Source organism: Vidua macroura, chromosome 18 (genome assembly GCF_024509145.1).
Source record: "Vidua macroura isolate BioBank_ID:100142 chromosome 18, ASM2450914v1, whole genome shotgun sequence".
Taxonomy (NCBI): Eukaryota; Metazoa; Chordata; class Aves; order Passeriformes; family Viduidae; genus Vidua; species Vidua macroura.
The window spans coordinates 152,840-224,928 of NC_071588.1; the positions used below are offsets into that span (position 1 = coordinate 152,840).

A 72,089-nucleotide genomic window follows, 5' to 3' on the forward strand; every position below is an offset into this window, starting at 1 on the left:
AGTGCATTGTTGGTTTTGTACATCTGAGGTACTGTCAGCCTTAAGCCAACAAGATATCGTGCAAGAATTATTTTGAGCAATTCAAGGTTAGTTTTTGTTGCTTTTTTCTTCAACTTTCCAGCAGCAATCCATTTTCATTTTGCACGTGGACACATTCAATAGTGCAGGCACTGAGTGCTCTTAGGCAAAGCACAGGCAAGAATTCAGATAAAGAAAAAAGTCTGGGTTTTTGTCCAGTCTTTCAATTAACTTTGCTGGCAATCTGTAACAAAGAATTCATAAAAATCTTGATTTTTGCAGGCAAGATGGAAAGTAGCTGGTTTTTCTTTTTCCATCTTGCAGGGAATTTCCTTTTCTGTCTCTGAAGCAATCAATAAAGAATGAATTTCCAAAAACTTTCTTTGACTCACAGGCAACCTGAAATTATACAGCCTAATTCACTTCAAGCACCCCTGGCTCAGCTGTGCAAGTGTCATTCCCAGAGGCAAATGCTGCGTTTCTGAGCGACAATCCATTAGGCACCACCACAGTTCCCCTCCCTGCCTTCACACACTGGGCTTGACTGCACATCCACTCAGTCTCCTTGCCCCCATGCCACGCCAAGTCCCTTAGCTCAGCTCTGACTGCTGGCACGAGCAGCAGACTTGCCTATGAGCATCACCATCCCTTGATTTCTCTCCTACACACCCCAAATCTCGTAATACAGAAAGAAACCCAACCGTTCCTGGTGCAAAATACTTGCAGAAAAAGAGCTGGGAACTTTGCTCCCTCCCTGCCCTCCATCAGTATCTCTCTCTGGGCCTCAACACAAATTGTGTTGTGATGGATGTTACTGGGTAGGCCAGCAGGGACTGCAGTCATATCACCACCAGCTACCACTCTCCAAGCATTTTGGTCTCATGAAAACCCGCCAGCAATTTCAGTGAATCCCTGGAGCTCTGGAGGGGATTTTATTACTGAGAAAGAGTCAGATGTCATCTCCTTTACAAGAAAAGAAAGTGTGATAAAAAGGCACTTGAACTGCTCAGGTGGCCTCCAGCAGCCAGGAATGTGCCAGGTGTGCCAGGTCACAGCAAGCACCGAGAGGGGCACTGGTTTTGTCTTTGGCTTTGCTCAGATAGAAGCATTTGGAGAATGCTTAAACCACTGAATCAGGCTTCTGTCCTGGCACACTGCTCTCAGTTCATCAGCCTATGTGAATTTACCAGCACCTACAGAAGTATTTGTACAGGGGAGTGGGTGAATTTCTCCATTGAGTCACTCATCTGTTATCTCTCCTGGAAAAAAATGTGTATATTGCTTCAATTATAGAGAGACACATTGAAAGAAGATATGAGGGTCATCAGATCGGCTGTTAATATCACATATGTGTGGAGATGAAGGTGGCAGCCGTTTGCCGCTCACTGAAAGCTGTCAGGAATGTGACAGAACAACGGGGTCCTGAGAACATCAGATTCTGCAGACTGGCACCTACTGACAAGTTTTCATCACGGAGGAGAGGGAAAAACAAAGCTCTGCTTTGGACCTGATAAATGGATGTCCCTGGAGCGTTCCAGTAAGATCTGCAAGAGTAAAATAAGCACAGACTCCTGGACTTACATGAATCATGTATACAAAGAGCTTTGTCAGAAAACAGTTAACTTTCATGAGAATAAGAACAGGCAGGCAGTAAGCTTTTGAAGGTTGTAACAACGGTATAAAGTGCTATGGGGATAGTCATGACTGCCTTTATTTTCTTGTTTATACACATCCACTCTTGCATCCATGAAAATTTATGCAAGCTTTTCCCTAGCAATGCTTTTTTTCTCCTTGGATGTCTCAAGTTTCCCTGTTCCTGATCCCACTGTCCCTGTAACTTCTTCTCATCGCTGCACCCCTTGTGGATATTCTCAGCTCAGTCAGAGAGAAAGAGAAAGGTTTTCTAACCAGGCAAGAGCATGGGAAACAGTTGGGAAAGAATGTAAATAATTCTCTAATCTATCTTGTTATTCACATTGTTTATAGATGTGCTCTGTCACTGTGCATCATTCACTGCACAGCAATGGTGTGACATGTTTTCACTCTAAGACCAATGAAATTAGTCTTCTCGATGTTCTCTATATATAGAGCGGTACATTTGAAATAAATCAGAGCTCATTTTCTTTGCCTTCTGATCTGGAGTTCTCTGTTCCCGTCCTGCTCAACAGCGACACACCCCTGTCTGTCTGTTACAAATTCCTCCCTCCTTTTGATCTCTTTCCCTGTCTGCTCTGGGCTATCTTGGCAAGTGTAGGGTTTTCCCTTCAAGAAGGTTCTTAGTGCTACTTGATCAACAGAATTAAAACTGAGTAGCCAAGAACAGAGCTGGAACACTCAAATTCATTGCTCAAAAGGTGTCTCAAGCACAGCACCACCTCCTCTTACCACCACTTAGGGCTACTACCTCCCAGTATCAGCTTTCTGGATGTTAACAGGCTTCTTATGACTCAAGAGTCTGCAAAAACAGAGCACAGTTGCTCATGCTGACTTTCCTAGTGGAAAAGTTTGGGGTACAAGCAGAGATATTGTGCTGATGTTCATAATAATGGCTAAATGCTGAGCCATATTCCAACAAGCTCCAAGCACTAACCAGTTTACTACCAAGGAGATGGAGATTCCATCACACCATCCATATGCGGCTGTGTCTCTCCAGAGAAAGCCCTGGAAAAAGCTGTTGTGTTCCTCAGTGAGTAGCTCAGAATAAAAAGAAAACCATATGTTTAAAGCCCAGCCTGCTGATTATCAAATTCATTGCTGGTTTGAGAGAACACAAGTTGAACAGAATTAATGAATTGTGCCAGCTGCAAAACTTCTGGCAGATGGACTAGAAAAATAGCAGCCTGGGATGCTGGGTATGATGTTTACCTCTTTTGAAGGAGATGTTTCTACAATGAATATATTTAGGTGACAAAAAAAAAAACTCTTGTGCAAAGATGATCTTGCTTTTTTTCTTCCATCTTTCTTTGAAATAATTATTTCAAACACAACAGCTCTTCAAAAGATCAAGAGGTAGGATTATAAAAATATCCCAGCACAGACCGATTGCTGCTGAAGAAAGAATGATTACTAAGGCTCAGCTTTCACTTTTTTTTTTTTAATAGACACTATTTACAGCCCCCAAAACTCCACGTTTCAAGACCTGAGATGTCATTTTTAGCTATGCATTCATCTTTTTGGTTCACATCAACCACCATAATCTCTTAAGCCAATAGTTATCTTCCCTACCTATCTCCGAGATGTCCTGAATGAACCCATCAGTCAAGGAAGCCTTCAGCACTTGTGATGTTGGGAAGAAGAAAAGGCACACAGAGATCAGAAGGAATCAGGCAGGAAAAGTTTCTTCATCCATCATCACTGAGCTTGTTTTGTTAATCAAAGTATAAACTTATCTCCTTATCTGTGTGAGGGTATTTAAGATGCAGAACCAAAGAAAACTGCTGTGCCATATTATGTCCGTTTACTGTTCAGATTTCAAAAGCCAAGCATTTAATCTATTTAAAAGTAAGTCCAAAGGCAATTTTAGTGGTAGGATACAGCTGGAAATTGGGTAAGCTAAGCTCTAGAAAAGGTTAGAGAAGTCTTAATACAGAATCTCTGGCACTGGGAAAGCTCAGTCCCCATCTGCACTACATGAAGTGCATTTCTTATCAAACGCTGTGTATAGAGAATGTTGTAATCACACAACAGGGGTGCAGACACCTCGGTGTAGGATTGTACCTGCATTCCAGTGCAGTCTACAGTTTTTAACCTCATTGCACAGTAAAACAAATATATGACCTCAGAGTTGAGAGTAGCAATCTGCAACCATACATTACACCCCAGCATCACACTACTATCTCTCTTGGTCTCACTTCAAGCTTTTCTTTCTTGTCACCTCTGAGCTATGCTCAAAGGTTTCAGAAAAAACACACTGCCCTTAAGCCCTTGGTTCTGCACCACTGAACAAAGCAAAGAAGTGAAACTACCTTGATTTTTCTTACACAGAACCAAAGTGATCCATACATCACATAAGGACATGGCTGAAGAGCTGAGATCTGAACACACTTCCACCCAGAGCCAGCCCAGTGCTCTGGCTATGCCATGATTCTGCTTTACTTCTAGAGTTCCAAAATCTTCAGCTTCATTTTTCCCTCTTTCAGTTGCCCTGCTTATCATGTTAATATGCTGTTATAAGGAATAACACTTCAACCTCTTGGTCAGAAAACATGCAATCTGAGAGTATATGTATGTAATGTGACAAGCACATTTTGTGAACAGTTGCAATCAAAGCCTTTTGGTAATATTTATCCAAATAAACAAACAGGTAGAAAGCTCAGTGCAATTAGCAGAAGTGCCCAAAGCTTGATGCTGTGCACTTGGACAGAGTTTAATTAGTGACACAGCAACATTTTTGTACAAATCCTGACAATTAAATCCAGCAGCTAATAACATTTACAATGCTAGGCTAAACTGTGCCCAGATAAAAATTGTAATGAATATAAATTAAAACTTAAGCCATAACACAGATTTCTAAAGGCACTTGCAAATCACTCTGACCAGCAGCATTTGAGAACAGCAGAGCTGTGTGCTGATAGAGTTCAAGTTATATTTTGGTTGTGGGAGGCTTGGACAGAAAAGTAGCTATGTAAGAACAAGTAATGGGAAGCTGTTTCTTAAGGTAACAGGTCATTTATACTAGAATGTTGAGAATGTTGAGAAGATGCTTTTGTGCTGCTGACAATGCCCGAATGAAATCAGAGACTCTTCAGTGACTTTACAGAAACTGCAGATAGAACTTACTTTGCTGAAGCATTTATTAAGGTGTAAAACTCATTACTAGCAAAGGGCTAAAAGCTGTAAAATTTCAGTCTTGAAAGTTCTAGTGTTCAGATGATGAAAGACCTTGAAGAACTGCATTTTGAAAGAGCTGTCAGGTTCAGTTAGAACTGAACTTTGAGGTATTCATTAGAAATCCAGGATAGGGTACTACTTTAAATGGAACAAGCTGGACCAGCCGTAAGTGTCAGCAGCCAAGCAGAATGCACACAACCAGAAGTAAAGAAGTACTTAGAGGCTTCTTTGGACTTGCTGCTTTCATCCAGCAGAGTTCCACTCACAAACAGAACAACAAATCAGAGACTGTATGCAGATCAGCGTGTTAAAGGACCAAGAATGTATTTTCCTGAGCATTAAATCAATTGGTGGCTGCCCAAACTTGTTGCTTTTTCCAGACTTGGCAAGATGTTTTTGAGAATCTTCAGCAAACTGAAATGGGAAGGGACAACTTCAAAGCATGAAAAACATCAGCCTTGAGGCACAGCTACAGAACACTGGCAAACAGGACCTGCGCAGGCAGGCCACTTACGGAAGGAAATTTTCCAGAACATAAATCCTATTTATGGATAAATAGTAATATTTACTGTATGCATATTCTTAAAGCATAAAGGCAAAAAATATTATTTCTTTATAAGATAGTTCATACCTTGTGTTTGCTTGTGGCTTGAAGAAGCCAGAATAAACCACCACGTTAGCGCTCTTCTGCACTATCACAAGGGAATACTGAGGTTAGCAAGATAGAAAGCCTAAATTTCAGGGACATTTCAGCACACTGGACACACTTAAGAGAGCAAGTTGAAACTGTGCAGCTGGGGAATCTAAGTATTGCCCTGTCTCCTCGTGAGCAGCCAGTCCAGAGAGCAGAGGTCTCTCACCCATGCACATCCTCAGTAGCTGTTTCTATTTCTGTCTCTCTGTGAGATGGCACCACTTACCCCATAGCAAGGCTAAGCTGCTTCTTGCTTCAGATAGAGACACAGACAATTAAACCAACCCCCTGTCTGCTAAATGGCATTCAAATGATTTGCCCTTGCCCAAAAGGATCTACCTAACTCAGACATTACAGAAAGCTAGCTTTCCTAAATCAGAACCTCTGCCTTAGCTGGGAGGATTGTCAGAAAGAGGAAGCAAGTGCAATGACTCTGAAGGCCAGGAGTTCCATCATTTCTGTAAAGAAAGTCTGATGGCATACTGCCTGTTATCCATACCTCCATGTAAAGTAGTCATTTGTCTGGGAAAAAAACACAGAATTGCTTCTACCTCTGAAGATATAAGGCTTCATTTGTTGGCAAAGTTGCACTGGCCTTAAAATCCAGCAAATTTTCATGGTCAACAGGATAAGAACAACAGCTTTTCAGCACCCCTTATTGTGCCCAAGCTCAAAAAACTATCATGGTATCATCAAAACCATTAGGTTGTCAGACTTGAGTGAATGACTTTTTGCCAGTGAAGAAACACTGGACAATCTCCATCAGATTTGCCAGCATAAGCTCATTCATTTTTACTGTATTGTCTTAAATTCAACACAAAATATCACTCTTTGTCCAATTTGTCTCCTCTTCTGCAATGCTTTAAAACAGAAATAGCTTTAGGAAAGAATGAAAGATGTGTTTAATTTTTGCCAAGTGTGATACCATTAAAGTCATTAGCCAATACTGGTTCCAAAAGGAGATTATGAACAGTGGGAATTTAAGGTGCTCCTTCTGTAGAATTAATAGATACATGTCTCAGTGTTTCTGTGTGCAGTAACAGCTTAAGGCTGTCAATTTACACCATTTCCTGATTAAAAAAACATCAGGCAAGCTTACACCTATTTCAGAAGTACAAATAGAAGATGCAACTGAAGACAAATTGTTACGTGATGTACAAAGGTTTAAAGAACAAGAAATTTTTTGCAATGGGATGTGTGGATTCAGGGAGTGTTTTAATTGGATCACGAAGCTGTGTTCAGCTAAGAGATTTCCCAGATTACACTGGATATTATTTTTAAATATAACTTCTATGAAGGGGAATGAGTTCAATAAAAGTTACTTAAGTTTACTGGTTTTGACCAATTTCTACTGCCTGTTGTGGTAATGCACAAGGCATTCAGCTTGGGACTTAACATATTCCTGCAAAGCTAGTCCAAAGACGCGAGGAGAGCTTCACCGCGGATACGCAAGCGGAGGCAAACAGACCCTCTGGACAATGACAGCAGCCAGTGAATTAGACTCGAGCAACAAGGGGCACGGAGCATGAGGTCCCTGGAGGAGGGAGCTGGGAGCTCAACACAGCGACGCAGGCAGCAGGGCAGGGACCTCTCCGGCCTGAGCACAGCCTTGTGAGCTCGGGAACAGCACCTGGCAGCAGTGGGTGAAGGTCTCACAGTGTCTGCTCAGGACTATTAAGGTCTATTCCCGCATCCAGGGCCCTGACAGTGAGAACACAGATGAGCTGGAAATATCTCCCCGCTGATAAACAGCAGCACAGCTCTCAGGGCCAGTGTGAATCCAAACAGAGAAGGGAATCCCACAAGATCATCTATTGCTTGCAATGGCAATTCCAAGAAAACTATTAACTTACTAACTCACAAGCTTTCACAACTCATGATTATACTGAGTAAACTGGTGGCTTCTTATTATGCAAATACATTAAGTGTTTTGTTCTGGGAATATAAAACAACGCACTGGGGCATCTAAAGGACTTTTATTCCTCTGCCTGTCATTATTACATCATTACACTTAAATCCCGCACATTTTATCTTAAGAATCCAAGGGAATAAGAGGTTTACAGCTGCAACTGTATCTCTGGAGTAGCTGTCTTTTCACTCCGTGTTGAGTATCCACTGTGAGGTTTCCAGGTGAGGTCAATGTGATAAAGCTCTTTAATTTCTCTTGAAGCACAGACACCTTATTGAAAAAAGGACTGCAATGATACCATTGTAACACAGGCTTCACCCAGCCCACCATTAAAGCAACACCTTATGATTTCGATAAAAATCTTTTAATCATTAAATTTGGTGATTTGTAGTCTTCACCATGCATAGGCTAAAAAGCTCAAAGACCAGCAGAAAGTGTACTTTTGACTGCCTCAACAGCTTAAGGTTGAAATATCACCTCTCACTTACTTGACCCAAGGTGGAAAAATGTTCATATTTTCATCAGTCCTTACAATATAAATTTTTCTTTTCCATTTTCTCTTAGAAAATGAATTAGAATTTCAAAAAGGAAGAACTAAGGTTACAGATTTTGTTTCCTTTCTTGTTATAGCAAACCCTCTGAACTATTTCTTGATCAGTTAAGGGTAGGTTTTTTTCAAGCTTTAGCATTTTTGGATGAGTAAAGCCATTATAACAAGTCAGAGCAGTAATTTAACTGAAAGTGTCACAATCACCCCCGGTGCCATATCCTAATAAATAATGTTGCAGATACTCATCTTTGGATTGCATTTTAGTAAGAAACCCCAAATCCTCCTGCATTTTAACAGAGGAAATATAAGCATATATGGAACTTCTCTCTGGAAAAAGACCTTAGGATAATTTTACAGGAAACAGGAAAAGAAAAATCTGAGATCCCCAGATAACACCAGTTTCCCTGCAGTGAGGCATCGTATCTGCCACTCTGTGCTGTCTGGGGAGATCAGCACCTGCCCTTCTCCAGCCTTGCATACTGGGATTGCTTTTACCCAAGCAGGCAGCTGTATCTGTAACACAGTCAAGTATCAACAAGAACTTATCTTACTTCCTATGTAGAGATCATCAATTTAACACTCAGTGTAAAGAGAAAAATGAGTTTGTCAGCAGGCAACCACTGCATGTGAAGCCATTTTGTCCTTATCAGAGAAAAGTCCTAGCACGTCTCCAGAGGAAAGCGTGGCAGCGAGCCAGAGACAGCAGATTATCACCATCACTTTTAAAATGGTCTGGCAGAGCTTTTTATGATGTTTTCATAATGTGTGCTCAGGATTAATTGTTGACAAGAGATTATCGTCTTCATCCAAATTAAAGATATTAAGTTAATACCAGGGAAGTTTCAAGTACCCTGAAAGGTAAAAATGGATTTGTTATAAATGCTCACAACTTGCTTTAAGATTTCACAAAATGCAGTAGGGTGAATATACCCTCCTCTGCAATCCAGAGCAGGGAAAATTAAGGCAAAAAGCAAAGACATGTTTTGCATCAAGATTTATCAGGAATCCTTCGATGGTTCAAACAGAGTAACAACAGCAATACCACTCCAGCTGCTACCAGGAAGACCAAAAGCTCATCAGCATGCCAGCAGATTTTAGTTTCCAACCAAATGCTCCAATAAAGCCTTTCCTTTTACATGTAATAAATACTTCACTGAAGTCCACTTCTGTGCTAAAAGGGTCTGTCTAAAAGCAAAACAAGATATTCAGAACACATTTGCATTTAAATCACAAATGGAAAAATAAAGAAACACTGAACTTTTAAGAGCTGCGTTTATAGAATTTCAAAAAATATTCATGTTATAGCCAAGTTATTTTCATCTTGTAAATTAACAATGTTAAATTAGTGCAATGCTGTATTTCATGCTTTCAGATCATAATGGCAAAAGGAAAACTAGCAAAGAAGATGCCTTAGCAGTTTACTAACCTCAATCAAGAGTTCTTTTATTTCTTTGCTTAATATAATTAGTTGCTGGCTAGGGGTGGAAGAAGAAGAATAGGTAATAAGTGCAATTTAATTAAGTAGACATTTAATTAAGTAGGATTTCCTAATAAAATGTCTTCATAAAAGATAATACTCATTGCCTTAAATTCAAGACAACATTTATTCTAAATGTCATCATTTGTTGCCCCACTGAAAATGAAGAATATAATTTTGATGTTTCCAATGCATGAAGCTTACAAGTGAGAATGTGTATGTTCCAAAATAATTGATGTCAAACAAAATGTTGTGATACAAAGAATTAAAAGTGGCAATATATATGAAATCATGAATAATACCAAGAGACCACAGATACATCTCAATGGCTGTCAGCTGCTTGACAGAACTAAACTGCTGAAAGCCAAACCATTAACAAGTGGTAGCCAGGTCTCCTCACCTATGGAAAAACAAAAAGTGTATCAAATGATGTTAACTGTTTTAATACTAACAGGTTACCCACCAGACTGAAGAGCCAGGAAGGAGGCTGTTGAACACATCTAATTAATTCAAATTAGAGCAACTTTAATAAAAATTGTTCTGAATTCACCTCTTGAACTATCAAGATTGGACCTGGGTAGGCAGATTAAGCAAAGCTGTGGAAGAAATCTGTGCCTGTACTGAGAAATCTGCTCAGAAGGAAACTGGTAGCAGGGATTGGTGGACAGATGTATACAAGCACCTAGCCCTCGCCTATTTCACTGCTGTTTACCAATGAAAGGTGAAGAACCTAGGGCTACACACAACCTTTGCTGCAGCGATGCCTTTTTGCCATTAGTTTTGTGACATTTTAAAGCTATCATCCTTCTCTGAGAACGTCTGTAACATCTACAAATACACTTGCAAATAACTTAAGTGAGTCAAATAAATTTCAAGTACTTTTTGATTTCTTCGTAGAATGTGAATCTCCAGAGAAAAAAACCTGATACCTCTTGGACAGCTCCTACTGTCTGTCAGTGGCATTTCTTTGTCTTAAGAGGCTACTCTGCATCAGTACAGAGAATAAAGCTCTGTTAGTTAACATGACAATTTTGTAAAGGTTTGTTGTTTTTTTTTTAATCTTCAAAACTATGATTCTTCTAAGAGAAAAACATAGGCTAGCACATTACAGACAAAGAGGCCCTTCCAAAGTTTTTTGCAAACCCAATATTAACATTCCAAGTCCTAGTTTGTTACAGTCATTCAGAGGAAATAACTCAAAGTACCTACACCTCCAGAGTTGTCTGAATTACTGTATTTCACTGAATTTAAAGCAAAGCAATCTCACGATATGTAGTTTTCACACACCTGAGAAACTTGGAAAATCAAAACTAGTTACTGACAAGGCAAGAGCTGCCACAGTGCTTTCCTCATGGCTACTCAGAGCTTGCTTTCCTCCAACCAAAGTGCTCCTGATTTTTTAACTCCCTGTTGCAGCAGTCTTGTGTATTTCTCACCAGAAAAAAAGATTCTGGCAATACAGCCAGGTGATCCAGGTCCTTTTTAGGCCTGTTGCTGCATGGAAACATGGTAAGGAATTGAGTACATACAGTTTTGTAGATGGGAGGTGGGCTGTGAGGTACCATCTGGTCCAGAACCAGACCCGTGGTCCCAGACGCTTAGGGATTGTGCTGCAAATTCATACCTGGAAAACAGACATTTGAAAATTTCCCAATTTAAGACACTTTCCTAATACTGGTCACACATTCTCCTGATATACCAGACACCTAAAATTGCACTCACTGTATCACAAGCTCCATGCTGTATTTACAAGTAGTTACAATACAGCCAGTGCCTGTGAAGAGACCAAAAAAAGCTGATTTCCAAATGTGAAATTATTCTGGTGAAGCAGTTCAAGCACTTTTGAAAGCTCTTTATTTTTTAGAAAAAAAATAACATAATGAAAACACTACTTTTTAGAGAATACAGCTCCCCATGAGAGACTGCTAAATGCAAACAAACCTCAGTAAAAAATAAAGACTGTATAAAAATGCAGTTTAATCTAAATTTTTCTGGAGCCAAACACTCAATCTCCTGACATATCACAAAAGGGATTAAGGAAAAGAAAAAAGACTAGAAGACTTGCTCATAGAAAGAGAAAATATTCTAAGAAGTCATTAAAGCAACAACCTTCACAAAGAGAATGAATCTGCAAAGCAACAGCCAAACCAGCTGCCCAGTCTATTTTATCAAAGAGCTGGGATTTTTTCCTATTACTTGGCAAACAACTTGCATCCAAGCTGCCAATTATTTAACCATGGTGGGACTTTTAACTACATTTAGGGCAGAAAAATATAGTTGCTGTAAATTCCAATGTTGCTCAACAGTCTACAACAGCCATCTTGAAATCTACTTTATGTACTTTTTTATCTCTCTCTACTAGTACCGTTTCACCAACTGGTGCAGAGGAAATGGTGCCTCTCTAGTACTGGTTGAAAGTTATTTTTGTCCTAGCCAAAACACCGCAAATAACTTTGAAATAATTAGGTAAGTGGTAGATAACATAATTTTACATGACCATTTAGATGGCTCTGTTTCACCACAAGTTACGTGCACAATGGAATTGCTTTGCATCAGACCCAGCATTTTATATTGTTTGCATGAGCGTGAATTCTGCTAATTATTAACCAAAAATTGAAAAGAAACCTGATCAATTACCATTTCCAATGGCTTAAATACTGTGCTTGCATCCCAAGGGAGCAAATAGCATGCCAGGGATCATTCTGACCATCATGTTACTGAAAGTTTAAATTATATCAGTACTGTTTCTCCTCGCCTTGCTTTCAACAAGAAGATTTTTGCATTGGGATTGTTTATCTGTGCCATTCTATTAAACAACTGGTCTATGAGGAAGTGTGAACTTTAATTTCTGTAATCCATTTCCAATCTTCACCTACTCTTCATAAAATCTGAGAATTATCAGGATAGTAAGTCACTAAACCCAGAATCTTTCTGACTATAGATCACAGACTTTTTCAGGGATCAGTAAAAGCCATGATCCCATTCTTTATGGAATTAGATAATTGCTAATAAGGGCTCCTTTTGAATATAACTATTACAAAGCAGGCTTTGGTAAAAATCCACACGATTTCTGTACTAATTTTAAGAGCATTTAAATTAAAACATTAAAATAGTCTCAGTGTGGAAAAAAGAATGCATAATAAATGTGCAGTTTTACTGAGGAGACACAAACTTTCTGAAAAAAGTTAATAGGTCTATGTCAGTAAAATACAAGTTAGTAAATATCTTTTTCATCAGTATGTTAAATCAGAAAAATGCTGGATTTCTATACAGGATGCCTGATGAATATCCAAAAATATCCTCTTTTCTGTACCTAAGTAGAGAGAACAAGGTACACTAAGACAATGGGTCTACTGACCATTAGTTATTGACTTTAAAGGGCCAACCCGTCACAGGGAGGCTCCAAGATCTTTCTATCTCATGGATAGAAAATTACATCCCTTGTTCAAAAACCATCTACTACTGACATCCAAGTAAACAAGCATTTTTCTAAGATCATCCTGTGCATGTAGAAAGACAGACAGAATTTCTCAGCTTAAAGTGGTCAGCAGGCAAGATGGTTGTCAAATTAAAAAGCAGAAAATAATAAACAAAAAAATATTAATTTGTAACAAAACCCAACTGCAAGCAATTAAGGATTCCACAAAAACTCTAGCTAATGAAAGACGTTTCCTTCTTTATTATTATGTAATACTTTTCACAGAAACATAGTATTTACAAATATACACATACAGACTGCTGATCATAAAATGTTATTGAAGAATTTGTCAAAAAAATCAATTTACAAAACCCAAAAACTTTTCAAAGATATTCTAGCTGAAAAAATTTAATGAAATTTCAAGGAGATGCTTCTGTACAGAAAGATAGGTTTTAGCTTGTTGAGTTCTGGTAAATTAGGCGAGTTGTGATCCAAGTGAGCCAAGCTCAGCTCATTTGAGATGAGGCAGTTCTGTTCCAATTGTTCTTTTCACGCAATTTCTTCCTGGTCAATTCCAACAGGTCTCAGGAGGCACTGGTTTGGATGTTTTTGGAAGCTGCAAGCATTGCTCTCACTTTGGCCATAAGATCCTGTAGAAAATAAAAGGAAAATGATCAGACACGCCTGAGCTTTGAATAGAGCTAAAACACAAGACTGCAAAAATACACATGAAAGGGTTAGTGTGTATTCCGGTCACGTGGGATACTTGGAGTCATGACCATCAAATGTTTAGCTCCTAGGCTAAATGAGTCAAATAATTTGGAGAAAGTTCCTATGACAGCAACCGAATTCTGGTTTTACCAAAATGCAATGAAGTGCTCTGCATAAATATTTCAAGCAGTTTCTATACGACAAAGCACAGAAATCACATCAATTGAAATGGAAAAACTATGACCATATCTTCAAAGAAACCCTGTAATGAACACAGAACTACTAACCACTGGAGGTTTAAAATGGGAAAAAATAAAAGAGAAAAAGGAGAGAGAGCTGGTAAGAAAAGAATGTAACAATTGCTCTAAAACAGAAAGTTTTTTCCTTGCTTTGTAAATCTGAACCAAAAATTTACACAGCAGAGGCATTTTCTCATATGAGAGAGTGACTGTGAAACCAAACCGACTCTCCATCTTATCTGAGCATCCAATTGGAACAGCATTACAAAAAGAAATGAAATTTCATGTAAACAGCATTGAATAACTGGGTTGCAAAAATGATGACAAAATAAAAACTGTGTATCACAAACAAATCTGAGTTACTTAAACATTTGTTCACAAATGCAACCTAAATAAAGTCCTTAGTGTTTTTGAAGCATTTTGCATCTAAACTTCTCAAAACACACCAGAGGGGAATTTAGCATCATTATTCCTTATGCTTTACAGATGGAAGGATCTGAATGAGAAAGAATACTGATTTGGTTAGGGTCAGCCAGGACAATGGCAGCACAACAATCTAATAATTAGTTAAATTCTATTTTTTGGAGCCTTTAATGATAAAGAGATGCTAAACTCATCTTTATTGGGAAATGTCTTGCAGAGTCATCTAAGTTTCATTACTACTTTTTACTTTTTGCAAATAGCAACCAAGAACTGTATTTCGATACAGTAATCATTCCTTCTCTTACAGCTGTACTTCAAACAAGCAGTCTAATATTAAACTAGGAAATGCTATGCCATAAGCAACAGTTAACCCAAAAAATGCATAAACCAATGACCTTTGAAGGGTATATGTGTTTGAAGGGCGGGATGTTTACTCTCCTTCGAAGACCACGCTGTAGTTTGTATCTCATTTCTCATACCAGGAATTCCCATGCATTTGTTTGGCAGTGTAAGAAGTGCTGTGACACTAACACTCCTTTTTCTTTCTCTGCTGCCTATACTTGCTATTTTTCCTGAATAATCTTGTTTAAGGTTTGTCATAAGAAATGGATCAAATTTTTTATATAAGGTACTAGACCACTAGTATTAATTTCCAACTACCACGATTTCCATAGCAGAACTAAATTTTTGAACAATCTTTTTTTCTTGAAAGAATAACTCATCCACTGAAAAAACATCAGAATATAAAAAAACAGCTCTTATTTTCTACTGTAAGTTTTTCAAAGCATAATTAAGACAATTTTTCCTTTAAAGTTGGCTTATCCAACTGAAAAAAGTTAAATATTTCTTCCATGAAACTTGTTAAGAGCTCTACATGCTAAAATGGGCGTTGATAAAGGGAGTATTGCAGCAAAACATGGACTTTGACATCTTTACAGTGGATACAACTGCAGCCTAATGAATTTAGCTTGGTCTTTAGAGGCTTGATTAAAATTGAAAGGACAGCACCTAGGGAAGCAACAAAACTGTTGTTCCCATAAGCGAACAGATTAAGAAAGACAGCGAACATGTCTCTACATCACACGCCAAGTTCAGAATTGCCCACGGTGGTAAGAAAATAAAACAATATGTTGGACATATTTAATTAGGCAACATATTCTGAATGTGCCTGTTTGTACCTGAGTGATTTTACTCTGCACTGACGACACAATTGCTGAAGAGATTTGACCATCTTTTTCCTGAGAAACTCCCCTAAAAAATAAAATCAGAAATTTAGAGTAAAGTTTTGAAAATGCATTTCACTCACCATCTTGATTTGGGTTTTATTGTACATGTCTCTCCTACGTTAGTCAACAGTTCTCTCAGTCAACTAGAGGATGTATAAGTCAGGGTTGGAAAAATCACTTGTGCAACTGCTCAGACAAATCTGAACAGCAGCCTGAGAATTTTTACCAGGGCCGTTCTAGAAATATTCTAGAAATAATTTAATCATGAATCTTGACACACGTTACGATTCAAACCACTCTATTAAAGTTCAACTTCCGAGTTATCCCATTTCATGAAAGCTTCCAATTTCCAACTTAGAAATAGGTTGCAGAATTTTCTGCACCAGTTTTCCTGTAAGGTTGAGATATTTACTCCAGAAAGCAAAAGAGATCCAACACGTTCATCAGACTGATGCAGGTAGTGCTGTGCTCCCAGTGACTTTTACTTTTGAGAAGCACACACTGCACACATACAGAGCTCCTCACCCCACGACTCTGGTCACAGACACCCTGACAGTCCAGAGACAGCAGCACTGCAGTAAGACAGTAACAGAGCACGGTACCTGGAGCGTTCCTGGCTGGATTCCCTGCTCTCCACAGGAGAGACACTAGTTGAATGTACAGAATTTTTGTGTGTGGATGGTTTGCCTGGTGACATGGATGGAGAAGGAGATCTAGCTCTGGATTTAGTACGTGATCTAGACCGCTGCTTCTTCTTCTTTTCATGGGGACTTCTGTGAGGAGAAAATATTTTATTGAATATTTAAAGCAATATTACACTAGCTAAGCTGAAGTTACTTTGCACACTTCTAAAAGCTTAGGTACCCTCTTCCACAGGATGTTTCTCTTGCTCTCAGCAAGCATTAGTCTTACCCAATGCTGCATGTTTATGGTTGTACACAATACTTTCTCAGAAGCTCTTTTTAATGTGTTACATTAGGCAATTACTGGCTCCTGAGGTTCTCACTTGGAACACAGGACAACAAAAAGCTTTCATTGGAGATTTGCAGAATAATTTTGCTAGAGGGAAGTTCCATCCCAAACAACAACAGACACTAAGGATGCAATAAGAACTGTAAGGGTTTATATCCCTTACAATTTTCCTAGCTCATAAAATAAACAAAACATGGAATTATGGCTATGTAAAATATCTACAAGGCAAATCCACTGTTTGTTTGGTTTTTAAAACAAACAAAAAAAAAGCCCCTTTTCTTGTGATCCAATCTGCAAAGCAACAAACGCCAGGATCAAAATTTTAAATGAGATGTTGTATTGCACTCAGACTAATCTGGACCTAACAGTGTGCCTAAGTGCAAACTGTTTGAGACCTGGAAATTAGATCCACAAATGTTTGTCAGTATGAAAGCTGAAACAAAGGAATGTGTTCATTACTGACAGAAGGGAACATAGATAGTCACCTCATAGGCAATATTAAGCTCAAAGAGAATCAAATTAGTAATATATTAAAGATGAAACTATCAAATCTTTTTACCTGGCTATGAACTTATGTCTGTATGATTTACATACTAGTATTGATATTACTATAATTAGAATAACTAGAGTAGTGCCTTAATTAGAGGTAGGCAGTATCTTACTGTAAGCATTTCTCTCTAGCATGCATTCCTAGAAGTCTATTCAGAAGAATGTTCTTGAAGCTTCTAGAACATCTTAAAACACTAAAACTTTTAGCCACCTTTCAAACATCACATTATTTATTCCTTTACTTTGATTTTTCGTGGGAATTTTCTACTTTAAAAGGTGCTATACCATAACGCATTGAATTTCCATATAAACAGCGTACATCTGAAGCTTAGAATGTACCCCACAATTTTTTATATAGACATATATTATATTTTTATATAGAGAAAACATTCAAGATTTAAAATTGCAAAACCTCCTTATGCTTTTCTTGAATATAAAATCATTGAGTGGCAGACAAAAAATCCCACAGACTCTAACATTTTTATGACTACACAAAACCATCAGCTACAAAGTCAATTATTCCTTGACTAGCTATGTACTTTAATCGCTTAGTTTCTTAAAACATCATCATGTAACCAAGCTGCGAACAGATCTCATATTTGAATCTTGAAAATCTTGGGTAACATTTGTCATGCAAGCAAAGTATTTAACTGTAAGCTTTTTCAGTGTTTTTCATCTCAGATTATGATGAACAAATAGAACAGCTGAATGATGAAGAATCTGTTCCATAATTGAACATGGAAACCGGTCCATCACATTTTTACTTGAAAATTTAACATGTCAGGGCTGAAACAGTTTCTGCTTTAATTTCTGCAATCAGAGCTGCAAAATATCCTTATCTATGTTTAACCACAATACTCCTTCTTCAGTCTACATCTTTTGTACTTACTGCCATATCTTATTGTGCCACTTTCTTGTTTCCTGTTTGAGAACTAACAGAAGTTTAAAATTTTGACCTACATAAGCAATATTATTCACAGAGGAATGTAGTTTATTTCACAATTACCATTATAATTTACAACTTGGAGTAGCAAAATAACAAAAATACTTTATAGTTTAAAATGCTGAATGGTCAAGCAGCAGACACACCAACACAGCATTAAAAACAGCATGGAGATGTGAAAAACTATTATATTGTGTGTTTATAGGAAAACAAGTATTTTAAGCTTCCATATTTTCCACTTAACCAAAATCACATGAATTCTACAGGAGCCTCTATTATCTTCATTTGATGAATGTTAAAAACTAAATCAGTTGAAGTATACTTAGGAAGTTCTCAATTATACTTACCACACATTAATTAATTACAGGCTATCAAGAGATGTTAAGCTGTCATAAGAAATAACAGAATTTTTTAAATGAAGCTGAAAACGATCTCTTTCTTTCTTATTCCACAAGACATATAGAGAAAGAAGATGAAGACTAAATGCCAGTTTGATTACAAGTTTAAGAGCGACTGTATGCAGGGTGCTCTCAAAATGACACCGATTCATACTTCACATTCCAATCTGCCAGTAAAGTAACTACAGAGTAACTGTTTGCTAAATCAGAGCTGTCCTTATGCGGATATGATGTGATGTCAAGAAAGTTGACATCATAGTTATGCTATGACCTGTGCAGAGGTCATACAGCTTGCACAATCACAGCATGAGAAAATGACCCAACAAGAGGGAAATACGAAACTCACAGTGAAATCTGAATTCTCATGGCCAGCAAACAGCAGTGTATTAACACCCACCAATTTGACTGTACAGCTGCTGTTCAAACATATGCAAGAACAGGGAAGAACATTACAAGTGCGTCCATTAACTTTTTTTTTCCCAAAAAAGTATTTTTCTATCAAAATACATCTTCAGAACATACGAAGGTTAAATTCTAGCTAAGGAGTCTACATGACATCAGGCTGTTAGGAAGCCGAGACCCCACTGTCTAGGATCAGGAGCCCTTACTTGGAGCGGGGCCGTTTCCTGCTGTTCCCAGGACTATTGCTGATGCGATACGCTGTGGGAACGCTTCTCTCGTCTCTCTGCCGTTCTGGTGTGTGAGCCCTTCTCCGGGGTGACCTTGATCGTGACCTGAGAAGAAACATTCAAAAGTTTGCTTTTTGTTACTTATGTCAAAACTTTTACTTCAGTGGAATTGTGCTTCACCAAATACCTATTTTATACCAACATGGTGCAGCTACATAAAAATTTCTTGCTTATCCAAGACATTTGAGATGAAGTTATCCATTGCTTTTCACTCCCAATAGGGGCCTAAAAAAAGGAATTATTTGTTGGTCTTGTCTGCTATAACAACTTCTGTATTATTTGATGGGAAAATTTTCTTTTAGTCCAGCCATCTTTTGTGGCAACACAGTTTACTAACATCGGTATGCAGAAATCCAATTTGCACGAAGCCTGGGATTGGCAGGCCTGACCTTGTCTTCTCAAATTAGTGGTGTGCTTTTAGAACTGATGTCTCACAGAGATAAATGCACATTCTTGATGCAGTGCCTGTCTAACACTGACAAGTCCAGGAAATGTCCTGGATGCTGCAGAACAATCCTAGCACAGCCAGTATTTTCACCAGTGCAAGTGACCAATAACCCATTATTAGTGTTGTTTGGCACTAGCACTTTGATTTGAAATATTTTTACTAGAAAAGTGAGAAGGAGATCAAGAAGGGAAAATAGAAAGCATGCCCAGTTAAGATCAGAGATCTTCAGGTTCACACAATATAGGTAATATATACACACACCTACAAAGTCCTGAGCCATTTCTGTTACACCTACAACAAAAAAGCCCAATTGAAAAGAAATTATCGCAATGGCAAAGAGCTGTTGCAAATTAGCTGCTTTGACACTTATAAAATTTGATCTTTACCAAGCCATTCAGAAGGATTAAAAAAAAAGGAAAAAAAACAACAGATTATAAAACTTGGGTTCAGTCAGACACCTTGACATTTTACCAGGATTTCCCTCAAAAGAGCTCCAGCAGTCAAATCTTTTCATTGCCCAAGTTGCCTGGTAATTTTTCCACTCTGTTGCTGCTGCCACTGATGAGCTGCTCAGACTCGGCTCCATGCTCAGTGTTGCTGTGAGTCTGTGATATGGAGGCACACACTTCACATCCAGACTAAAATGTCCTAGTTTTGGTATTAACTAGAATCCTGAAAAGGCTTAGTCCCTTAACCAAAAGCTGAACCTTAGTGAAACACGCCTGTATGGACCAGCCTAAAAAAAGTCCAAACAATCAGAAAGAAAAATACATTAGCTTTATTTTTATGAACTGGCATTTGTGGTTCTACAGCATTCTTCCAATCACCAAATATTAAGAACTTTGGCCATTTGCATCAAACAATTACACAACAGCTAATCAGTTTTACTGCAATATGTAAATTGTAACTTTCATTAGACTGTAATTCCAGAAGGCACTCTATTCCTTTATGACTTATGCTTAGAAGGGTCCCAAAAGTTCAAAGGATTATGAAGCTTGGCATGTCTCATTACAAAACTGGAATTAAAATTATGTGACTAGACACTGCCTCAGCAATAAGAAAATCACTTTTGTAGGAGAAAAAAAGCCCCAACACTGAACAATCTTTTTTAACAAACAGCTACTTCCAAGTCTACTGAATTCCTAATACTGAGGCAAAAAGTCTCGCACAAACTCCCACACAGGTGCACCCTACCCAAACTTACTGCAAAGTAACCTCTTAATAAAATATACAACTAATTACTGCTTAATAATTCCTTAACTGGATATATTATGTGCCTTAATAGTACTCTATTACTAAACAGTATAAAGTAAAGCAGCAATACTGAAAAGAAGCTTAGACTTTCCATCTCTTGTTCAAAATGAACATCCAAATTTCACCCAATCAAATCACTAAATCATTTGGTATGTAACAAGTGCTTCTTCTTCCCTTCATCTCCTCTCACACTCACAAACCAATAGATTTATCTATGGGTAGGAAACAGAGATTGAGGTGAACATCACTGTTCTTTACAGTTAAACACGTGAGCTGGAAGAGCCCACTGCCCACCCCAGGTCTGACACCCAGCATTACTGTCAGAAACAGCTCAGACCCAACTCAAAACTCAGACCCAATTCTTTAGCGGTGCTTTCAAGTCCATGAGAAACAAAAAGAGTGATTACTACATTTACTACTAAGGTACCAAAAATGTTTTCTCCAAGACAGATTTAATAAATGTGCCCCGTTTTTGATACCAAGTACTTACTTGTAATAACTTATTACCTCTCTGGGAATGACAGGTCTGTTTTGCAGTACCTTACAGAACTGTGGGACACTGTTTACTGTGTACATGGCTTGTTTAATCTGTTGTGTCAGTCTAGAATTAAAATTGCATTATACCAGGAGCTTTACAGGACTAATTTTGTTCCAGAAAATAACAAGCATTTATACAGAGAATTGCTGTTAGCACACCACATGCCACAATTAAGCCAGTGTTATCTGGGTTCTCTATATAGCTATGATTTTTTAAACTTGTTTTTGTAAAACATGTTTGGCTGTTAACCAGAGAAATGAATATGCAAAACATGCTCTGAATCAACTTCATGTTATTGGAACAGAATTTTTCAACTTTATTACTGCTGAAGATGCAAAAGAAAATATAAAAAATGCAACAGTTTCAAAATTATATCTTATCACCAAAGACTACTCTTAAACGCAGCAGAGCCTCTAAACCTCTAACAATGCAAAAATAAATGACAAGCAAATGATGTAAAATGGTATACAGAGAAGTATACTGCAAAGTTCATTTGCGTGATTTCTAAGCACAATATGCAATTTGGAAAAAAAGAATAAGATGATAAACCAAAAAGGAGGAGCTTACAAAGTATCCTGAACATTCCTTGAATAAAGAGCAAAGAATGTTATTGCAAATTTTGATGTTTACCTACACTTCTCACATTTTATTCCCCATTAACTTGTCACAAGGTTATACGATCACAGAGTTATATGGTAAAGGTGATTTTTCATCTACATTTTGAACAGATTAAAATAAGTCAACAATACATCATTAGACTGGGGCATTCAAGTACCGCACAGATACTCAAAATGGGGCTGTTCCAAAGTAATTTAGCATCACTGTCCACACAGTAACAACTGTCTCTAAGTGCCATCCACTTAATACAAGATGAACACATTACCATCCAGAAACAGTTTACACTTTATTCCGGAGAGTATGGCTCTTTACGTAACTATTCATTCAGCTGAAAGCTGTAATATCCAGTGCTTTGAGAAGCTAGGGAAAAAAAAAAACCTGTTCTAGGGGAAGCTGAAGAATACTGTTCTAGGGCAAAGTGATGAGCAAAGATACATGAAACATGCTGAGCTTTGAATGAAGCAACACAATGCACGGAAATTATTTTATCTGAAACAACACTAAAATAAAAATAAATAATAATAAAACAAAGACAAAATCCAGTAATATCTTCTATCTAGGCAACAACACTTGCCTTTTTTGGCAATTACTAAGACAAGGTACTATTTTTGCCTAAACATTTGAGAATCAAAACACATCAGTATCTGACAGGGTTATGAATCAGCCTCTTGCTCTTGATTATTCTACAATTTTTCTGTTTCAGGAGCAAGAGCTCTAACTTTGCAAATACAGTATGTTAAGGCAGAGCAAACACCTTCAATAAAGCACACCTTCGATCATCACCATTTCTTCTATAAGGCCTTTCCTGTTCAGCTCTAACTTTTGTGAAGTTAAAATATGCAAAATGTTTTCAGTGCAAAATCTGGCGCTGTTTTTCTGCATAATTTTAAAATTCAGCCAGCCAGCATCAAGCTTATTGGACTTCTGAGATTTTAGACTTCAACAGCGCATCAAGGAAATATCTAACCAGATTTAATCAGTGTTGTGGTGATTCATGATTTTCATGCTGTTATGTGCTTGTCATTTGATTTGTGCCAGGAGGCAAACTCAAGACAGCAAACACAGATTAGCTCCTGTAGATTACCTATTCTTAATGACTTTTGGTTAAGACACAGCATGTCATGACAACTTACTGTCAAAGGCTGTCAAATAAGCAGCAAGTCAGACTGATGGTTTCAGTCCAAGTTGTGCTCATTTAATTCCTGGCATCTCTGAATAGCAGAGATTTCTGCAGCAAAGTATTATTCTTAAACTCAAAAATCAAGTATAAACCAGTAAGTTGTAACATGTTAACACTCCTGCTAATGCAGTTAAGACACTTCAATAGACGAAAAAGCACAAGCAAACTAAAAGAAGTTTTGGCACACTATCATCAGGGACTAGCAGCTTTTTTCAGGCATGTGCCGTAGACAGAGACACAAAGAGGAAGTACTGTATGGTTTTTCACATGCATCACATACTTACACAGCTGTGGCAGTATTTATATGCAATTTGCTTGAACTACAAGCTACCTAAGTAGCTACACTGTTCTGTACCCTGATCCACAGAATGTACCCTCAAAGCCCTTCCTACTGACCACAGTAACTTCACTGCGGTAGAGCATTCAGATATGACAAATTTTACAACAGTAAATTTTGAAGGTGCCTAGATCCAAATATCTTTGATGGAATTAACAGTATCAGTAAAACACAATATACATTATCTTATAGCTGGATAATTAGCGTAGTATATTTAATCTCATTAATGATTAAGTATAGGGTTAACAGCACTGGGCTACATTCTTCTGTAGTATCTCTCTCTTTCACCTCTGTTTTCGCTCTTCTTGGATTCCTGCCATATCTCTCCATCATATTTTTTCACTTGTCACTCAACTGCTTTATTGTCTTCTGAGCTCTGCTGCTCAACCACCTAGTACTCTATTTCTTATCTGAATATTGTCTAAGTTGCTTTGCTCCAGTAACAGCCACAGATTTATTAGCAAGCTCTCTTCCTGCTATCATCACATTCCTACATATTATCACCAGGTATTTCAAAGAAGATCAGGAAAAAGCATTTACTGGTAAAAGTTTTGGACTATGTAATTAGAAATTAATGATTCATTTCACTAAAAGGATTTTCAAAAGACCTGCCACATTTGATCTGTACGTGCCACATACTGCCTTCAAGGTGACTGTGACCTTTGCAATGGGTATAAGAACACCTATGTAAAGGAAGAAGTGCAAAGATGTTTTACGTGTTAACCCACACAGAATGCTAAAGAATATGTTTGGTTTCCAAACCCACCTTGAGTGCCTGACAGTCCTATAGGCAGTGGGAAGTGAGTGTTTTGCTTTTGAATGTGATCTAGACCTGGACTTAGATGATGAATGATACTTGAATGGTGATCGAGATCTTGACCGAGATCTTTTCTTGTGTTTTTTCCTTTTCTTTTCCTTCTCTTCATTCCTAGGAGGATCTCTGCTTCTGCTTGAAGGCCCTTCTGCTTGTTTAACTTCTAAGGTGGGTAAAGTTCTGACTGCAGTCACAGGACATGGTATACTACTGACACTCTGAAATCAAAGATTAACAAAGAACAGTGATCAGTTTTCGGAGTTAGTGCTGCATTGGGATTATGTAAAGTGTGCAGAAGTAAGGCTGACATCTTCAAACACATGCATCCAGCAAAATTTAATGGAGGCCTGTACAGTTCCCCAAAGATACACGTGCAAGTTGGTATATGCATACTAAGACTGTCAGCTTAACCAGGACACAGTTCTGAAGTTTTCATCTTTAGTTTTTAAAAGAAATGTGTTCTAAAAGAATGGGTACTATCAGGTATCTTTTAATCTATTTACATGTTTTACTTAAACAGGATAAACCCGGAAATACAATCAGGAACTACTGACATTCAAAGCTAAGTTTTAGTGTCACTTTCCTCCATGAACTGTGCTGTCCGGATTACAGCTTCAAAAAAAAAAAACGCAAAATGAACCAGTGCTAATAGAAATTAGTCTGAACTTTTGAAAATAAATGCTTTAAATGTAAAGGATTGAGAAGATCACAAAATGTATTAATCTCAAAGAAAGAACAGGTCCATGCACAGTTAATGTTCAGTGAGTGATTCCAGCTGAAGGAAATCAAGCAAAATCATACTCCAACATTTACAAATTATTAGCTTGAACCTCAGAGAATTCTGCTCAATGCCTTCTTTAGAACAATTCAGGTCAGGCACCATAGATATGCTCCTCATTTCAAAGCCTGTCATTCCCCCAGCTGCCATTTCAAGGCAACTGGAGAAATCAGTTTCCCTGTCATAATTTCCCCTCCACCTCATCTGAGTTTCACTATTTGATACAAGGATACCTTACCATGACTGGAATAAAAAGTAATACATTAAAACCTGAAATAACCAAATTAGAAACAGGTGATCTTTTTCTTTCTTTTTACCCTTCTCCTACCATGAATACATAAAGGCAGAAACTGAACAATCACATTTGAATAATCAAAAAGTCAGCTCTGCTTCAAGTTAAGAGACATGACACTTTTTCATGCTTTAACTGATAACTGCTATCACAATATTTACAAAACCAGCAACAAAGCAGTACTGAAGTAGCTTGCTTCAAAGATTATAAATGTTTTACAGCATGATCATTTGAGTGACTGGTTTACCAGAGGCCTATTTCCAATTTCATAAACTCCATGTGTAACTGCAGACATCTCACAGACACCTCATCTCCAGTTTCCTAAGAGGCCACCAGAGCTGACTTTCGTTCCTTTGACAACATTATTCACCTCTTGATACAGTACCTGAGCCTTTGCTTTGAACACTACTGAATATGGAATAGCCCAGTCTGCCTTGAAGTAGACACCTCTAGTAGCTTCAAATGAAAAAGCTGTAGGCAAAGTAGTTTTAAGGGGAAAATGACAGAGGAGAAAAACCCAATGGTTTTCACTGCTCAAGTTCATTTGGCCACATAAAACACAAGCTCTCCTACCACTGCCAAGAAGGAAGTTAGTAAATGAATGACACATTTACTTTTAGCTCACATGTAGAGATCTTCCCAGCCACCTGAACAAAGATCCACAAAATGCTAAGCCCAACTGTGTTTCCACTAAAAGCATCCACTGCTGACACTGGGCTCTCCTTGACTTTCAGGAAGCTGACACTAAGGAATGACAGTGCTGTCCAGCTCTCTGGCAAGCAAAGATGCAGGCTGGCTGCCTGGTGGATTGGAACATTGCTGCTTCAGGCTACTGATGAATCACATCTGGAGAGCCACACGGAAGTGACTTTAACTACCCCTTAATGAAATATGCATGTTCTTCAGTGAAACACAACAGGTAACACACATGGAGAAGTCACTCACCCACCCACCACTGTGCCCAGATGCTCTGGTAACAGACATCACATCCTTATGACAATGACCTGAAACAAATGGGCCACTTTCCTCAGTGGCAAATCCATCTGCCTTTAAGAAAAACAGCACCAGCAAAATGACTTGATTCACCACCAGAGCAGAACACAGAGCTTAGTCAGCAAATTACTAGGCCACAAATAAAATTTCTAGGTGTATAAATACTTGGAAACAAATAAACTGTCTTTGAAAATAAGGTAATGGGAACTGAAATTGGAGGCATGAATGCAGAAAAGAATAAAACCAATTAAAAGAAAAACCAAACAAACAAACAAAAAAAAAAAAAAAAAAAAAAAAAAACAAAAAAAAAAACAAAAAAAAAACCACAGCACAGAACTGGGAGATTTTTGTAAAGCATTCTGCTTTAGCTGACCAGGCTCTACCAATATGCAGGCCAGCAGAACAGTTTCGGAAAGCATGGAAACAAACCTGTTACCTGATGAAATTTATTACACATCTCAAGGGATGAGAGATTTACATTGTCTGAGAGCTCTGCTAAGAAGTTAAACTGCAAACATTCCGATAGCATTCAGTGAATCTCACTTCTTTGTCTGTCTTTTTGGCCTACTAAACAGCACTAGTTTTTTGGCCTTTACTAAATGTTACACTGTCAGACAAATTCTCTGGCAGAGCTGTTCTTCAGCATTTTATTTGCATGACTGAAGCAAATCTGGCGAACGTAATGCCAAAACATGATTTGACAACTCTTGTTTAGCAGGAATGGATTAGGAAAGAGCTCTGTAAATAGGGAGAACTTATAGTCATATGAGAACAGAATGAGTACTTCAGTGCATTTGCATATTTGCAGTATTCATAAGCCGAGAATACACATTAGTTATTCTGGGTTTACACTACTTAATCAATACATAAAGTCAAAATTAGAAATTAACCAGAATGTGCTTATTGCAACAGAACAAAACCCTAGCACTGTGTCTGGCTCAAACAAAATCAGCTAGCAAAGGATATTATCAATAATATTTCTTTTACAGCAATTGGAATCTATGTTAGATCAAAACTGCAAAGATAGAAGAATGTCAGAACTGTAAAGAGTTAATCAACAATTCTTTCAGTTCACTAAAATCCAAAAATACTCCAGATTATTTTCTACCACTGTATCTTTTTTACTCCAGGTTCCTCAAAGCTTATAGTGAAGTATTCCCTGACTGAGAGTTAATAAGCAGCTGTCTACCAGCAATGGAAGTGTATTATTTCTGTATTCATTGATCTGTGGAACAAAGCAAGCTGTTACTTCTATTTAGAAGTTTGTCAGTCCTAGTATTCATAAACTGGCCCAAAATAATAAATTGGAGAGATAAAATATTTCCTATAGAATAAGCTCCTACAGAATTTGTTCTACTGGAACTCAAAGACTCAACAGTTTTATCAGGGTTACACTGCTGCACTAAGAAACAGCTATTAACAGTACACTGACCATGGTAAGGTCTTCAAAAAAAGAGAAAATTTTGACAGGGCCAGCTGCAAAGAAATTACTGGCTGTGAATCTGTTTGCTGTGTGGATCAATATGCCTTTTTATTTTGAGCACTTTGTAAACTAAAAATCAACACATAAATATTCTTACCTCCTCGCTTATCTTAATTAAAACAGAAGTTGTTGATATTTACCTTTTTTCCCCTGTTTAATAATGACTGAAGTATTTATGCTATAAGGAATTACAACTCTCATGTAGTTTTTGGCAGTAGGGTTATTGCAATAAAAATAGTTCCAAATGAGAGCAAGTTATCTATCCCCTAAATGCCACATTAGTATGTGACATTTATGTTTTTCCTTTATCTTGCTTTTTCAAAAGTACAGATAAATTTACAAGCAACCCCAACCCCCCCCGCCCATGCTAATCAGAAGATGTAGATACCTATAGTCTGCAAAAAAAGTAAAGAAAGAAGTGAATGGCTCCAAAATATTCTAAAGAATTTTTTTCTTTAAATACTTATGGGATGGTTTTTATTAGACAATTACACTTTGCTCAAAAATTAAGAAAGAAAATACACAAACATAAAATGATGTTATACATGATTATTATTCCAAAAAAGCATGCAGGAATATTTACAGTCTATTGCTAAAAAAGTAGGATAAACTACAGCAGTGTGAAAGACATACACTATCTACAGCTGCTGATAACCCTGTTATGCTTGACAAAACTAGAAGAGCATCTCATTTTTAAAACACAGCACACTTCTATTTCACTTGTAAATAAGACTACTTTCCACAAGAAAAAAATAATTGTTACATACAGGACAAAAGTACAGGCAAGTCATCTAAAGAAACAAATTATAAAACAGGGCTTCAAAACTGGGGAAGATAAAAGAGCCAAAAGAAGGAAAGTCTTGCTTTGTGCCACCGAATCTATATATTCAGAGGCGTAAACAGCAGATGACATTTGGGACAAGCCGCTAAAACAGCATCACTTTCAAATCATGTGCCAGTCTGATTTTGCAACATGACTGTGGCTTTCTCTTCTGTTTAAATCAGATACTAAGGTTTATACAGGTAACAGTTTGGGTATAACCAACTGGCTTTTACATGGCTATCAAAGCACTATCAACACTAAAACATATCTGACATAGAATAAAATATGACATTTGAACATGCAGAATAAAACATGCCAAGTCGCACTACCGAGGATATATAATCTTATTTCTTAAAATTTGAATTAAATTAAATTTTGGAATGAGATTTGCATTTCGGATCATGAAACACCTTATTTGTTCTAAAGCAAAAAAGGCAGTTCAGTGAAGCACTCCATATAAGCTGGCATATTTCAGCTCAGCATGGAAGAACTGCAGTTTGCTGTTCCAGGACAAGGAACATACATTCATTGCAGAATGAAGGCAACTTCTCAGTGACACTGACAGATGTGCCAAAGAGTCTATACAAAGTTTATGTGTACCAAGACCAAGAGTCTGTATGAGTTATACATGTAAGCACAAGAAGGGAAACATCATCCTGTTACTGTTTGTCCACGTCCTGAACAAGGGCGCAGACTTCACTGGCCGCAGCATTGCTGGAAGCTCATCGGTTTTGCAAACTGAGATAAGCTGCGTACTTTCCAAGTACTGGTTTGAGGAAATACTATGCATAACTGTACTGTTCTAATGCATGCAAGGATGGTAGGGAGCCATGTGTGAAAAGCTGAACTGCTTCGCTGCTCAAGCTTTTTCAGTCTTTTGTTTCTCTTGCTTGACTTCACTTTAAAGAAAAACAGGAAGCCATATAAAAGAAATAATTCAGCTATGGAATACACAGAACTGACTATTTTTAAGATTCAGCTGAAGCCAAAACAGTTTAGAAGTGCTCTGTTCTATGGTAGCGTCTTTTACCTGCAGTTAGCAGAATCGATTTCATTCAAAGATGTAATGTACACTCAGTACCAGTGATCCTTTCAAGAAATACAAGATATCAGGAAAATCTGAGACAGGTTACAAAAGCTTTGTGCATTTAATGTATTTCTGCACATCGTGATAAACGGGTTTTCAGCACAAATGTACACTGTATGTACACATAAATAGCATTACTGGGTTTTTAATACACTTACTATGCTGGGGCAATGCAATGGAGATAATGCATCTCCCATAGATATTCTCAACTCCTCTTCACGCTTTATTATACAACTCAGTCATTACTCCATTTTTGAGACAAATTTTAAGCTACAAAAGTCATGTCACTACATTAATGCTGACCAGTGTATCAGTCTTTGTTTCCTGGACTCCTCATTGGATGTTCCTACCCCCAAAACAAGAAATGAAATACATTTAGTGCTGGTTTTGGTGTATTAGAAGTGTACAAGTATTTAAGTTTTTTCTTTGTTTTCTGATTTAATTACCCCCAATTAGTTCCATTGACCAAGCTACAAAATTTTACATATCTTTCTCTCTCAACTTTTTAACATACTTTCTTTTTATTACAGCCATGTAGTTATCTCCATTTATGTTTGCAATCAGTATTTTTAAATGCATCTTTAGTCTGAAACATGGCTGAAAGTCTGAAACACTACTGAAAAAGCTTAAAAAAACCAAACCAGTGCTACATATTTATTTACAAGCTGATTTAGACATCATAATGCAGCATACTGGGTTCTCAGGGTAAACAGAACAGAGGTTAACAAATCTGCAATATTATTTCACTCATCTTTCTTCAATACAATTTCTTGACTCAAATGGGCTGTTACAAATAGGAAAAACAGGCAAGGAGAGTAAAAGACAGATTATTTGGAATGAATGGAAATTGATGTTTTTTTGAACACGGCAAATGGAACAACAAACTTGAAAAACATTTATGTTTCAAAATAAGCTTTTATCTGCAAAAGTCTGTATACATGTATTTACATAAGTGTATTACTAAGCAAACCACATTTAGCAGGAATATTACCTCCAAAGACATTATGGCATTTTTGACTGTTCATTGAAACAGTACAAGCACTTCCAATACAATAGCCAATTTTATTTTTAAAAAGCAAGGTCATATCAGAAAACATTTAAATATACATCTGAAATGTTTAATAATCTTTAATAATGAAAGCACCTCCAAACCATTTCTACTGGTAAGAAACAGTGAAAATGGTTACTTTAAAATTCTCAAATACACTGGAATTTTTTTGTAAGAAAAAATAGATGCTTTCTCTGAAACTGTACTTCTGTGAAAGAAGAAAAAGAAGTTTCTAGAAAATCAGTTTACTGAGAAGTGGGAAAGGGTGTAGTTTTTTGTTGAGAAGTTCACTAGCAAATTCAGCTTAGAACTTTAGTAAGTTCAGATGTGAGCGAGAACATTCATCTACTCTTCTAAAAAAGAGTCATCCGTCACTGGTTATTTCAGGCATTCTCTTAAAGAAAAATATCAAAGCAACCTTAGCTTAGAAATATCCGTATCCTTGACAAATTCCCTTGGGGAAAAGAGCAGAACTGCAAATGTGGGGAGTTTTGCATTGTCATTGTCTCTTTGCATTCACTCTTCAATACATAAGTGAAAAGAGAAGTACTGAACACTTGTGTCAGGGAAAATTTGTTAGTAGTAGCAATGAAAAACCCACACAGGATCACTTTTGGGATGTGATCACACTTAATTCACCTATCTGCTACTCTCTGCTGGTATGGATCACCAAAACTGCAGTATGTCTCTTTCAACTGTTTTCTTGAAAGTGTTTTGAGGGGTAATCCATGATTTACTTGGAAAAATCGAGAACTGGGCAATGAACTACTTGCTAGGTACTTGAATTCTTTCTGAGGGAAATGAAACAATGGAAAGCCATGTCATTCTTTCTTGTAGCCAATCTGTCACAATCAATATCTTAAATCTTCCATCAGTATACAGAGATTACATTTTGCTTGACTGGTGCAACCAAGAGCGATTTTACTGGCTTTTCTGAAAGCAATGTAATTCCAAAGCCAGGAACCCGAGATTCTACTTTCCAATAATATTTGTATTTGTAATGCACAGCAAAACCATCAATATACACATCAAATAAGAAAGTATCACAACTTAAGTAAGCCATCCCAATACTCTTGGCAAGGTGAGCATTCCAACAGTTGGATCACTAGTACGTAGTTAAAACATGGAAGCTCCTTTTCCTTTCCGTACCTGTCTAACTAACCTAGGAGTTGTGCAGCCTACTTCTCTACCAGTTCTTTAATGACAGATGCGAGACATATGTAAGAAAAAGCTTAACAGTGTTTAAAATTCAAATTTCTTCCCATTTAGAAAAGCTTCTGCTTATTCAGTCAAGTTCATAACACACCGTTGGAGTCACATTCTAGAGGTAAGTTTTCTACCAGCTTTATGGGAAAGAGAAATTTATTTCTTGCTTACCTCACTACTGAAGGAATTCTCCTCAATCTTCTCAGTTTCTGCCTCTGCCAGAGGGTTTTTCAGGGTCTGCAAAAACAAGGCAGCTTTCCTTTTGCGTTCTGCTTGTAGCTGCTTCTCCTTTGATTCTTTGGAGGCCTGTGCAAGCTTCTCCCTTGCTGCAGCTGCTAATCTATCCTCTAGCTTCTGCTTTGCTAAGAAAGACAATTAAGCATTAAGTTTAGAGTGAGTCATGCTTGGGCAACTCAGGCTTCCTTAAAACAAACACCCATCACAAACGAGCAAACAGCCCCTCCAGCCACCTGCAAGCCTTTCCACTATAGCCATTCAATGACAAGATAAGAACACCAGCTTGAAATTAAGAAATTCCAAGCATCTCAATTAACAGATACATCATTTGCTTAATGTAAAGCAGTGCAGGTGAAGTAAAAACTTCTAACTTAAAATTACAAGAAAATCCAATCCTGATTATTCAGGATACTTGTCCTTTTCTATTTATAAAAGCTACCTAAAGAAAGTAGCTCTGTAAATTCAGAAGCTTTTTCTTTTAAGTCTTAAAGTGTGTTAAATCCAAACTCTCCAGTTTGCTCTTTCCACTGATGTTATCCTCACAGTTTCCAGCCCTATTTAAACATATGCTAATATGTTTCTAGAAAGAGCTGCTCCAGAAATTTTCAGAAACTGTTTTATCATTGCTACAATCAGCAGATTTTGTTGTGTGTGATTACATGAAGAGAATAAGCCAATTGATTTAACTATGCACCTAACAGCTATTTTGTGTGATGTTTTTCATCTTAAACTTTCATTTTTGTGTTTTCCATATGTGCAAAGCAACCAGATTGTTTTGTTCACAGGTTTTTCAACACACAGCTTTTTCTAAGTGTGTTTTACACTTCATTTTTATTATCATACAAAATACTTCATATTTGCTTTAGATATGTAATGCCACAGCATACTTTGTGCTACTGCAGTTTACAAAGCAACTGCTACTTAGAAGCAAAAAACCAACCAGTTTGAAAATTAAAAACTAAATACCTGTGGCATAGTCATAGTTGTGAGAAATACTGAGTTTTTAAGCTGATGAATACTGGCAGAACATCCACCTTAGTAAGCACACTCTGCTGTGAAACAGCCTTGGGGAGGAATGGGCGAAACTGGATTTAAAAACATCGTTTCATTCAAATTCACACAGCATGCCCTTCTGCCCTAATGCACATTAACACAGTAACAGGAAAAGCCCATACAAAGATTTAATGGCATTGCATTATAAGAGCAACAAAACACTAACAAAGCTATATGAGTCTATATGAGAGCACTATATAAATGAAAAATAGCTTGTAGCAATTCACTGTTCGCTGAAGAAAATTACAAACAGGTATGTCTTTGCTGGGCTTTGTTAATGCAATCTGGAAACTAAACAGTCAGTGCTTTACTAGAAGGCTGTAATGAAAAACCAAAATAGAATTCAGAAAGATCAGGCATTAGGACAAAGCCTTCAACCACCCCTGTCTGCTCTAAGTTTGATTATGTCTGAGCAACCAATGAAGACTTCATTCTTAAACATAAGGAGGAAATTATGGGAACAGAATTCTGACTCTTATTAACATGACACAGAAAATATCCAAAACACCTGAAATGTCACACATGGCAGTTTCACAGTTTGTGTGAAGGACTCAATCCATTTTGTTTTCAGTGTTACATGGAATACCTTGTTTAGCTTCCAACTCCTCCTGTGTAAGTTGAGGCTTTTTCTCTTCAGGAGCAGTACAAGGAGCGGTAATTGCTGGAGTATGGTTTGATGCACTGTTAGCACCCTCTTGGCCTTCCTTTCCCTCCTCTTCCTCCTCATCACTGTCATCATCTAATTTAACACGGTTTTTCTCCAAAGGAAGAAGGTCGTTTTCTTTGGCCTTGATTGCAAAGCTTATCGGAGCAAAGGATGCTGTGAATGAATGGGTAAGATTTCACACATCATTAGACTACAGTAGAAGGCAGATTAAATTTCCTGACTTTACCCATTACTCCTGCAGACTACACCACAAAAAAAACTCATCGTCCTATTATACTAATTATTTTGGTGAAAAGGACAACATAATCCTTTTTTTCCTCTTTCTGTGTTTTTAAACAAACATTGGAAACTTTATTTGCTGTGTAAAGATGGAAAAAAACCATACAGCATTAATCTCCAACCCATTTATTCAAAATGACATTTCTAACAAAAAAGAATGGAAGAATAGAATTTCTCACTACCTAGTACCATTATGGTCTGCTGCAATACTTATGTTCCTCAAGATGCCTTTCGCATGTATGTCCTACGAGACTGCAATTAGGGAAACTTAAACACAGTAATTAAATTACATACCACGGTTTATAAAAGATAAGCTTTGATTCTGGTAATCCTGGGGTAAAGAAATATGCTCAGAAACAAAGAACTCCAGAATTCCAAGAGAAGAAGTAACAGTGACTTCTAACTTTTTCATGGGATAGAACAAATCCTAAAATGGGATTTTATTTCCTCAGAGGCAGAAGAAAAATCTAGTATGGATGTTATGTCTGTCTTGGAGGCAAAACTCTGCATTTAAGTTATAATACAGTGGAATTTGTACCATTTTAACAGAGATGAAAATAAGTTTATAGGAATCAGATTGCCACGAAATGACTCATTGGTTATATTCCATTATGTAAATTTGAGCAGATTACTACTATTAAAGTATGGGCTCCAGTTTGCCACTTACTAATAGTGGAACAACAGAAACAGTGTGTATTTCTTGGTGTACATTGCAGCTCTTAATAAGGCATCTTTGAAGACAGGGAAGATTGTTCCTTCCCCAGGAAAGCTGCTCAGGCTGCTCCAAGAAGAAACTGCAGAGTCTGGACAGGCAAACAGCCACAGCAAAGTGCCCAGTGTTTGCCCGTTGTGGAGGAAATGGGATCACAGTGAGAAGCGGGAAGAGAGAATTCCAAGGAACCACAGGGAGTAGATAAAATTATCAGTAATTAAGAAAGCCACTAAGGTGGCAGGAAGGAAGTTTCCATCCATGGAAGTCCAGTTAAAGAGTGCTGTTTCTGTTGGTTTTTTGTTTTCTCAGTGGCTTTCAGTTCTAGTTAAAAGATGCACATTTTTAGGTGTTACTGAAAATAAGATTTTTTCACATATCTTCTCCTGACAGGACAACTAATCAGCTCCCAGATATAAACAATAATTTCTCCAACTCAGGACACTTATAGGGTGCTAGCTTGCTTTGAGTGGCTTCCAGAGAGATCTTCCCATTCTGTCCCTCTGCTGCCATGACTGCAAGAGTAAAAACATTTCATTTAGAAATGAAAGGGGCCTTTTCTTCCAGCATAACTAATATCCAACATGGGAAGAATGAGCAACAAGCCTAGAGTACTTCCTCCACATGCATCCTTTCAAATAAGGCCACTGCTTTTCTTCAGAATGAAATATTTTGCTCTTGCACAAAACTCGTAACTGTCAAGTTGAAAATTACAAAAAAAAAAAAAAAATTTTATTGGCATCACTGATGAAAGCCTTCAACTTTGCACAAAACTGCAGTAAAACAATTTATTGTGTCAGACTGTAAATACCTGATAGTCTGATAAGAAAGAAATATGAAAGCAATCAAATTACTTATTGCAGACATTTTTTGATGCCTTCAGTGAAAATGTATTTTTCACATAATGAAATTCTTTTCCCTACTTTCCACTGCCTTCTTTTCTTTCCTTATGTATATGTTATCAAATATTTTCATGCCCAATAAATCATATTACCATACCTTTCACGAGTTTACCATCACTGACAGCTTTAGGAGGAGGAACATCCTTTTTAGTTCCTGAAACTCCCTTAGCACTTGGCTCAGATGCATCTTCAGGTGCATGTTCATCTGCAAATTGAGTCTCACTCGGTGTATCACTGGCAGTGTCTGCTGGAACATCTTCAGAAGAAGATACTCCCTTTTTAAAAGAAATGAGCAGAATTACTAACAGGATACTTATGAAATCATTAATACAATGTCTGTGGAGCTGCAATTTTGTCAGCAATTTGAAAAATCACATTATCAGCTAATCACACAACAGCTGATTTTATATCACTCAGCACTCATGACCATAATTCTGCCTCATGTAAACCCACAGGCTGTAAAACCTACAGACCTACAGTAAGAACATGTTATTTTACAGCAAAGAAAATGTTCTTCAGCTGATACACTTTTGCCAAAAACTCCTTTAAAATTCTATTTTTAAAATTAGACCCTATAAGCATGTACGTCTTTTCTATATTTATTTGGGTCTTGATTTCCAGGGTCCCAAACCAAATCCATAAAGTCAACTCCAAGGGAGAGGGTGAAAGCTTATGACACTTTTTCCTCTTGTACGACTGTATGTAAATTTTTTGCAGAGTCAGGTTTCACAGGAATAATGTTTGATTTGTTCCAACATTCTGCTGAAGAACACTGGACCTAGCAATGTTTTTTGTTGCAACAGATGAGCTCAGATTTTCAAGTAAAGAATTACTGGTTCTACCATTACATGAATGAATCACTCAGCATGATCTCTGAACTCATGGCAAAAAATTTCAAGAAGGATATTACAGAACATTCAAAGTATTTACACAGGAGCCGTGTGATAACATTAAGTAATTTAACATAGTCAATTAAGAGTTTGGTTGCTCTGGCTGTTGTTAAGCATACAAAAAAAAAAAAAAATTTGAGGCATTTAACGGATCTTCCCTGCGGCCATTCCCCGACCAAGAGAATTGATTTCTGAAAGTCCTCGAAGGGGAAAAGCACAATGAAATCAAGCACTTCACCCTGTATTTACTGAAGTCAGTAGTACAGTTTCTTATTAATTTTGATGGCCAAAAGGAAAAGCATCAGTTGCATTAGTTGCCTACACATATATTACTAGAGCATAAAGATAATATCAAAATCATTACTTTAAGAAACTGAAGAGAATGGCATTCTCTACAAAGCCATGCAGTATAAAAATATGCATTGCTACGCTTGACCTCAAGGGACTTAAACCGGTTTCAGCTCCTTTTTAAGCCGTACTCATTTGAACATTTAAAATGAATCCTTTACTATTATGCTTTGGTTAGTGTACAATTTCCCCCCAACTACATGTTAACAACTCCTTATTAATTATGTAAGTATTATGAATTCAACCCACTGGTTTGCAAATAACACTTTCGAGAACAACAGTCAGCACTGTGGCACAGGACAATTTTGACTGTAATTTATCAGCTGAATAAGATCGCATTTACCACATTTTATCTTTATAAATAGTGCTTCCAAAACATTTTTTCACTATTAAAACAAAACATTAGACACAAGTGTTCCAAACAGCAACCATTATTGAATTTCTTCATTTTCCACAAAGCAATTCCGAGGAGTTTACCCACAGGCCTACCTTCTTCAGTTTAAGGCTCCCCAATCTAAGCCTTGAGATGACAAATGACATAGGGCCTAAAAAAAAAATAGCTCTTTCCCATGAAAAGTTAACATCAGATAATGTAGTTCTGATATTATTTGCAATTTTCTTTTCAGTAAGAGAACAATCTAAATAGCTAACATGAGAATAGTTAAAAACATGGATGCCAAGTCTGGCTACCACCTTCTAATAACATGGACTAGAAGAAGCAAAGCAAGTAGGAAACTGCTGTGAGATTCTGAAGCTCCAGTATTGTTGCAATCATGACTGGACTCTAACAAAACCTCCCTCAGAAAAAGGCACGTCAGAAAGCTCCTCCAGCCTCTGGGCTACCGCTGTACAAAGGACGAGGCATATGGGAAGGTATGGGTGTTAAAAGCCATAGCTAACCTTTCTGACAGCAGAACACTAATCACAATCCTACAAAGCTCTAAACCTACACAAAGCATATTTTCCCTCGTATAGAAAGCCAGAAGATTTTCAGGTTGTCATTTTATATTACAGCCACAGTGGAGTGGCATATAGTAAAAAGCAAGAATTAAATATCACACCATCTCACAGATCCTTACTTTAATGCTGTACAAAACTAAAAAACAAAAAAGCATTCACATCCTTTGCTGATCAATTTCTTCCTAATTCAGTGTTCCACTTTTAAAATGTCTCATGGTAACACAACTGGTAAGTCCTTTTCTCACATTTACTGCATTTTTAATAGAAGCATATATAAAAATACATGTACCTGGCAGTTGTCACCGCTCTCTTTTTGAAGGAAGAACTGTTTTTTAAATTCATAATATGCATTATACTGGTGCCATGGTTGCAGGAATTCAAACCTGTTAAAAGAAAACTGAGCATGTGAAGATGCACGTGAACATAGCTAATACAATCCCTTATCACGTAGTCTTCTCTAGCAAATGGAATGTTATTTGATGTTTGGAAGCGCTCTTACTTAAGCCTAAACTTCAGAGGATACAAATTCAGAGCATGCTTACTGGAGACATTTTTGACAGGTTGGTTGTTTTGAAAATTTGAGCCATTATGTTTTCCCATTGCCATTAAATAGGTCCCTAAATTTCAATTAAACAAACAAACGATAGTACTTCTCTTCTCAAAACCTGCATATCCTGTAATTTAATATCCTAAAAAATTAAAACCTTGGACTTTTGAAATAGCAGTTTAAATAACATTTTCTCTTACCTGAGGTCATTCTTGGCACGAACACTAGTTTCAAATTTTACCCCATTCCTAGCAACATACTCAGCTAGCTTGTCAATAACAGGTTGGATATCTGGAGGTGGAGGTATAATGGCAACTACCGGAGCAATTGTGCTGAAAGCATCAAGAGTAAATGGTTTTTAAAAATAGAACATAAAAATCTTTCAGACTCTTGCTTTAACAAAAAAAAAACCAAAAAAGAACACCCAAAACAAACACAATACAAACAAAACCCCAAACCAACAAAAAACAGTAAAAAAAAAAACAACAACCCCAAAACCAAACAAACAATACAGAGGGGTTTGCTCTCTGTGTTCATCATGCAATTAAAATAGGTTGATTCAATAATAGAACCCTTACTAAACAGTCCATACTGAAGAGCAGGAACAAGACTCCCCCAATCGACAAGGCAATCTGTCTGAGGTACCTTGTAGATGTTGTGGTGGAAGTCAATGCACTGGTGCTGTCAGCTGTGTCTGGGGGAGGCGGGGGTGTGGTACCAGGAGGGGGAGGAACCGTGGCTACCCCTGTAGTGCTGGACACAGTCACCCCGGAGGGCAGGGCGTTGTAGTAGGCAGCGACGTCAATTCCCGGAGGTGGAGGCGCCAGGCAATAGGTTCCATCAGGGAGCATGTAGTAGCTATAATACATGGCTGCCACAGTTGCTACAAAGACACATTTAAGAATAACCTTCTAATTAGATGAAAACCACCCAACGCAATACATTATTGTATCAATACAAACACATTGAGAATCCAGATTCACACAACACACTAGGAAATCTGGCATCTCATTTCTTGTGTAAAAAAACCCAAAAAAACCCAAACCAAAACAAAAATACCAAACCAAACTAAACAAAAAAAAAAAAAAAAAAAAAAAAAAAAAAAAAAAAACCAAAAAAAAAACCCACCAAAAAAACAAACAAAAAAAAAAACCCAAAAAAAACCCCAAAAACAACAACAACAACAAAAAACCCAAACCCAAAAAAAACAAAAAAAAACCACCGAAAGCAAAAAAGGAAAGGCTCATATTAACAGATTTAGGATGAGTATAGAAATACGTAGATTAAGGAACAGAATGCAAATGTACTGAAGGTCATAGATGTGAATAAAGAAGTAAACTAGAGCAGGCATATTTAAAAAGGGCTAGTACGAAATCACACTTCCTAATCAAATTCATGTCTGGCAAATTAACTCTGTTAAAACAATGTTTTCATTAAGAAAGAAATGTGCATATATTCAAAATTAGCATTAACAAACTAAACCACTAGAATTACTATATACATATTAAACCCCTATATTACTATATATAGACACACACCCACTTAAACCTCAAGAAGTAGACAGGTTTTGCAAATCAACAGCAACATAATGAACCATGCATTTGAACATGTTTTCTACACTAAAGGCTTCTCGGATTCTAAATATTTCTTGAGAGTGCAAAGGCTTATTATGCATTTCTATCTTCCTTTAAGGACAGTTATTTTATAATGTTCTAATTAGCTCAATAGATTTACAAGAAGTATCCACAATATAAATGCAAGTGTTTTCTGCAGAAAAACTATGTATAGATAGAAAATATTAATGTAAAATATTTCAAATTGATTACAGTAAGAGTTTGTATTTCTGGAAGCAAGGTTTAATGAATGCATTAAATTTCAATGAATTATTCTCTTAAAAGTTTCATAAACATTCCAATGTGGTGGTATTTACTTTCTTCAAAGAATAAATTGTCTATAACAAGAACAGAATAAAGTTCTGTCAAGTTTTAAAAGCAGGGAGAGGAGTTGCAAACTGACCTTGTTTTGGTACTACATTATAATCTGCCAGTTTCTATCACATACGTTCAGGTCCAAACCTGACACGAAAGTAATCAAAAAACTGACTAGCCCTGTTCTGTGAAGATACTTATTCCGATTTTAGTCTTTCTTGAAATAACCAGTGATTTTCAATTTCTTCACAGAAACCTTACTTCGATTTTATTAAGATTCCCTGATGGTACAGTTTTACATTACTTCCATGCATATTTCTCCCCACATATTACACTGACAACACCTGTAATCCTTTGGGGGTTCTGAATCTATAATGCATAAAGATCAACTCAGATTATTATAGTGATGACTGATCAGTAGCACCGTTACTGAAAAACCAAGAACTCAATCAGCACCACACTACTCATTACTTACGAATGTATAATAACATGAAACTCTACTGTAGTGAAGGCTTCACTACAAATTTTCTTATATCTCAGTAGTGTTACACTGTCAGTCCCATAAATGAAAGGCTAAGTTGCATTTCTATGTTTAAGGAATCAAGGACTTTCAGAATTTTGAAAGCTGAAAAGAATTAAGAGGCATATAAACTCATTTAAGCTTGACTTTATCTTTTAAAGTATCAGAATTTACAAAATCTGCAGGAACAAAATAATATAATAAGGGTATTGTGCTAACCATTCTCACAGACTGGAGACTTACTTGGCCTCCTGCCTGCCCACCCCCCACACCCCACTCCTGGTTTTCCTAAGCTGCAATTCAACAGATACTCAGAATGGACCTTCAAAGATTCAGTAGATTGCAAAAGAACAAATACACAGGATGAAGCATGAAGCCAACATATTCTCTTCCCATCAGCATCCACATACAACTCATCAAAACACACCGCCAGCTGCCTCCTCACAAAGCACTTACAATCAGAGGAATATTCTGCCTGTGATGTCTGCACAGCTGCCCCGTCTGTTGACTGTGGCGTAGATGAATTATTATCTGATTGTGCTTTGCGCACCAGGGCTGCAAGGGGATGATCAGGGTCTACTACCTTCAAAGGCTGAAAATATTTTGAAGATAGAAAAAAAATATTAAAATCAGAAGTACATATTTTAAGAACAGTATCATCAACATATTGGGGAAAGCAAATTTATCTATGTTAATAGACATCAATAATTATGTGCAAACACTGTTTTTGTAGATCTCACATCAAAATCAATGTATTTGAAAATAAGTGAAGAACAAGACAAAAACCACTTTCATGTAAACAGAAATTAATGACAGAAAAAAAGTGGCTATTACTGTTAGCCAATGACTGCCATGTCTGGGATAAGGCACAGAACCTGCCTTGTCTAAATATCAGACGGCATGGAATTATCATTCCTCTGAAAGCCTCAAATAGGTACAACTGTCCGTCACTCCCATAATTCCATCACTGCCCAGTCTCAGAAAAGAAAAACAACTTGCACATCTAGCAAAATTTACATTTAATGAGTAGTAAATTCTGGTGAAATATTATTTGCTGGAACTGTTATTTCATGTCAACATTTCATCTACTAAAACCTAAGAAGAAAAAGATTTCTCTCTCAGCTTATATACAGAAGGCATTAAATACCTTAATCTCTTTGCTTCAACACAGGCTCTATATAAAGATAAATATATATATATATAAGGATAAATATATATATATAAGGATAAATCCTTGAGTAGTGCCCTCAATACCAGAGGGCAGCAGAAACAGAAATACAATTCCTTGGAAATGGAAAAATAACCATTTGTGCACTAGAGAAAAGGTAACTCAGAAGTCCACCAAAACAGACTTAAATTACAGTCTGAAAAGAACCCCAGACCTTTGTCAATAAAAGACCTGAGCACCTGCATATTAGAATTTTTGTGTCCTTAAATCAGGTGTTTAACAAGATAAAAAGGTAATTTTAATAGTGTAAAGTACCTTCATGAGCTCTTCAAGCCTACTGCATTTTTTAGATGCAAAAAGACTTGGATGAAGATAATTTCCATCATCGTCGTCATCATCATCATCATCTTCCTCAGATTTGACTCTCGAGTCTAAATAAAAGCAATGCCTGAATTTGATTTGGGTTTGCTATGATTTTGCTTTGGGGGACAATGATGATACAGGACAAGCATGAATTCTTAGGAAAGCATCATTCATATAGATCAGCTTAGTCACAAAAGCATGGAGCCAAGATATTGCCCAACATCAATAAAACACTGAACAGACAGACCAACCTTCTGTTGGACTTGAACTATATGACTGTTTCTAAAAGTTCTACATCACAGCAGCTCCTGTAGCTGAAAGTTTCCACAAACAATATTTTTTCTTTTAAAGCTCCAATTTAAGCAAAATTTTGAATCATCACATCAATCTCAGCTGCAGTGGAATTCCAGAAAAATGTGGCTATTTTAACAAAACGACCAGCACCTGTTTCACTTATTCCCATCCCGAAGCCAGCATTTGCCAAGGAACAACTCACGTTTTTTCTCATCAGCTTTACTTTCTGAAGGAGCCGCATAGCGTCCTTCTTTCATGGCCTTCTGGATGAACTTGTAGTAGGGATTGAGGTAGTGATCAAACCGCAGAAAGTCAAACTGGGAGTTGCGTGCTTGCTTGGCTTTCAGCATGATCTCAAACTGGGCTCCCTGCTTGCACACAAAGTTTGCAGTTCGCTCAATGATTGCATGCATTTTTGCTGTTGGTGGCTGTGGGAGTAAAATAACACATATTTGTATTTTCATAAGCAGCTTGTACAGTGTGTTAGAACTCCAAAGGGAATCAGAAAGAACACTAGTCTGTAGTAGTCCTTGGCTTTCTTTAGCAACTTAAGTTTCATAATCACTTAAAACTAGTGAAAGTACATCAGCCCTAAAAAATAACCAAAACAGTCCCAAACTTCCTCAGCTGCTCATTCCATTCCTTTTGCAAGATCCTCTTCTTCTACCAGCACAGCTGTTTCTGCACTGAACACCAAATGAAGAGGGCAACAGATCCTGGGTGACCTTGGTGTTACAGTATCTCAAGGTGCTCTAAGACTCAACATGTATGGTTACCTTCCCAAAAGCTGTCCTAAATTCTATTATCTCTGAATGCGCAAATAGTGTTCCTTAACCAGAAGTTTCTTACTTTACATTTGCTTGGGAAGAACATGTTGCCTCTCAAGACCAATATACAAACTACAATTCCCACGTCCATTCCCTTGAAGAGTCACTGAACTCTTCAGCAATAAAGCAAAAGATAAAATAAAGTTCAGCAGCAACCATGCTTTTTCACTCCAAAATTCCCTAGGGAGCAGGGTGATATCAAACCCAAGACGTGAAGAGAACAAGAGTACAGTTAAAGAATGAATGAATATTATTCACTGCTTTTAAATTCATACTCAGCTGTTTTGGCTTGTACTCAGTAAACTGTAAAAAAACAATCTGTGTGCCTATGAAGACTGAAGCGTCACAATGATTTGGTTTAGCTCTGCATTTTTACTGCACAGATAGACAGCTATGTTGAAAACCTCAAAAAATGTTTCTCAGAAGATTGGAAGCACTCAAGACAACGTGCTCCACATAGGGAAAAAAATCTGAATACTATCAAACACCCAATTTTAAAAGCTGTTTTCTGCCAATTGGATCTTTTACCAGGACATGTTCAATATGGAAAATAACTAGTTGTTTCAAGTTTTATTTGTCCTTTTAAAACCCCAGCAAAGATTATTTTAATGAGAGGCAATAAGGTTCTTAACAACTGATAACATTTTCTGCATTATCAGTTTCACATCGTGTATCAAGTTCTTCTGTTTCTATCTCTCCTCAAAAGTTATTAGGCAAAAATTTCATCTAACAGCCCACTTCAAGAGCATCCACAGGCTTCTTAAAAGTGCTCTAGTAAAGAACAATCATCTTTGCCCATAATCAGTTTGAAGCAGTGGAAGACCTTTGGCCTGCTTCTCACAGTTCCTCTATTCTAAGTTCCAAAATGGCATTACTGCTGCAATTGGAGCTGCCATACACTGAACATTCCATAGTTCTGTTTGGGTTTTTTTTTTGCTGCCTGAATTGTCTTCATCAAATACTTCCACTTTGCATTGATCTGTATTACAGGAGATATAAAATATCTGTCTTTATTGAACTGCACCTTGCAGACTGGGAGCAAAGTCTCCCAGTCTAGCAAGCTGATTCTCAAATTTCTTAATCAGAATAAGTATCTTCCATGGTAAAGCGGAATGACTTGAACAGAACAGCAACAACAAATCAAGGGTTACAAAAAAAATTCTCACAATTCCCAATCCAAGGTTAAGTATACATTGTTTTCAGAGCTGCTGTCTAGACATTTTGATGTTTGTTTGGTTTATTTTTTTTTTTAAACAAAACCAAATGCACCTATATTTGCTTTCTATTTATGTGAATATACTGGAGTCCAACAGCTGACTGAGAAATTACTTCAGTAAGCCCCACACTGCACTATGCAACGTACATAGGAAATATACCCTAAATTTCAGGAAAAACTCAAGCCAAGCAACTATCTAAACCAACACTATTTCACCAGCAGGTAGGTTTTAGAAACAGTACCAAAATGCAAAATAAGAAGCTTTTTCTGAAAACTCAAGGTTCTTCAAATAAAAGCTAATGAAGAAGAAAAACAGTTACACAAATACTCTGTGCTCACTATTACTTATTCTAATGGTGTACTCTGAATCTTTACTGGCCAAGGTTATCAAGGTGAGAATACCAAGCTGAGCCCACATCTAAATTAACACTTTCATGACCACAGTTATACAAGAAAGAATATTACCTGATTTTCCAGCATCTTTTATGAAACTTGAAATACACTGAAAACCCTTATAGTTAGACCTGTACTCAAGTAGGTGTCTGTTCAGCTCCCTTCAAGAACAATACACAAGTCCAATTAAGTCTACAGAACACTTAGCAAATTCTAGCAGAATCACATGAAGGAAGGAGCTTCTATGTACTAATACTTTCAAGGTATTTCAGACTTTGTTAGAAATAAATTACTGCTTTTCTCCTTGAATATGCTAGTTTTATAATTTATATAGCATTAACACTTGATCAGTTCCTATCCCCTTCAGACTGGGACACAATTAAAAAGATTCTAGAAAAGAATTCTTGAACAGAAGCAAACTTTTGGTTTAATGGTCCTTTATGTTTGGAATGTTGAACCTTACATCTCAGCAAGTATCCATTCCAAGAACAACTGTCTCTTCTCTGCATTAGCTAAAATAATATCACAAGTGATACCAAATGCACTTAGCATAAGCACAGCAATCATTTCAGCATGAAAAAGAAGATTCAAGGGTGTTCATGGAACTCAACAGTTCAAGGCAGAACATTTGAAATTAAGTTACTATATTAGAATAATTTAAAATGTACCACACTAAAAGTTAATTGAAAAAAAAAAACTAAACCAACCACCAAACAGAACACCATCAACTGCTCAAAAGCTGGCAGAAGTGTAGGCTGCATTACATGTATACATACCAGTTCCACATCAGAAGGTACATTCAGTCCTGGAGGGGCAACAAAAGGTTCCTCGTTTTCCTCTGTATTTTCTGTCTGAGCTGTTTCTGCAAGAAATGCCAGAACAAAGCATTTAGGAAAAAAAAAAAAAAAAAAACAAAGTACACAAATGTTTAAACAAATAGAAATAAAGTATTTTCTAAAAGGATGTGCAATCAAGGAATTTATCAAATGCAGCTATATGAACAGCATTTATACAGAAAACATTTAAATATGGTTAAAAAGAATAATTTGTATAACATTCCATTATTTACTATAGCAGAAATGTTCTTCTGAAAATACTTTGCTTTACAGCCTTTTATAATAATTGAAGTAAAAAGTTTATTTTTTAAAGTAACTTATATTATTATCTATTCTACTAGCCTTAAGAGAAATTGTATTCCCCTTTTCCCCTGACAGATTAGAACAAGTGCAGGAACACCTGACCACAGGAGCTGATCTCATTCTCGTAACGAATGAGATCTCGCAGTGATTACTGAGGACAAACCATGCAACAAAGGGAATTCACTTGTTTTGTTAACTTTCTGGTGGGTTCATTTTTGTTTTGTTTTTTTGTAATGAACTCAAATAGTTTAACTCCACAAAGGTAGAGAGAAATTTCAGCAGCAAAGAAAGAAGGAAAGAGCAGCAGACAAGAAGAATAGACTGCTTCTTTTGGCAGCAGTTTCAGCTAACAGTATTTGGTTATAGGGTCTTAAACAAATGAATTAAACCCCAGAAAAGACAATCAATTCTGCTTCAGTACAAAAGTACACAATCTCTCAAACACAGCAAAAAACACTAAATAAGTTTTAGCACTTAAAATGATCTTGCATTGCACCACAACAACTTGGGGGAAGAAAAGCACATTTCATACCACAGTAACCCATCAACATGCAGTTAGTCAACCCAATTGTTAATTAAATGATCCTCACTTTACTAAGACATAGTTCAACAACATTTGAAACCTTCCCTAAGAATGTATAATAAAAATATGAAGTTACTGGAATTATAGATGAGAATATGACAACTGAATTCTGTATTTTTGAGGTAATGGAGCAGGGCACACTAAGCTGAAGACAGACTCATTTATAGCAATTAAGATGACAAAATCTAAACTTAAAAATATACATTCTTACTAATTACTATTTTATGCTTAAAATGGTATTTTTCATCTTGACTGAAAAACACAGTGTTAGCGGACAGCCAATGTAAGGAATATTTTTTTTTTCTGATTAAGAATCTGCACGACAGCAGAATTAAATTCCCTGACTACTGCAGTATTGACTGTGCTATAGCAGGAAAACATTTTTAAGCTCATCAAGAACAAAGTCTGCAAAAACTCAGTAACAGAGTCCCATAAAGACTTTGATGAAATGCTTTCAGAATTTTTAACTGCACATGTATTTTAAACCCTCAACTGCAAGACAGAAATGCTATGGTCCTCCCTCACAATTAACCCTTGTTATTTTAACCCCTTACCTCTTTGTCTTGCAGGCTGATGCTCCTCCTCTTCAGTGGGTTCTGAAGGGTCATAATAATCACTTCCATAACGGAATCCCACTGCATTATAGGTACCATCCTCTGCCAAAGCTTCACTGAGTCTTTTATATTCCTCCTCTTGAACAAAAATGCGATTACCAACATTACAACATATTCAGAAGCTAATTTATTAAAAAAGAAGAAGTAATATTTCTTACTTTCGTTTAAAATAAGAAGTTTTCTCCTGATCATTTTAGCTTTCATTAAAAACTGAACAGAAAAGCACAGCATGTACACATGCTGACCATTTATTTCTTCTCGAAGAGACACAGGCTGTGGATTAAGACATTCTAATGCAATTATGCATATAAAAGCACAGAATTTCCTTTAAACAACACTAAAAATGAAGCAGAATGTGTTTATTTTGGGGAGTCTGGAATCCCAGTCTGCCCTCAGAATCTGGGCAATTTCTGTGTGGATCTACAGTTAAACTATCCTGAGGTCCTCTCACATACGCAAAGACTCCTGCTTTTCGAATCCACTGGGTACTGTCAAGATAACATCAGAAAAAGAGAGTATAAAATTAGGAGTAAATTTAGTTTCATAATAATTTATTTAAACCTGCTTTTTTTTAATAACCATGTTATTCCTTGAGCAATACCTTGCCTTGCCTCCTCCTCAAGCAAGTCCGTATGCAAGGCTAAATACCTCTCTTCATCACAGAGGGCTTCTATTCTAGCCTCCTCTTCAGACAATTGATAATCTCTGTTCCAGGTGGAATACTCAGCATCATATTCAGAAAGGTCATGCAGGTGACCGCGCCCATCATACCTGCAGGATGAAACAGCTGGTCAATGCAAAGAACTTAGGGCTTGGGTTTATGTGACTACTTAAATACTTACCCAATAAAAATGAAAAAAAAAAAAAAAACAACTTATATGTTAATGCATACTCCCTTTTAGAAGTTACAATTAATTTTGCTAATCATTTGTCACCAACTATCGAAAATTTGTTTAATAGTCTAAATTCCTCTCAAAGAAACTAATAAATTATTACAATTAAAGGCAAAGGTATCCTTTAATAGTTTAAGTGGGATCCATTTCCTTAACAGCTCTTACCGTACGTGCTTCAACCAACCAATCAATGCCACTTGCAAAATATGTTTTTCTGGAAAGTCAAATAGCTTACATTCACACAAACCCGAGTACATAAATACCTATCCGTAAGAACCAAACGGTCGAAATTTCCTCGCTTCTTTCTGCTAGTCCCGAACTCTCAGGAGAAATCTTCACCATAGAAACTTGCGTCCATTGGAGGTAAAATCATGGCTAGGCTCGGCCCCTAGCCATTTGGCTGAGGAAATAAGTTCTGGGTTATGTGATAGAGAGACACACATACATAGGAACAGTAACATAAACATGCAATTTAAGGAGGTTCACCGCAAAAATTGGCAAAGATCAAAGATGTACAGTTCCCTTCTACTAAGAAATCACTTTATTTGCAGGAAAAGCACTGCATTGGGATAATGTTTATGCATCAGTAAGAGAAACTGATTGGAAAGTAAAGTGACAATAAGCTCGACTCCGCTGACGTGTCTTCCCACACACAACTCTTGACTTGTGCCAACTTGCTAGACCAAAAACAAAGAAAGTAAATATTCTTATAGCAAAAAGCAAATGAAACATAGGTCTGGTTAATCAAGCTCTGTCCACAAGCAAAGTTGAACCCAAGTATTTTCACAGCAATGTGCTTTTGTCAAAATGATGAAAATGAAGACTTCCTGCTGCTGGAGATAAAAGGAATCTAAGCTTCCAAAGGAGTTTATAAGATTAGCAATTGCAAGCTGCCTTAACTCACAAATGTACGTTATTTGGTATTTCAGTATGTGTGTACAGGCATGCACATACTTAGTGTTTGCTCCCTACAATTTATGTAACACCTGTGAATGGGGCTCTGCTGCAGAGCACTCCAAAAACAGCCTCTACCTATGAATGAGATCAATCACAGAAATTATTTTAATTAGAAGTGTGCAACACAACATTTCCATTGCTATGTAAGTGAGAAATGAAACACAGCTAGCTACAAATATTTATGGCTGTTTTGTCCTGCCTTTGGGTCTACTCCAATTTCACAAATTTATTTCAGTGATCATTAATGGTGTAAGCACCAAAACAGTGCAAGGTTATTTCTTTTTTCTCCAGTCCTATGGAAGGCAATCAAAAGACCTTCCCTTACTGACATTTTTCCAAGACAAATACAGCTTTTAAGTCAAAGTAAGAAAATCCTGTCTAGCACCAAAGCAGTGATGAAACTGAGGGAACAAATATCTATAGTATGTTATGTGACTCTTTTCAAACCAAAATCCTTCCATCCTTCCCACTGAGGTTTTCAGGGTCAGCCACACTCTTAAATTATTCCTTCAGTGCTCCACTCAAATATAACCAACCTGATCTCACATCTTCATTTTGTCCAACAAAATATTCAGGTAACCCTTTCTGAATGAATTTATTTCCAAATCCCACCCTGCAGTGCTGAAGCAACTCAAGAGACCAGAAGGAACATCAAAGCAGACTCTATTACTCTCTGTGGCCACAAACCTGGACCTGTGGCAGAACAACCAAAAGAAGCCAGCCCTAACATAAAATTTCAAGAGCAAGCACCCAAAATCAAATCCATTCTGTCTAATACAGTAAATTATGGCATCAGGAAAAGAGACCAAGAACTGCTTTTGGGGTGTCCCATCAACAGCCTGCAGCCAGATTATGTAGGAGAAACAGGAAATCCCCATTTCCTTTAAGGTGGATAAGCACCTTTGCATTCCCCACACTGCCCTGTTCTCACCTACAGAACATACAATGTGCTTAATAAATACTCCCACAATCAGGCTCCCTTGGATTCCAAGTGAAAAAAGAGGATGTTTGTGGTTTGCACTGAAAAGGAACAGATCATTCCCACTCTCCACCCTGCCGCCCCTGCCTTAACAAGTAGAGCAGAAAGACCCATCACACGCTGACTTGCCAGGAGGAGAGGAACCTCACAGCGCTGCCAGAGCGGGAAACCCCAAGTTCCCGCAGCCGGGGGGGCCCTGCAGCGCTGCCAGAGCACCCTCGGAGCGCTGTGCCGGGAGGAGCTGCCTCCAGCCTCGTCACGGAAGATCCCGACGCGCCTGCCAGAGCAAGCCGTCTGCTCAACCCCCGCCCTCACTGCCCACAGCACAAGGGGGGGGGGAACAGAAAGAGGCTATCACAGGAGATCTCGCAGCACAGTCTGGGGGTTGTATTACACCGACCTATCGATCATGATCTTGGGGTCTCCCATCCAAGGAATAAGGTGTCGCCCCTGCTCCTGGTACTGAGCCTTCTCATCATCCCGAAACAGCTTGCAGGCATAGCCGAACACCAGCAGCTCCACACGGCTACTCCCGCCTCCACCTCCACCTCCTCCGGGGGGCCCGGGCACCGTTCCCCCGCCTGACAACAACATTAGGGGCGGCGGGCCTGCTTCTTCTGCAGTCCGTCGAGACCCTCCAAGCCCTCCGTACATCACCGGGGAGCGCAGCGAGGCGGAGGCAACTCGCAGGAACACCGACTGTCCGAGCAGCGAGTCCCCGCACGGCCAGGCCCGCGCTAAAGCCCCCGGCCGCAAAGCACCACAGCCGCCATCACCCGAAACAAAATGGCGAGGCTTCCGGTTCCGCTGGCGGCGCAGGGACAGGGACGGGCTGGCTTTTGGCGACCGCAGATTCGAGTCATGTTCCGGCAGCCCGAATGTTAACTCCGAGGATAACGTGACTCCGCGGTACCGGCGAGGACACTACGCGGTCGGTGACAACGGCCGAGGCCCGGCGCGGCGGTGGAGCCATGGGTGCGGCCGTGACGAACGTGACGCTCTGAGGGCCGCCCGGGGCGGGGCGGGGAGCGGCGCGAGGGCCGCGGCTGGCGCGGCCCGAGCGGGCCCGAGGAGCTTAGGGACAAAACCGGAACGTGGGCCCGCGTGTCCCGGTGTCCGCCACGCTGCTTTGGAGCCCCAGGGGGGGCTGAGGGGCCTCCAGGCAGTGCGAGGAGGTGCGGCACAAAGCGGGGATCAACCTTAGGCTGCGCCCGTGAAGCTCGAGGGGAAAGCCTGGGAGGCAGGGTGGGAATCACAGAATCCATGCGGTTGGGAAAAGAGATCTGATACCATCGAGTCCAATCTATGACCGAACACCACGTTATCAGGCAGACCAGGGCACCGAGTGCCACGTCCAGTGTTGCTTTGAAAGAGGAAAGGGAGGACTTGGGACATAGAGTAAAATTTTTTGAATAAAGTTTATAAACTAGAGATATTTTTTGCTAAAATTGTGTGACCTGGGCTGAAATTTTCAAAGTTGTGTACTTCGTGGTTATTACTTTCATCACTCTTCAAGAAATCTGAAGAAACGCGTTGTTTTGTATATTTTATAGTAAAATTCTGTAAGGAAGCACATGATGTTTTATGATTCACAGTGGGAATTATTCCATATCCTTAGTTTGAGTGCCCATAAATGCTGGCAGAGCTGGTGGAATGTGTGAAAAACTTGGCATCATTGTACAGAAAGGGCTAAAATGTGTAAAACAGCGGGGGAAAAAATGCAGGAGCACCAGAAGAGAGGTGGAAAAGTTTGTATGAGGATTTAGAAATACATCCTACCAAGTGAATTTACTGGAGGATACCAAGTGTACAGGTGGGAAGGCACTTGATCATTGTGGAACAACTTGATATCAGCTGGAAAACACTTGGAGTCAAAAAAAAAAGAGTAGGAGAGAAACATAAAATGAACAAAACAAAAAGTTTCTGATGGGGAGTATAAGAAAGCAATGTGTGGTGATGATTTTGTGACTTCCCTAAGTCCTCTGGTAATGCAAATGATTCAGCAGGAAGATAGTACAGCACAAAAAGGGCTCTGTGCAGTAGAAGTGGCAGCATTATAAGATAACTTCAGACCATTTTCCTGGGATATCAGCATTTGAGACAAGGACACGAAGAGTGTGTAAGTCAGATAAAGGACAAAAATGGAAGACATAGTTAAAATAGTATAATTACAGAAAGATGGAGGGAGTATTTTATCCAGTAAGGCACTTTCCAGACAGCTGAGTGATTTCTAGAAGAACAAAGAGGCAACCAGAACACCCAGGAACAATAAAGCACCAGATGTTGATAATGTTCCCACTGAATTATTATGAATGGAAGGGGATAATCCTTTAAAAATAAATTTGTTGATAATTTGGTAGCTTGAAAACAACAAAGAAATGGAAAAGGGGAATCGTGTGTCTGTTCTTGAGAAAAGGGACAAAATGAAATGAGGGCTGGGGCAGCATCTTTCTGTATATTGCAGCATGTGATGTTCTTGGCTGTTTGTTCACATGTCATTAGCCTGTCATCAAAAGAGGGATTCAGAGAGGTTTCTGAAATAACAGGACAAGTGCACCACAGTGCTTTTCAGATTATTTTGTACCTGAGGGAAGGACGAGAAACATAAGTGACTGCAAACAGATTTTCAATGTATTTAAACAAGTTTGTTGTAGTGCGTTATGAATTTGCATTGGAATAAAAAAAACACCCATCCCTTCCTTTTTTCCCAGCATGAGTAAAAAATTAAACTTTTTAACCTTTTTTTTACTCTACACCAACACTGAGAAGAAAACGTGGTGCTGATCATAGCACATGGTATGCTTTTTTACCACATTTAACAATACAAGCAATTTTAATATCTATGAGTAAGAAAAAAATACACTGAGCTTACTATAGACTTGTAAAGTCTTTATGTCATAGAATGATTATGTTATTTCATTCAGACCCTTGATTAGTCCCAGCTGTTCTGACTGTGTTAAAGAGAGGGGAGGTGTAATGAGGAAAATTTATCAAAATTAATCTCTATACCGCTCACTGTATTTCTTTTCAGTTTGCTATAGGTAGGGAAACACAGACAAGCTGTTCTTTCCTAGGCTGATAACAGTCCATTTTCCTCTATCTTAATGGAAGTGTAGTCATTTAGTATCAGTTTTCCGTTTAGCTGAAAATGGATAATAACATTTATTCTCTAGTTTTGAAGTTTGAAAAAAAAAGTGCCATTTTGATCATGTTTAATCAATATAAAGGAATTTACAGCATACCAAAAGAGTGCATCAAATGTTATGCCAAGCACAGGGGAGATATGTTCTGCTGGTCTGGGCAGCAAGCTGAGGTTTCATTTATACCATTTTGGCAAATGGCTTGTCAGCACTCAAGCTGAATTAAAAAATACCTTTTCACTCCTCTTTTCAAAGAAAAGAAGGGCAGAACTCAGATATTTGGGAAGCGGGAAAAGCATATGGAATTTGAAAACTAATCTGTAAGCTTGAGTCTCTAAAGTGCCTCTCAAAATTTCCCTGTAATTAGCACAATGCAATGTGTCCTTTTTTAAATTCACTGTGAATCTGCTCAGTAATTAGGAAAAAAAAAAGTTTAAACTTCCATATTTGACATTTCCCATCAGAAACAAATACTTAGTTTTGCTTCTGCTTAACATAGAAATCCTAAGATTATTTCTATTTGTATTCTAGCATGATCGCTTTAATCCCCTGCATTGAGGGGAGGAAAACTTGGCTGTTTTTCCTGAAAAGTTGGAAGCTGTGTAAGATTTTTGTTCCTTTTAAACCATTTTGTTCAGTAACATTGCTGTAATTTAGTACTACTTTATATGGGACTGTTTACTGAAGAAGTCAATATTTCTTCATTTTGACCTTGGTCAAAGAGGCTAAAATTGTTTATTAAACTCTACTATTTAAGGAGACTATTCAACCTTTTCTCATTTTTTGGATAACTTTCCATGCTATGTCTAAATTGTTCCCCTCAGCTGCCTTTGCCAAAAGCCAAGGTCTGAAAAGTGTTTTGTCAGCTTCAATAGAAGAAGACTCCAGATACATTTTGTTTTTCATCTCAGAAGAAAGGCAAAAGCCATAGCCAAAATTAAACATTAGGGTTCCTCCCCCAGCCTTTCTTTGTTTCCTACATGAAAGTTTTTCAGGTTTAATAACAGACACAGTTTTGTGCGAAGGGTAACATTGTAGCCTTGAGCATAAAGAAATTACTTCTAGCAGAGGTTTCTCTGTACCATGCAATCGGTTACCGCTTAGATTTCTTTTTATCTCTTAAAAAAATAAATCCCTAAAGCAGAAGCCATTCGCCTTTCTAAAATTTGTTGGTAACTTTTACTCCAGGAGGAGGAAAGCCATTAAAAAGCACTTTTCCTGTGTCACAAGGTTAAGTATTAAGAGTTTGCCATTGTTTTTCTGCTTTGGTGGAGTTTTGAGCAGCCTGTTTGATTTCTGGGCTAGGTAGGCTCTTTATACCCTCTTCACCAGACCTTAGATACCTAGAAATGTCCAAAACCTTTTTCAGAGGTGGAAAAAGCTGCTAACTTAGGGGGTTAATTTAGCTTACCTTGACTGTTGGCTGATCATTGATGCTTAAGTGGTCAAAAAAAGCATTGGTTTGATCCAACATCCCCAAGCCTGGAGCACGCAGCTCTTGGGATTGCATCAAAAGTTAAATAAAACAGCCAATCAAACAAAAACTTCCCAAAACAGACACCCTTCCCCCAAACAAACAAAAATCAACCCAAGAAATACACAGAAAGTACCAGGAAATGAACTTAAATTGCATCATTTTATTGTTCATTTAAAGGATCCTGTGTCTCTCTGCAGAGCTCTGTTAGCTATTTGGGTAGGTCCCATACAAACATGTGTCCCTATAATTAGTTACTTCATTCTTTGATTTTTTTTCCACCTGTGTTTTCAAACATTAACATTTGTATAGTGAATGTTTTCATTATTATGTTTCAAAGTATACATTTGTAGAGTCAAATTTCAGCTTAAAATTTTTAAAACACCAGATAAAAGTTCCCAACTAGGAAGAAGTAGCTTATTAGCCTGACATAGCCTCTTTTGATTTTGGATGAATAGAACTGTATTTCATCCTTAACATGTTATTTTAGTAATGTCCTGTAATTAAATGCTTCTTCATGTTTGAGCAATAAAAAAGCCTTTGCTAAAAAGGCAGAACCTCTCTCCTGACAATATAATGTAAAATGCTTCTGTTGTTGAGGAGCAGTTCCTTTTAAAAGTAATATGTGAAAATTATTCTTCCTTGTCTCTCTGAAAGTCTTCTTTCTACCATCAGCTGGCAATGAGAGTGGTGGTCATTATGCACAAACCTACAATACAGAGCTTTTAGACAGAAGTGGGAGGAGTGGCCAATACCCCTGGGTGTTGGGCAGCCCTTCAGATGGATCTCAACAGGTCAGAATGATGGGCAGAGAGGAGCAGTCTGGAATTCTACAAAGGCAGATGCACGGTCCTGCATCAGGGGAGGAACGACCCCAGGCACCAGCACAGGCTGGGGATGACCTGCTGGAGAGCAGCTCTGCAGAGCAGGATCTGGGGGTGCTGGTCCCTTCCAATGGGATCTGTTCTGTGATTCTGTGATAAGGGGGTTCCCATGTCCCATACTGGAGCTGATGCTTACAGCTTGGAATGCAAATGCTGGTGTTCTGCACTTACCATGCTGCTGAAAGTGGCCCTCTCTGTCCAGTGGTCTACAGTAATCTACCTGCTTCTCTCCATGGGAATCTGTAGGACAAAATATCTCTCTTCAAAATACTTCTAATGTTCTCTTACTCACCCTGAGTGTTTGTCACTGAAAAAGAGTGAAATAATCAGTAGTTCTTTTGCAACTACTCTGTCTCTGGATAGCTTTAAGCATACAAAATTGAAGGTTTCCCTGAGATTTCCAGCAGTGTCTGCCAGAGGGGATTGCAATCACAAGATTACCTGCTGCAGGGTTGCTGTGAATGCTGCTAGGCATCAGTTGGAAACCTGTTGTTTGACAGAAGTAAAGCAAAACAAAAAACATATTTGCCTAATCCCAGTTTGGATCAGGAGTATAGTTTGGAAATGTGAACAGCCAGGATTGCAAGTGTAATATGAAATGGGCTGAGCTTTTTGATTTTTGGTGTATGTACTTATTAAAAATATTGAAAGAAGTTTCAATTGCAATGAAGTAGTGTTTTCATGGAAAAAGAAGCGTTGTGTCCTAAATAGTATTTTTGTAAGGATCAGCAGAGAGAAACTGAAGCAAGATATATGCCAGTTTAGAAAGATTGAACATACCTAAAAACTGCTGCAATAAATCTATATTTCTATGACCTTTGAGCTAAGCTTAAGTATCTTTTTGGAAGATTAACTTTGGCAATGTGTTAAGCTTTAGTCAAATGTAAATAATTGCACTAAGTCAAAGAGTGATACTTACCCATTAAGCCATTTGATTAGACCGTCTGTGTAGCTGGCTCTGGAAGGAGTGTGTCTGCCTCCAAGAGGGCCAGAGAGGTGTTAGGCAGCTGCACAATTCTGAATGGAAAGCGTGTTTCATATTAGATTTGAGTAAAACGTGAGTGGAAATTGCGATGGGCCGCAAGACAATATTGTGTGTATGGAAGTAGCTAATCAATGAGCATTTTGGGGAGGCTGAGCAATGTACATATTGCACGCCACGCAGAAATAGTGTGAGCACAGATACCAGGCTAATAACCTGCTGTGAAAACATCTTGAAGACGATGGGAACATTGCAGCTTCACATTAGTGTAAACTAATGCAGTCTCCAAAACAGGATGCTTCCCCATCAGCCATTAATGGTGAAGAGGAATCGTACTGTTCCAGAGACTCCTTTTCCCTTTACACATGGCAGTAATTGAATGGCAGGCATTCAGAAGACACAGAAGGAATTTTTACAGGTGTATATGTGATCCAGAGCATTTGTTCAACTGTTAACTTCTGCTGGTGTTGTGTTCAGGCTGACTCAGAGTATATAGACAACTCACTTTGAAATAGGGTGTAACCTCTGCTGCCTCCTCACAACCTTTGTTTTGACTTTCATGTCTGTGGATCCAAACACACCAAATATATCACTGAACACCATTCACTGTTCAGTGAATTTATTGGGCTGCATTCTCAAAGCTGTACTCAAGAAGCCAACAGCGTAAATTTAATAAAGGATATTAAGGTGTCCACTGGGGCAACCCAAATGCTTCCATACTCACACAGAGCAGATAAGGTGCTGTGCCAACACCCATGGTTTCATTTTTATAAAAATGTGTTTTTGTGCTCTGAGCCACTCTATTGTCTTCAGTGGTGACAGCACAGGAAAGAATGGCACATTTCTATAAATTGGCGTGTGGTTCTGGCTTTCTGTGCTTTCTGTTGAGAGAAATACTGTTTATTAGAGGAACAGTTGGCCACACTTACTGGCAACTTTTCTCATCTATTTAAGTGATACATAGAAGCAGCCTTACTTCATGGACACATGCATTTATGGTTTGTCCTGTTTTGTTCTTCACGTAGGAATAATGTATCATTTGAGTCACTTAAGAATGTGTTGTGGACATCTACAAACCCCAGATTTCCCAATAGTTGAAGCATATAATTTCTTTTAAGGTTTGTCTCATTTATACTGCACAACTTGTGGAAATCAGGCCCTTGTAAAAATGTACCGATGACTTCTACAGAGAAATCTGATTGTATCATGAAAATACAAGGCAAATGTATTATTTTGGATAACTCCTACCTTCTTTGTAGGAAAGAAAGAAAACGGGCAGGGTGTAACAAGGGCAAGGGGGACTTTTGTTGTCTTCCTTGGTCAGATGATTATGTTCAGTAATGCATGAAGTGTGTAGTAAAACCAGAGAGGAGCTACAGATTTTAGGCCCTAGTCTAGGTCTTTTGAGCCCAGGCACAACTTTTTAACTACTTAAAGCTAGCTGTCCCTCTGTGAAGTCCACATAAAGGTTTTATCCTAGGAAGATTTTGAGCTACATTGATTATTACTACTAAGTTTAAGAATGTGTCAAACACTGAATTTGCTGAAGAAAGAACACAGGAATTAATGTAATTAATGTAACTGTGAGCTGAAGCTGAGTGATAAAACTTGGCTTCTGGTCAAGGTTAAATTATATAAAAATACAAAAAATATTTTGTGATCAATGATCATTTTGTGATCATTGATCCTCTTTTTGCAGTGAAAAGCTAAGGTCACAAGAAAAGGGGAAGTTTCTTGACATCTAGTATTTAATTTGTGTGTCAGCACTGAGGTATCAAATTATCTATTTGCTGTACTGCCTCAGCTAAAACAAGAACACAAAACCAGCTCTTGAATGCAGCAAGTGTAGTGTTATAAGGAAAAAAAGCACAGAAATTTGCATCAAACCAGAATAACATTTTGCTTAAATTAGATAAAAAATAGGAAGGAAGCTTATTATTCTTCCACCAAGCAGCTGCTGTGATTGTTAATTGGGGAAAGAAATGAAAAGCTGTCAGTTCATTTTGGCACTTTGTTTCTAATGCACCAGTGGAGGAGCAGACATACCAGAGCTTGTGAGAGATTTTTCATTTGAACTCCAAAGAGCAGGGAAGTTCTCCACTGAGGTAATGCTGCTTCTAATAACAGGTGTGAACCATACAAATCTATTGAGAACCTGCTAATTTCCTTTTTTAATTGTCTAGTTTTAGGATAACAAAATAAATACATTTAAAAGCTAATCTACTCACTCTAGGTTCCTTCATTCTTGCCACACATGCGTGTGGCATTACTGTGAGCTTACTTAAAATAAAGCACACATCAGTGACTTGTAGGACTGCATTTACAAGGCTCCTCTGATGAACAAAGTAATAACCTCTGTAGCCACAAATGCAAGCACAGATACCCACTTCCATTAGTCTGTACTGCTAAGGAGGTCTATAGACGCTTGCATGGTCAATAAAAGCATAGCCTGACCTGCGACTAAATCACAGGACCAGAGGTCAAAATGTGGTGATGTCACCCACTTGTGCCATCACTGCTGTTTGTGACTGTGCCGTGCTGTACATCTGCTGAGCAGTGCAGCACAGTGGCTTCTGGAGGTGTCCATGGCTCAACAAGACTGGCTTCACAGGCTTGCTTGCAGAACCTGTGGCTTTGCAGGGTTTCAGCAGAGCCTGAAATGCTTGAGCTGTGGAAAACAGAATTAACTGAGGAAGTTAGTGTGAGTCTGCATCAGCCACGCACAACTCCTTGGAAACAGGAGCTTGAGAGTCTTTGCTGGCTGGTGGAATCTTTTCAGAGGAAGAAGCTATTATTGGACATTGAATTGCTTACTAGCTATGGGTTTTTTCTTTAAAATGATGCTTTATTTGTGCCTCTTGTATGATCTTCCAGCCAGATGAATTATGATCATGTCAAAGTCTCAATCATAAGCATTATAGAAATAGAGGACTAGCAGAAATTTGCATAATTGCTTTATGCAGTGGATCAGGAAAACATTTCATTATTTGAAGTACCAGTTGAGGTACCGAATTTTATAGTATCTTAGAGAAAAGGTTTTGCAATAGGTATAATCTGTTTCTGTGTATACATTATACATTCATATAACACTGACATTTCTTATGCATGAATTGCCTGAAAATATGCTGATTATAGCAGTATGTTTGCCTGCAACAAAGTATTGTTCTATGCCTGTGGGTTACATATTAAATTACTTTAATTAGAGAAGATGGATTAATTTGGAAACTCATGCAGATTTACACCACAACATGGGTGACAGAGTGTTTACATGGTGTGGTGCTGCTGTGACCCTCTTCCTCAATTCTAGTCTCTCTCTCTCTGTTGCTACTGTTACACCTCCAGCCTGATTATTGTGTTTGCAATTCTAGAACAGGGGCAGAAGACCGTGATAATTCATGCCAGCATTTTGGAGTTGTTTGAAGCTAACTGACTTGTATATAGTAGGAACAAAATTCTGATTTCATTAAAGTTGATGGCAAAATTCTCATTGAATAAGGTGGGACCTGAATTCTGATTCCAAGTACAAAATGAGTTGTCCTAAGTGGGTGTATTATAAACACCTCTGAATAACTCAAATGGCATAGGATTGCAAATAAAATACCTCTTTAATATCTCACAAAAGTTATTTGAGTAATATACTTTCTAAATAGTATCAGTTGATGACCTCTCTTTCAGAAGTGTATTGGTTGTTTTTTGACTTCTACTCTATATTAGGTTAAATAACCTTGATGTAATAATAATCCAATCATAATCCCTTCCAAATAAATGACTTGAAAATACAAAGTGTATTTAATTGCATTAAGGGTAACCACATGGAAAAAAAATTATCATCACTTATAATGAAGCTGTCAGTGATGTCATATGGAGGGTGAATACTGCAAATCAATACAAGTTGTTCCTGTCAGCCTTCAGGACACAAGAATGTTAAAATCTGGCAGTGAAATCTTAAAATATAGACAGAAATTAAGCAACTTTTTAAACTATTAAATTCTCTGTCTTACAGTAACTTGATTTAGCTAGATTTGTACCAAGCCTATTACTAACTGCAGAAGAGAGAGCTACTGAACAGGCATACAGTGTCACAGACTAACACAAATAGGAACAAACCTGAAATTTCATGAAGGCACTTGAACTTCACAGCTCCCCACTTCTTTGCTGCAGCATTTGTAACTGAATTCCTGTGAATAAAATATACAGACAAGTTTCATTGCTGCTGTATTAATGCCAAGAGGAGAGATGGGGATATGTTGTCACTCTGTACACTGACACCTACACAAACTTACAAACGGGTAGAACAGACTTGGAAAAAGCACTGCCCTCATCGCTGCTAGGTGGTTAATCTTTCACAGGCTTTGTGCCCTGTACCAGCCTGCTTTCTTCCTAAGGATTTACAAAACACTTTGTGCACTTTAAGAATACGGTGGTGATGACTTTGATATCAAACTGCTGTCACCTGTCAAGCAAAGCTTGACAGCTGCTTAGCTGCTACTAGCAGTACTATAAAAGTGCTGTGTAGCAGCCAGCACAGATGCTTATATTCAAAGGAAAAGTGGGCAGATAAATAGCAGATAATTCTTAATTAGAAATTTAAGATCTTGTTAGAATACAGTTGTACATTATGATGAACTTAAGTGTATGAGCTGATGCATACAACTATTTAAATCTTTTCATTGAGTACTTGACTTGATAGATCTACTATTTTTTAAAGTAATTTAAGATCTTTAATAGGCATCTAAAATATCCCATTCAGTGGGAAACAGCATTATTAGCACAACAGGCAGATAACCAGTGAGTTAACTGTTCCGGAAAATGCTTTACACGTAGTAGAGGAGTCTCCTACTCACTTAGTGGTATTGTCTAACTGCTTGGTGGGGTGGTCTGAGTGATTTGTTACACTCAGCAGTAGACTGCACAGTTTAGACAGGTTTGTCTCTGACTTTTGGAGAGAATTCTGCCTGTCAGTTTCTATACCCTTTTAAATGGCCACATTTGTAGCCAGGCGATTACCATTTTGCCATTGTGGTCAAATGGAAAAGAGCATTGCATTTAAATGACAGCACTAAGTATATTTCAGTACTGCTGAACCTAAACAATATGTTTTTTGTCTCATATCCATATCCATCTGTGATCTTCCCTTCTCTCCCCTATCGCTTGAGCAACACCACAGAGCAGCTGTTTGCTCAGAGGTGGAGATCATATTTTAAGTCATCTAACTTGTATTCAAATCAAGAAATTATGTGCTTCTTAGAAAGCAAAGGGTTCCTTGGGCTAAAGGTTTGCTTGCAGGCTCTCGTGTGACTGGAGACAGCAATGCAACAATAGAAAATTTAAATGGGATTTTTTTTTTTTGATTAGTCATTTTACACTTGTTCCTTGTGTATTCTTAGATGACAGCACAGCTGAATAAAAACACACCGTCAGTTAATCATGATTCTTTACAAAACTAAGAGACTTGCAAAAATGCATGTAGTAGTTTAAGTACTTTCCTCAAATGGAACAGGTTAAACTAGAAGTGCTTAGTCCCTGTTGTGATTTGAATTGTCACAGCTCTGACCTCAGAGAGCACTGATCAAACTGCAGCAACAGATGTGATGTACTTGGTCTAACCATGGTTTAGTCAATATACAGTGAAAATAATGTTGGAATAAGTCCAGGCAGCAGCTTGCACCAGTGCATGTGCTGTCTGCATCTGCTGTGATGTTTATCTGGACAGCAGTTGCACCCTCCTAATGGTGTTTAAACAGGTGTTTTAATGGGAAGACGCTTCCACCCTCTAGTCCCGCTTACTCAGTCTTACTCTCAGTGCTTGCATGTAGAGTTACTCTCTAGTGCTTGCATGTCTGAAGGTTGTGTGGATGGTACAGGCATGCTGGAGAACTGGTTCAGAGCAATAGCACAAAATCTGCTGCTTTTGGGTGTATGACTCCTGTATGAGCCCCCTATTCCCACCTACTAACACTGTGGTGATGGTTTTGGGAGTCAGAGTAGTGTTTGTGCATGCTGCTGTTCTGGGCTGTGCAAGCTGGCTTCTCAGTGGTCACTGCAGAATCAGTCTGGGATGGCCCTCAGTGGAACAGAGGTTTTTACTAAATCTCTGAGTAACAAATAAATTTTAAATTTAATAGAATAATTCTCATTTATCCTCATTTTTAGGAGCAGTTGGAGTGACACAGGCAGTGAGTTGTCTTCCTTTTGACACTTTGGCTTTTATCAAGTTCTCTTGGCAAGTAACAACTACAGGGAGGCAGAATTTATTAAAGCCAGAAATGGTTATAAATGCATTTCCGGAGGTGTGAGGTATGTGTAAATTAGTTTTGTGCTGTGTGTATCTCTTTTCTAATTCTTTCAAATCAGAGAAATGCAGGAGCTCTAAGAATTATATACATATTCTTGGTCATCAAGGAGGTTAGAAAGAAATTACTTCTGTTATGTGTAATCACCTCAAATGAAAAAGCCAGTCACTTCAACACTGACCCCTTAAATAGTGGGTGTGGAAGAGAGGTAGGAAATATGCTGTTCTCTGGGCATGGGAAAAGAGAGAGTGGGAGCCTGTATGGAATTAGAGCCAGGACACTGAACTGCACCTTCACCTGCATGGAAAGCAGAGTTCTGTGTAGCGTTCTTGCTATATCCCATTGATAGATACAGTCCATTAAAAAAAAAAAATTAACTGTTTTATTGTTTAACCTTTAGAATCATATTTTATTCAATAGCAGATGGAATGGAAGGAGAGGCACTAAAACTGAGTACAACAGCTCAGCGTGGAACAACTTGGATCAAGAAATGTACAACCCTTCAGCCCACATCAGCTGTGATTTTAGATTTTTTTCTCTGAGATATATGAACCGGTTTTGTCTCTAAAATGACTATAATGTTTCACTAAACCCTCTGATTCCTGCTCCTTTTATATTTGTATATAAAACTCCCTCATAATGCTGGAACTATGCAGCTGAAAAGCCCTTAGTAAACGCCAAGTATCTTTGTTTCAGCTGCCTTGGAGAGGACATCAGACATGTATATGGTCTAGTTGTAGCACCACCAACACTCAGTCCCTGTCCTGTGAGCATTAAAGTCTTCCTTCCTTTCCTTTTCTCCACTCAAGGCCATGGAGGGAAATCACATCCCTGTTTCTGTCATGTCCTAGGCAGCTGGCAGAGCTTGGGATGGACCCAGATTTCTTAATGCCAAGCGTGGTATTCACCCTGCTGTGTTGCATTTTGCACAGGATGTGGTGGGAACAGGCCCTTGGTTTACTCCAGGCAGTTGTTGGCTCTGCAATCAACTCAGGGAGTGGAACGCACTTGCTGAATTTGCGTATATGCTTTTTTCAGTCTTCTGTAGATACGTCTATGTAATGAAAATTCAATAAAATTTTAATGGTGAAAAAACCTCCAGATAACAAACCAACCCTTTCATCATTATCTCATTGCAGGCAGGTCACACCAAGGTGTCACTAGTCCAGAATCTAAACAGCATCTAACCAGCAGAAGTTATTCTTCAAACATGAATCCCACGATGAGCCACTGCATTATGTAAAATTCATGAATTATTCATTAGCTCTGGTTTAGCATTCATCCTGCCGCTTAAGCTAAAGTCTGCCCTGTATTTGCAGGTAAAAAATAACAGTTTCCATTACAGTGGCTAATAATGCAAATTGTTACTTTATTCTTAGCTGGTAATTTTGTTACTGTGATAAAGTTACATACAGATAGAAGTTGTATCACTTCATACTTTGAGGTCCTCTGACACCCAATATCCATTCTTGTAAAGTTATTCTGTGTATGTACATGCATGTGAGTTTTTATATGTATTTACGCAGTCATACATAGCAGAAACTCTACCTTTGGACTGTGAGTAATACCAGAGAGGCAAAATAAAAGGACTGTGCAAATAACAATATATTCAAGTTGTCAGTATCACATTATACTTTGGGCTGTGTGCTAAGCAATCCTTCATGTCTGCTTCTCTTTCTTTCTCCATTCATTTTTCAGCATGACTTTTCCTTGTGCAGTACACACAATGCATTCAGCATCTCCTTTTTTTCAGCTGCAAATGTTACAAATTATATTCTTTGACTTTTCCCTTTGTTTGTGCACAGCAGCTGAATACATTGATTCCCAAGGATAATAACCTACAGTGGTTGGCTCTGTCTGGAATACTGACTGTATAAATCAATAAAATGACTGGTGATATTAATTATTTCAGCAAATTTTTGAGCCTAGTGTTGCAGCTTTCATTCAATTATGTATTATTTAATACACCATAGTTATGTGAGACAGCAGGAACATGGGTTATGTAACCTAAAGGACAAGTTCTTTTTACTCTCAAAGTAACTATAGCATTCTTCCTGCAGTGAAAGGGTCAAATCCTCCCGCCCAGGCCCGTTTGGCTGACTACTGAAGGCATGAAAGATTGGATTGTAGTTGGATGGCAGCTCTCTGAATGTTGGTCCACTGACTTGAGCAGAGATTTTCCAATTTTGGCATGTTTCATCAGCCTATGGGCAAAGGACAATAAAATTAACTCTCTGCAGTTTGTCCATCTGGCCTGTGTAGCCCATGTCCCTGTTCTCTGACCTCCAGAAAACTTTTAAAAGTACTTGAAAAAAGGTCTGAGAGCAGGCCTGAGGGATCAGCTCCCTTAGAGCCTAGGACTGGATATTCCCAGGGCCTATGCAGTCTATTCAAATCCACCTTTAGGATTTCCGAAGAGAGCTGGAAAGTGGTGAAGATCAGACTGTGTCATGCATGTGTGAGACATAAAATTTAACATTAAAGAGCCTTGATGTATGAAACAGCAGGAACATCCTCTCATGAAAATCCAGCTCTGTGCTGTTCATTTTGAAGTACCTGCTGCTACTGCTTATACACTGTATATATCCAGTGATTAATTGCTTTCATTCTCACCACAATTTCTTACACCTTTCTCTTTTCTCTCTTTTTTTTTTTTCCTTGATCCTTTATCATTCTGCTAAGCCTAATATTAACATGGGAAAACTACAGAGAAGTCACAGATGTGACTGTATTACTGTAAATTTAGTCCTATATGTTGCATATGAGATTAAATCTGTGTCACTAATGGCATTGCAGATGAAGTTTCTTTCCCAGAGGACTCGGTGTTGCTATACAGGAAATAAGCAGGGGGTTGTGATGGGGCATTTGGGTTGATACTATGCTGTAATTTGTTGTCACAGCCCTGGGTTAAGTGTGCAGCTCTTGAAGACACCATATATCTTCAGTACTTTCAACAAAGTGGAAAAATCCTCTTGAAATTTTCCACTGTTATTCTATGCAATTGCTCATTGTGGTAGGAACATAACTCTTGCTAATTAAAATGGGTACTAGCAATTAAATTAATGTCTTAAAATGCTCAGCTTCACATAATATTCAAAAGTGGCTGCAGGAAATACCTTTTCAGAAGACGATTATGACATAGTTTCCTTTGTTTCAGAGCAACAAATTCTTGAAGGGCTTGGCCAGAACCTCAACCTCCTAACGAGAAGGAGAAGCTGAAGGGGAGAAGGGAAGAGTCAACAAGCTGAACAGCTTGGAAAATGAAACTGAGAAGATCACATCCTCAAATTATTGATAACCGCCTAATTTCAGTTTTTATTAAGTCCATCTGATCTATGAGTCAAGGACATATGGAGCATTTTTCTTCATCTCAGTACTTCATTGTTCATAATATAGACAAAGATTTTCTCCATTATTTCTCAACTATTATGGTGAGGTATAAAGCAGCAGAACATTAGATAATGAGTGCATTAGTATATTCAGAAGTATTGTAATCGTTTTTATGTTATTTCAGATTACTATCCAGATGGGTACCTGCTGCTGAAATATATTTTTACCTGCCAAAATTGAAGTCTATGGAAGTACTCACTGCAGAAGAGAGAGTTCAATGCTATGGTAATTCCTGTTCCGAATGCTACATTAGGAAGGAAAGGACAAAGTTGATTTTTAAAATTTTACTAGATTTATCTGACAGTGACACCTCTCTTGATTTAGGCCACACTGATGAATTCACAGACATAGCAGCATTTTGCAGAGCTGCAGAGCAGAAAGCAGATACTGCTTGCATAAGCTATTGCCTTCATGATGTTATCAGTCTTGATTTGACCACAGAATTCTCATAGAATTTAGCGACATGAATGAATGTTGCATCCCGCTCTGAAGTACTGCCTTGCTACTGACATGCCTTTTATGCAACTTTGGTAAGCATAAAAAGGAAAACTTGTTGCTGTTTATGACTGCAAATGAAAAGGATGTGAGAAAGGAGGCAGAGCATTCTCGGGAATGCTTTTTTCTCCTATCATTTCAGTGCTCCTTAGATTTTTAGACTAGTGTCTAGTAAAGCCTCTCCACCCCACCCATCTCCTGGCATAACATCATTTCCACCCTTATCTTAACATCAGTTCCCATACTGGGAGTGTTAGTTGCTGCATTTTTAATTTATAGGGAAAATTTTAAATAATAATCAAAAACCTCACATTATTTTGCTGTGAGATAATGAGGTAAATCTTGTTTCTCACCCATTGTACAGACATTTTAAGTAATATATTTTTATTATAGTAACACCACAGTGGCCCTTAGAATTTGCAGGGTTCGCTTAGTGTAGCTCTCTACAATTCTCCTGCAGCTTTTTGCTTCAGGCTTCCTCTCATGATCTTCCAAAGGCAGTGAGAGTAATTACATCCATCCCTTGGCACATGATGAAGCTGTAACAAATGCTCTCACATCTTTGGTCTGGCCTGTTCTTTCGCAGTGCAGAGCACAAATCCCCACATGGACACGGATGAAGAAAGCCTCTGAAGGGAACAGATGTTGACCACTGTGGAAATGTAGCTTTACCTTCAAGCTGCAGTTTCTCTCCCACCACCTCAGCCCCCTTCCAGCTTTACCTCTGCCTTCAAAGGCAGTTTGAAAGGCAAATACTTTTATATTACCCTTTGATCTAATTTCATTTCAGTAATTTCTCATGTTATAAACCACTTAGAGTGAATAAACCAGTAATTAGATATTATGGCTGAGTTAGGTGTAATTAGCTACTTAAAGGAGGGCTAATTATGCTGCTAATGGAATTTCCCATTTTGGGGAGGGAAGAGGGATAATGTTAAAATACATCTATAAGACTCTCTCTAATGCACAGAGTTAGCAGTCTACTGATCTTCTGTGTTTTGCTCTCTAACTCTTCAGCTAAAAACGCTTCATTTTACTGGCAAGTCCTGCTGTCTCTCTGTTTTAGTGCCTTCTCTGTGAGGGGGTATCTCTGCTGACGACAACAATGGATAGAAAGTAGGAGAATGAACGGGAGGGCAAAGCCCACCCTTTGCCTTGGGCACCAAGTGTGCACAAAAGATCCAGACTGTCATGGTCTAGATAGAGCACATCAGGAATTCTGGTTGGTGACTTGACCCTCTTCCCTGACCTCCTGGCCAGCTTTGGGGACATGTCACCAAGGCGTGCAAGTGGGAAGGCAGTCAGCTGGGGACTATACAGCAGGTGTCACTTTATCAGAGGTTTATTTTCATCTTACAGTGTGAATCACCAGCTCTTGTTTTTAGTGTGGATGCTATGTCAAAACAATGTAAAGCACCCCAAGGAGAGAGGAGGGGATTTTGGACAACTGCATATGCAGCAGAACTTCCCACATTCACCCTCAGCCTGACACAGAGAACTGTGCACATCTCAGACATTTGATTCACTTTGACTGTGGACCCTGGAATGAAAGTCAGTGTAGCCACTTCTCTGGAGGCTTTTTCTGCATTCAGCTGCTTCTGATCTTTCAAAAAGCAATGTCAATAGTGGAGTGATAGAAGGGATGTTGTGCTGCTCTAGCCTCATCATGAAAACAAATGCTAATTACTTCTGCATGAGCAAGAGGGACATTGTCAGTCTATGTAAAATCAATCGCCAAAGGCAAGGAGGTGTTTTCAAAATCAGGGTAAACTGGATTGGTTGTTGAAGGTTAGGAGCTGTTTTTTAAATTCCAGAAAATACCTCCAGGCTTCTAATTTAGATTAATTAGGGAATAATTATTTTCCTTTCTGTTACATTAATGATTTATTCCACATAGAAACCCATTTAATTTCACAGTGAAGAAAGCTTGTTCATGGCTCTCAGTAGTCTAGTTCCAGAAGAAAGAATAAAAAGCTGGTTACTTCCTATCTCACATTAAAGACATGTGCTTGTTAGAGGTTTTGTTTAAGAGGTTTTGTTTTGAAGTCTTACCTGTAATCCAACTGCTGCAGGCTCCATTAGTGTGTGTTGTATTTTCCTGGAGCCCTGGCGAGGGGGTATCTCTCTTTCTTAACCTCTGTGCTCTGAAAACAGCAGCTTTTTTGCCCTTGCGGATCTTCTTTTTCTTTGCTAATTATTCCTTGAAGATTCATGGGTGGAAAGGTATACCACAAAACTGCTAACAAAGCAGGAGAGCCAAATTTGGCCTGGAACTTCTTCAAGAGAATCCCCGCTCCACATCTGGGATGTTTTAATGGCAGCTCTTTCTAGTCAGAAGTCTCTGGTGTAGAAGAGAATTAGTCAAACTCAAAGGCTTCAGCCCAGTAGAAGACCCTGAAGACTGAGCTGCTAGGAAATCACTAAAGCTTCAGATTCCCCAACTCACTGAAGCTGAGTTTAAGAGAACGGATTCCAAAGATACACTGACGGGCACAGGATTTTTAAGACATAAGAGATGACACACAGCACAAATATATCTGATATTAAAACTTAATTATTTTTTAATCAAAATGTGAGCATAATAAATGGCAGGCCAGGAAGTTGAACAAATGTTTGTAAATCAGTATAGAGCTGGGGGTATTTTAGAGCAAAGCAAAGGAAACTGGATCCTGTGCAGAAGTTATTAAATAACTTAATCATACATAGAGATGGGATTTAGTTTCAAGTGAAAACTACATCAAATCTAAGCTCCTAATCCCTTTAAAACAAAATCCCTGAACATTAACCAGAAAATGACAGAACAACTTCTATTCACGTAAAAAAAAAAAAAAAAAAATCAATTTAAATACCATCTGTTTGACTTTGTGGAGCAGTGAAGAGGAGCAGGTACAGGAACACCAATCAGTGCTTTGTACACTTTCCAAATGGCCTATAGCTCCAGGGAAAATACAGTGCCATTCTCACCCTCATTTGAAGTGGTATATTTTTCCATGAATGCTGCCCAGCAGCACTTTTGCCTTCTGTCCAGGACCACATTGTAGTAAAGCTTGGCACAGCCCACCGAGTGAAGCATGTCTGAGTCCCTGTGTCCATCAAGGGAGCAGTGAAGATCTGTGGTATCCCAGATAAATGTTTCTACAAATTCTTGAGGGGAATAGACACAGTGAAGGTGGTAAGTTCCATTTCATTCACCCTGTACTTTCTGTGCTTTAACTGATCCATTTTGCTTTGTGCTTTAAATAAACAACTTTTTGTTCTCTTTGATGTTTACTTTCAATTAGATAAGTCTTTTAGCCCATCAGCACTACTTTCAATTTACTTACAGTCTTTCTCCACTTGTGTGGTAATGAAAGATAGTAATGATGATAATGAAACTGAAGGTTTATAGCAGGCTGGAGAGAGAGGGAACTGTGATTGAAATCCCTTTCTGTGGCCCTAAATTCTTTCAGTGTTTTCCATTTCTGTATAACAGAATGTTGTACCTAATTTTCTGTCTTTTTATGCTTTTGCATTTCTTTCACTGGTACAGGTTTCCCTGCATCTCTTCCATTGAATTTTACATTTTACATGATTTGCCTGGGAGAGCTGCAGGTTTTTTCAATATCTTAACCTCCTTCCTGTGTTTCCAACAATATCAACCACATTTCTTTAGGGTACTTTTATAACTGGTTTTATTTCGGTTTCCATGTGAAGAAAACCTGTCAGCTAGTAAAACATTTTGTAGATGGTGCTTGTTTTCTGCTGCAAGAATACTTCTTATGCCCCATGGTGAGGCATTTTGTTCCAGGGGATATGATGCTGCCACCAACCTTGATGAGGTTCCGTGCTGAATCCACCCCATTCAAAGGGAGCCTGGGAAGATTAATTCCATCTCTTTAAAAGTCACTTAAATTATCTATGTCTTCTGTTTTCTCACATTAAGAGCTACAGCAACACCAACAGACTAAATATGAGTCTCTGCAAATCTTTAATCCCTCCTTCATCTGCCAGACTTTCCAATTTTTTGTCTTCTTGCCCCTATGCTTCCCTGTCTTTCAGCTTTGGCTTCTTTTGCTCGGATTCCATGAGGCTGGGAAAGAGAGAAACAGTTACTAACACTGGAATGATTAGTTAGACATGTTTTGAGCCATCACAGGGCAACTGCAGCAGCCAGTCCTTTCTAATTACCATAAGTAATTAATAGCTACCCAGGAGCAAGATTCAGATTAATTAATTTCCACCAAAGTTGTCCTCTAAAGTACTCCTTTGACCAAATGTTCAAGGTAACTCCTTATAACTTGAAAGTAAGCTAGGAAAGTGTTATTAGCTGCACTACAAATTCAGATGAGCTTAGTAGCTTTGCTGAATTTTGTTCTGCCATTTTCCTCTGCTTTTTGGTGTTGTGCTGGAAAAGGACAACTATTAGAACTTCCCCACTAAGGTTGTATTGGTTTCTATTTCTTATGTTATCTTGATGAGTATTTCAAAATGGTGAAGCCATATCTTCATTCATATCTTAAATACAGAGGAAATTAATTGACTTCTCTCAGTTTGGCCATTCATTTGTGCAAACTCTAAGCTATTTGCCAGCCAATAAATTATTTTCAGAGATGTGGACAGTGAAGAAGTGAAAGACCTAAGTGTTCTTTGCTATTGACCTCTTTGGGACACCAGTGGTTTTGTTAGAAATATGATTTATTCTGCAGTCCAGACTGTGCTGACTGTGCGGTTCTGATGTGCTACGCTGATGGGGAGATAACCAGTATTTCTTAAGGTGGTCAAGAAATTTAGTGATAAAGCACTAAATTCACTGTCTCCAAAAGGAGATCTTCTTCCAATTCATGTTCTTCCCAGAATGTCTGTCCGTGTTCCTTTTTTTGCTTTGCAGTACAAGGATTTTCTGTGCATTTTATTCCAAGTGTACCAGTTTTTCTTCTTTAAGTCTTGAAACATCAATTAATTGTGAATAATCTTAAACAAAAAAAAAAAAAAAAAAAAAAAGAAAGGGATACTAGGTATTGATTATTTTCTAGGAAGAGCC

The 72,089-nt window shown here is 38.0% G+C and overlaps 1 protein-coding gene and 1 long non-coding RNA gene across 5 annotated transcripts; both read right to left on the reverse strand.

The window, feature by feature from the left end:
* Nucleotides 1–13,134: 13,134 nt before the first annotated feature.
* Nucleotides 13,135–51,314, reverse strand: SFSWAP (splicing factor SWAP). Of its 4 annotated transcripts, XM_053994363.1 has the most exons (19): nt 50,812–51,151; nt 48,184–48,353; nt 47,523–47,660; nt 46,023–46,108; nt 43,013–43,238; nt 42,469–42,584; nt 41,442–41,577; nt 39,183–39,420; nt 38,738–38,869; nt 38,280–38,373; nt 35,890–36,067; nt 33,822–34,055; nt 32,117–32,307; nt 24,188–24,453; nt 19,953–20,099; nt 18,966–19,091; nt 16,098–16,268; nt 15,448–15,520; nt 13,135–13,546 (listed from the first exon to the last, which is right to left on the reverse strand). In XM_053994363.1, the coding sequence occupies exons 1-19, from the start codon at nt 51,063–51,065 to the stop codon at nt 13,481–13,483; spliced, it is 3,042 nt and encodes a 1,013-aa protein (XP_053850338.1). In that variant the 5' UTR covers nt 51,066–51,151; the 3' UTR covers nt 13,135–13,480. The 4 variants fall into 4 exon arrangements, with proteins under 4 accessions (XP_053850338.1, XP_053850335.1, XP_053850336.1 ...); XM_053994360.1 differs by lacking the exon at nt 19,953–20,099 and having other exon boundaries at nt 50,812–51,314; XM_053994361.1 differs by lacking the exon at nt 19,953–20,099 and having other exon boundaries at nt 48,231–48,353; nt 48,739–50,904.
* A 4,202-nt stretch (nt 51,315–55,516) lies between these two features.
* On the reverse strand, nt 55,517–56,908 carry LOC128816597 (uncharacterized). Its single transcript, XR_008439961.1, has 3 exons — nt 56,829–56,908; nt 56,081–56,149; nt 55,517–55,855 (listed from the first exon to the last, which is right to left on the reverse strand). It is a non-coding gene; the product is annotated as an uncharacterized LOC128816597 (long non-coding RNA).
* Between the last annotated feature and the right edge of the window lie 15,181 nt (nt 56,909–72,089).

What these genes read in the sequence shown, in the direction of transcription:
- SFSWAP (XM_053994363.1), bottom strand. Translation starts at nt 51,065, where the DNA reads ATGTACGGAGGGCTTGGAGGGTCTCGACGGACTGCAGAAGAAGCAGGC. An exon ending in TACCTTCTGATGTGGAACTG is followed by an intron (nt 43,239 to 46,022) that starts GTATGTATACAT and finishes TTACTCCCACAG; the next exon opens with CCACCAACAGCAAAAATGCA. An exon ending in TCCACCACAACATCTACAAG is followed by an intron (nt 38,870 to 39,182) that starts GTACCTCAGACA and finishes TGATGCTTTCAG; the next exon opens with CACAATTGCTCCGGTAGTTG.